This window comes from Rhinoderma darwinii, chromosome 1 (assembly GCF_050947455.1).
Source record: "Rhinoderma darwinii isolate aRhiDar2 chromosome 1, aRhiDar2.hap1, whole genome shotgun sequence".
Taxonomy (NCBI): domain Eukaryota; kingdom Metazoa; phylum Chordata; class Amphibia; order Anura; family Rhinodermatidae; genus Rhinoderma; species Rhinoderma darwinii.
The window spans coordinates 563602407-563674495 of NC_134687.1; the positions used below are offsets into that span (position 1 = coordinate 563602407).

At 42.4% G+C, this 72089-nt stretch overlaps 1 protein-coding gene across 2 annotated transcripts; it reads left to right on the plus strand.

The window, feature by feature from the left end:
• Positions 1-16108: 16108 nt before the first annotated feature.
• TENT2 (terminal nucleotidyltransferase 2) lies at positions 16109-51585 on the plus strand. Of its 2 annotated transcripts, none has more exons than XM_075838789.1 (14): positions 16109-16581; positions 20517-20636; positions 26483-26726; positions 27215-27329; positions 27436-27527; positions 32081-32147; positions 33756-33822; positions 35602-35678; positions 37792-37920; positions 43043-43086; positions 44650-44786; positions 48559-48650; positions 49101-49180; positions 50423-51585. In XM_075838789.1, the coding sequence occupies exons 1-14, from the start codon at positions 16418-16420 to the stop codon at positions 50501-50503; spliced, it is 1509 nt and encodes a 502-aa protein (XP_075694904.1). In that variant the 5' UTR covers positions 16109-16417; the 3' UTR covers positions 50504-51585. The 2 variants fall into 2 exon arrangements, with proteins under 2 accessions (XP_075694904.1, XP_075694898.1); XM_075838783.1 differs by having other exon boundaries at positions 16110-16581; positions 20508-20636.
• Positions 51586-72089: the final 20504 nt, after the last annotated feature.

Below are 72089 nucleotides of genomic sequence, written 5' to 3' on the forward strand. Positions count from 1 at the left end.
TGATTTTAGAAATGCTAATGTCTTCAGGCACTGGCTTCTTAAATATAAAAAGGCCAAGTGGATCATGCCCCATATGGCGTTATAGAGGTTTTCTAAAAAACATGTATCACTAATCCACAGGATAGGGGATACATGTGTGATCGCTGGGGGTCTGACCACTGGCACCCCCATTGATGAGGAGAACGGGGGACCAAAAGTCCATGAAGTGCTCCATAGTAATGGAGCTCTGGTGCGCATTTTCGTCCATAGCTCCATTAATTTTAATGGAGCTGCAGGAGACAGCGGTCCCGGATGTCCTATAGAAATGAATGGAGTGCTGGCCGAGCATGAGCACCAGCGCTCCATTCTTATGGAGCACTTCGGGGGACTTTCAGTCCCCCATTCTTCTCATTACTAGGAGCCCCAGTGGTTGGACCCCCAACGTTCACACATTTAATCCCTTATCCTGTGGATTAGGGATACATGTGTTTGTGGGAAAACCCTATTAATTTGTAATATATGATGTTTTATCCCCTGAAGCGGTCACGTACCGCTGCAGCCAATCGCTGGCCTCAGCAGTGATGCTGCCATGAATGGCACATGATTACTGAGGCCAGCGATTCACTGCAGCTATGGGGCATTATACTGTATGTGGACATCTGTGTGGGCATTATATTGTATTGGGGCGTTATACTGTGTGGCGTCAGCTATGGGTATATTATACTCTATGGGGGCAACTATGGGGGCATTATATTGTGTGGGGGAAGCTATAAGACATTATACTGTATGGGAGATACTATGGGGGCATGAAACTGTGTGGGGGCAGCTATGGGAGCATTATACGGTGTGGGGGCAGCTATGGGGGACATTATACTGTGTGGAGGGCAGCTATGGGGGACATTATACTGTGTGGAGGGCAGCTATGAGACATTATACTGTGTGGAGGGCAGCTATGAGACATTATACTGTGTGGAGGGCAGCTATGGGGCATTATACTGTGTAGAGGGCAGCTATGGGGGCATTATACTGTGTGGAGGGCAGCTATAGGGTATTATACAATGTTGGTGTCAGTTATAGGGGCCTTATACTAAGTAGGGGGTTCTATGGGAGCATTGTACTGGGTGGGTTGAAATGGGTGTGTCTGGACGGATAATGGGCAGGGTTAGAGGCGTGGCTTAACAGATGAGAAATGTGTCCCTCTTTACAAAACTACAAAGTTGGGAGGTATGATTTTTGCTTTAGTTCATTTTCAGCCCATTCTGATTACTCGTAGGCATGTTCCTTATAGAGACATTATATACACCGTGTTTCAAATTATTATGTGCATTGGATTTAAGTGTCATAAACATTTAATTATTAGTTTTTCAATTAAACTCATGGATGGTATTGTGTCTTAGGGTATGTTCACACGCTGAGAGGCAGTTACGTGTGAAAAGACAGACTGTTAACAGCTGCCTCGTTTCACACGTAAAAGCTCCTCCTCGTAATTTACGAGGCGTCTGAGACGCTCGTAAACCTTGAGCCGTGCTTCATTGATTTCAATGAAGAACGGCTCAAATTACGTGGCAAAGAAGTGCCCTGCACTTCTTTGCCGAGGCAGTAAATTTACGGGTCATCGTTTGACAGCTGTCAAACGACGACTCGTAAATAACAGGTCGTCTGCACAGTACGTCGGCAAACCCATTCAAATGAATGGGCAGATGTTTGCCGACGTATTGCAGCCCTATTTTCAGACGTAAAACGAGGCATAATACGCCTCGTATACGTCTGAAATTTGGCCGTGTGAACATACCCTTAGGGCTCTTTGGATCATTGTAATCAATCTCAGACACCTGTGATAATTAGTTTGCCAGGTGTGTCCAATCAAAGGAAAACTACTTAAGAAGGACGTTCCACATTATTAAGCAGGCCACAGGTTTCAAGCAATAATGGAAAGAAAAAGGATCTCTCTGCTGCCGAAAAGCGTGAAATCGTGCAATACCTTGGACAAGATATGAAAACATTGGATATTTCAAGAAAACTTAAGCGTGGTCATCGTACTGTGAAAAGATTTGTGGCTGATTCAGAGCACAGACAGGTTCGTTCAGATAAAGGCATAATGAGGAAGGTTTTTTGCCAGACAAATTAATAGGATTAGGAGAGCAGCTGCTAAAATGCCATTGCAAAACAGCAAATAGGTATTTGAAGCCGCTGGTGCCTCTGGAGTCCCGCGAACCTCAAGGTGTAGGATCCTCCAGAGGTTTGCAAGTGTGCATAAAGCTATTATTCGGCCAACCCTAAACAATGCTCACAAGCAGAAATGGTTGCAGTGGGCTCAGAAATACATGAAGACTAATTTTCAAACCGTGTTGTTTACTGATGAGTGCCGTGCAACCCTGGATGGTCCAGATGGATGGAGTAGTGGATGGTTGGTGAATGGCCACCATGTCCCAACAAGGCTGCGACGTCAGCAAGGAGGTGGCGGAATCATGTTTTGGGCTGGAATCATGGGGAGAGAGCTGGTAGGCCCCTTTAGGGTCCCTGACGGTGTGAAAATGACCTCTGCAAAGTACATAGAGTTTATGACTGACCACTTTCTTCCGTGGTACAAAAAGAAGAACCGTGCCTTCCGTAGCAAAATTATCTTCATGCATGACAATGCACCATCTCATGCTGCAAAGAATACCTCTGTGTCATTGGCTGCTATGGACATAAAAGGAGAGAAACTCATGGTGTGGGCCCCATGTTCCCCTGACCTCAACCCTATTGAGAACCTTTGGAGCATCCTCAAGCAAAATATCTATGAGGGTGTGAGGCAGTTCACATCAAAACAGAAGCTCTGGGAGGCTATCTGACATCCTGCAAAGATATTCAAGCAGAAACTGTCCAAATACTCACAAATTCAATGGGTGCAAGAATTGTGGAGGTGATATCAAAGAAGGGGTCCTATGTTAACATGTAACTTGGCGTGCTAAGTTTTTTTTGATTGAAAGAGCTTTTGATTTCTGTAAATATCTCCTGATGCTGCAAATTCAATAAATTACCATTTTAGTTCTCTTTACAACCTTTAAAATGTTTTGATCTCTGTTGTGCATAATAATTTGAAACAGGGCATTTTGAGTTTTTTACTTCTAAAAAAAAATCTGTTATCATTAGGAGATTCGTTCAAGAAAATTTGCATTATACTCCAACGGTTGATGGCTTGAAGATTATACTGACTGTCCTTTACATCGACTATTTAGGAAAATCAGCAAAAAATAACATTTGCATAATAATTTGGAACGCGGTGTAGTTCCAGATATGTTGAACCATTTGTTTCCCACAACTGACGTTTTGGCATGTACTATCTTGTTACAAACTATTTTTGTTTCTTAGACTATTATATTTACGATTTATTGATATTGACTTCTTGATGTTTTACTTTTTATTTTCTGTATCACATCCTTAGCGATGGTGATAAAGGCCTGGGATAAGCCGAAACATCGACTAGGATTAAGTCACATATTGTTGTAAACCTTTTTCCTAGATGATAAATAATATATAAGAAATACATTTGTATGAATAAATATACAATTGAATCAGCAAGAAAATGTGTTCCTCTTTTGTGCATGCTGGGGTATTTTAAGACTACATTAGGCCCCCAGGCTGCAATGACAACCATTGGAACTACGCGACTGCGTCGCGGGCGATGGGCTGTTGGAGGGGGCCGCCCTCCTCTTTCGAACGCCTTAGATGCTGCGGTCGTGATTGACAGCGATCAAAGTGATCTTTAATTCCACCCATTTCAGTGAGGTATCGGCTGTATTACACAGCCGTGAGCGCGCTTCGTACTTCCCTTTAACGCTTGCCATGTACATGTACGCGACAAGGCGTTAAGGGGTAAAGGGCCACCCACATGTACCAGAGCGGATACCATTATTATTATCTGTGTTATGGGTCACAGTTGCTTCCATTACAATGTAACTGATCTCCTCTGTTATGGTATAAATATACATATATATATAATGTATTTGGGACCATAAGGAGTGAAATGTTATAAAGGAGAAACATGTGTTACAATAGAATGGGTATTTTAGAAAGGTTAAGAGAAGAAATAGTTTGCAGATGCTCTGCCGTCCCTTGAAAATTGCAAACAGATGGTGGTCAATCACTTGACCACCCCCCTAAGCATAAAGGAAACACAAGGGAATACCTGGTGCTCCACCAATGAGCTTTATGGGAAAGGAAGCTGTAATGCTTGAATATACGGATGACTCATATGTTATGGAATGTTCTTTGTTCGTCTGATGCTATAAGTAGGAACGTTTGTAGTTCAATAAATTAGAAGGATTTTTACCTTGAGAAACGTCTCAGTGTATCTGTTGCTTCTCCGAGCTCGCACCCCCCCCCCCACCTGATTTGAACCTGCATGGAGATCAAGGCGTAAAGTGACCTCATTGCGATCACAGAAATTGGCGCCCGAAACAGGGACTTGACCAGAAGGACGGCACCCCACCCAGGGGATCTCCCGGGACTTGAATGGCGACCTCCCGGACGAAGGAACGTGCAGACCACTGCTGCAGCAAGGTAAGAAGACTTAATTCTTACAAACTCTGCTCTGCACCTTCCTGTCTGGTAGGTCACCTTCCCGGTAGTACTCCTGAGGAATAGAGGGGCCACATGAGGGTATTTTTAGTGTAAAAATCTGGTCAAGTCTATATGTAATCCTACCCTCAGGATAAAGTGCCTGATCTCCATGACAGTATTTGTATGAATGTTGTAGAAACCCAGTTTTGTGTCACAAATGCATTTTAGAATAAGGAAATTGTTTTTGGAAAAAAAAATTCAGATAATCCGGCAAATTACCAGAAACATGTGTACATGCTTCAGGTGACTACGGGGATTATGATAGGCTAAATTTAAGCCCGGAAATCGAAAATTTTGTGCAATCTGATAATCCGGCAAAATACCGAAAATGTGTGTACAGCATTGAGGTACTTGCGGAGATTATCATGCACTGATTTTCAGCTCAAAATTCCAGAATTTTCTGCAATATGATAATCCGGCATGTCAAATGAACAGCTTGATTTTACGTTTGCCTTGTTATTTGGATTAGGAATATTCTTATGGTGTGGAGGGCACGTACTCGAGTGGTGTCTCAGACGAGGAAAGTAAGCTAGTTATAAAAGGACTGTGAAAGGGAAGATTCTCTGGCCAGAGTAGAAGAGTAAGTACGGAAACTAGAAACTGTCTAAAACAGATGAGAAAGAAATTCATCTGTCAGTAGCTAAAATCTGTAACAAAATAAGAAGTATCAAGGGGATAAGTAACTGTCGAAAATAGGCAAGAAAGAAATTTGCCTATCAGGAAAACTACCCCTTGCATTACTTAGGGTGTGCCAAAAGGCCACCACTTACAGTCACAAGATGAGGAACTTGGTGTTCCTATTAAGAAGTTTCGAGGGGATAAGTAACTGTCTAAAATAGGTGAGAAAGAAATTCACCTATCAGGAAAATTACCCCCTACGTAACTAAGGGTCTGCCCATAGGCGACCACTTATAACTAGTGAACAATGGGGAACTTGGTGTTCCTATTACGAGATGAGCACCCACAAGGACTGACAGCCAAACAGGCAGTAGCAGAAAGAGAAGGTAAAAAAGGCAACGCAAGGAACGAATCAGTTAATGAAGGCATGTGGAATGGGAAAAGCGGGAAGATTAGATCTGGAAAAATATAGATGATATAATGAGCAGATCCTTTGTGGGATTATTGTTTAGTTGGTTGTAATTTGGCTCAGTTGGATAGTGTATACAGAGTGTACGTAGGAGATACGTAGTGTGGGACTTTCCCTAACAGCCAATAGCCATAGTGTTTGTTAGTGAAGATAAAAACTGAGAGAGAAGGGTATGAGTCCCCTCCATCATAGCAGGGCTATGGGCAACAGTCACGGCAAACGAGAGTCTGGCCGATCACCAGATTACAGAGTAGGGCGTCCGCAGGCTTCTCTGACCCCACAGGAGAAGATGAATTTTGAGGTATGGCATATGGGTGAGCAAGCACCTGTTAAAATGGTGTAAGTTTACTAGGGGATTGTAAATCCAGAATCACAGAGTCAAATGACAAAGCAGATTGGAGTAGATGGATTGTAGCATCTTTTAGAAAGCAACAAAGAGCCTAATGTATCTTTATAGTAGTCAGTATAGAAGATATACTTTAATAATTTCAGTTATTTTGTATATTCATTATCTTCATAGATCTTTTTAGCATCTTTTAGAGACAAATGTATGTAATGTTAATACACTGAAGTAAAAGTGCAGGAGGTTGTCAGAGGAAATTCATATTTTATAAAGTAAAGTTTAAAGCAAAGGAAGTTATAGAAGTAGTAGTTGTTTTAATGTTGCAAATGACCTTATAGTAAATTCCCATATGGTATAATTTAGAATCAACTAGTGTGATAAGAGAAGGGGGAGGTGGAGAACAGCTGCTAGTGAGATAAGAAATGTAATCTTGTTCTTGAAATGAATGGACACAAGATTAAATGCTGATATAGATATTTTGGATAACTTTGTGTCATTTTGTAGATTGAATCAGGAAAAGTGATAAATGTAATAATGTATAAGCAGTCCTTCACAGCCAAACCACCAGACACCTCTGTCTTATATTATGAGACCCTTGATCCTGGCATACATTCTGCACAGAGTGCAGAGTTGCTTGCCCTGATCAAGGCATGTAAACTGGCAGAGGGAAAAAGAGGAGGGCGGCTCCAAGCCGCAGATTGGGCAAAAGGTATACTGGAGAACAAAGGGAAGTTGGAAGGTAGAAAGTTGATGGAAAGTGCTTTAGAGGGATTTGCAGAAGAGGAAGTTAGGAATAAGAAATGTATTGTATGTATTAGAAAACAGGACCAGCCGACGCCCGGTAATGGCGTCCGTACCTCATGTTGAGTGTGTCCTCATTGTTGGTGGGAAACCCCATGCGCACTGTTTCCAATGGGAGAGGCTGCCCCCCCTGCCCCTGATGTGGCCACGCCCGGCCCAACCAAATCAGTATGAAATAATCACCTTGTTAATTTTGTCATTTGTAGTGTTTTTTTTTCTATTTACAGAAGTTCCAGTCTAGTTCACTGATGAAACAACACGTCATCATAATATAGAGATGGTGGCCGTCAGATTGTACTGTTAAACATTAACGTAGATAATTCCTACACAATGGTGTGATGAATGATTGCAGATACATATGTTGTTTTGCCGGCATTGAAAGTGTTAAGATTGAGAGAAGTTGTGAGAAGCTGTGAGTTTGTGACCCCCCTCCCTCTCCCCTGTAGTGTGCTGTGTTTGGGAGGAGGAGGGGGGCTGACTGGGTGCAGTCTGCAGGGCTGATGAGACAAAGGGATCTCAATATGCACTGCTGAGAGATATATATATCAGTAATGTCTACAAACCGAAATAAATTTCTTGTCTTTTGCGCATGCGCTGTTGGTTATAAAAGTTACGATATTTATGTGTTATGATGTGATCAGATTTCATGTGTTTTGATGTTAATTCAGATGTATTAAACTACAGATACTGTGAGACACGGGGGTTTGAAAATGTATGTGCCCCCACCGTTCCCTATTTTTATATACTGTTTATTGGTTTGCAGTAATTAATGTTATCAGATATAATATTTTCTGTTTAATTGAATAACTAACTACAATTATTTTATTTTTGATTTCACACATGAGTTATGTCATTGTAAAGATCAAATGTTTGTCGGGAAAAAGTCATTTTTGTTTCAGGCTGTTGTACATTACAGGGGGTTAAATTAGTGTTATGTTGAGATGTAGTTTTGAACTCTGCTACATTACTCTCGCAGAGTCCACAAAGGGGGGAAGGGTGAAGGAACTGATCAGGTACAATTTTGGTTTATGTGTAAGAGACCATCCCCCTCCAGCAAAGTTACACAGGAGGCGATGTGACATCACTCACACGAGTCCTTATGGATTTAGATGAGGGAGAAGGCAAAACAAAACTTGTCTGGACATTGTTAATTTGATGTAAAGTTTTTAGGAATGTTTTATTTTTATTAATCAAGTATTTGCAGAACCTGATAAAAGTGAGATTCTCAAAGTATTCTGGATTATCAACTGAATGAGGAGGAGTTGTGTTTGGTAGCGGCTTGTGACACCAATCCATGGAGTACCTCTACGCAAGCATATACTTTGTACTGTACTGAACAAAATGGACATGCCACTGCAGTTCTCACACAAAGTCATGGACCACAGCAGCGCCCGGTAGCATATTATTCAGCTAGACTAGACCCTGTGGCCCGAGGTTCCCCATCATGTGTGAGAGCTATCATTGCTGTAAATTCAATGTTAAACAAGGCCTCAGATTTGGTCCTGGCATTTCCAGTCCAAGTTTTTGCACCACATGATATTACTGCTATTCTTACTCAAGTACAGCCGAAGCACTTGTCAACAGCAAGACATTTGAAATTAACCTGTGCTCTTCTTCTTCCTGAGCAGGTTACTTTACACCGCTGTACTACATTGAACCCAGCTACCTTACTGCCTTTGGAGCAAGGGGGAGAAGACGTAGGTAAAGTATGGTCACAATTTTTGCCTGAAACTGATGAACATGATTGTATGGCCCTTATGGCCCAGGAAGCAGTGGGGTTCGCACATGTAAAAGATACCCCACTCCAAAACCCAGACTCTTTGTGGATGGTTCAAGGTATTGTGTAGAAGGATCTTTTCTTACAGGATATGCAGTAACCACCGAAGATGTAGTCCTAGAAGCAGCCTCCTTACCAGCGTCCCGCTCAGCATAAGAAGCGGAGCTTAAGGCCCTGGCAGCAGCATGCCAACATGCAGAAGGAAAGACAGCAAATATATACACTGACTCTCGATATGCTTTTGGCATTGCACATGACTATGGCCCCATATGGAAGGCTAGACAGTTTTTGACCTCTGCAGGTACACCTGTAAAGAATGCAGACTTTGTAAAATACTTGATGGAGACCCTGATGTTACCCACAGAAGTAGCAGTAGTAAAAATTAAAGCTCACACTAAGGTGAGTTCACCAGAGACAAAAGGGGAAATGCCCTGGCAGACGAAGCAGCAAAGCAAGCAGCACAGAAGCTACCCGTGTTAGCAGCCGTATGTCAGATAAAAGATCCAGAGGAAACAAGACCAGCTGTAAGCCCGGAACTACTGCAAAAACTTCAAGGACAAGCAACAGAAGAAGAAAAAGACAAGTGGACGGCCCAAGGAGCAACGCTACGAAAAGATGGCCTCTGGCAATGCCAGAATAAACTGTGCCTGCCTAAGACAATGTTCCCAATGATGGCCCAAATAACACATGGAGCGACTCACCAATCAAAAACGGCAATGATGGACTTGGTAAACAAGGTGTGTTATGCCCCAGGGTTTAGTGTGATGGCCAGCAGTTTTACACAAGGATGCATGATCTGTGCAACACATAATATTGGAAGAACTGAAAAAGTACCACAGAAGCACACACCCAGACCTATATATCCGTTCCAGAGACTGCAGATAGACTATATTCAACTACCCAAAGTTGGTACCTATGAGTATGTGCTTGTTTGTATTGATCTCTTTTCAGGATGGCCAGAAGCTTTTCCAGTAACCAAAGCTACAGCCGTAGCCACAGCAAAGAAACTGATCAACGAGGTGGTGTGCAGATATGGAGTTCCAGAGGTGATCGAGAGCGACAGAGGAACTTTACGGGTGAAATCATGAACCATGTGTTGTCAGCTCTAGGCATAAGTCAAGCCCTACATACACCATACCATCCACAAAGTAGTGGGAAGGTTGAGAGACTAAATGGGACTCTCAAATTGAAAATCCAAAAGCAATGGTAGAAACCGGGAAACCATGGACCGAGTGTCTACCATTAGCCTTGTTCTCAGTAAGATATACGCCCACAAAAAGAACAGGTCTCAGCCCATATGAGATCTTATTTGGGTCGGCTCCCAGATTAGGATGTTATTTTCCACAGGTGCTCCAAATGCAGTATGGTAGACTAACAGATTATGTATCAACGCTGAACAAACAATTGACCAAGGTGCATGCACAAGTTTTTGCTTCCATTCCAGATCCTGATTCAGTTGAAGGGACGCATAAGCTAGAACCAGGAGATTGGGTCGTTGTCAAAAGACACGTGAGGAAGAGCCTTGAGCCACGGTTTGATGGTCCTTTTCAAGTCCTACTCGTTACAAGCACCTCAGTGAAGCTCGAAGGAAAGGCAAGCTGGATTCACGCCAGTCATTGTAAAAAGGTTCTTCAGCCAGAAGAATGAAGATCTTTGCGGTTGTTGCGGCGGTTGTTGCGTGTGCTCTTATACAAAAAGGCAGAACTGCTACTCCTGTACACGTAATCAGTACAGAATCACTGGAACAGTTCAGGACAGGGTGGGCGAATGCCACAGTGGATAGAAAGCAGGGTAACTACACCTGTAAGGCCAATGCCCCGTGTTATACTACAAATGTGACTACAACCGAAGGGACTTGGAGAAAAGGACCACATGGAGGGACTGTGTACCTTCACATAGACAAAACAGCCAACATTAGCATACAAGAAGAGACGGCTGTTGTTTTGTTGTTATGAACCATATTTACAGTATCTACAGAAATATACAACCAGTAAAAATAGAAACAAAATGATAAATAAGACTTATGAAAGATGCAACAAGGAGAGGCTCAACTCTACGATTGTAATAAAAGAAACTGATGGGATGATATTATGTATGAATAATAGCCAAATAAGAAATAGAAGATATTTTGTATTCTTGATAACAATTTTAAGAGATAGTTTTAAGCCCAATATAATAGTACAAAGTCTGGAAAGAATCCCACACACTTGTAAGAGCGCTGTAACCCAACAGCAGAAAAAGAATGTACACTTCAATATTTCCTTCCCTGAATCCCCCAGCTGTCATAGACAAAAAAGAGAATGGTATGACACGCTATTAGGAGGGGCGGGAACGGGATTAGGAGTATTGAATGGTATACAGTTAGAAACAGTTATGAACAAATTAAACTCAGTGGGAGATGACACATCTACTGCATTAAGGATAGGTGCCTCATGGTTACCTACTACCTTTGTCTTACAACAGAAAAGGTTAGCTATAGATGAACTGTTCCTAAATGTTTTTGAGGAGAGTATGCTAACCGAATATAGAACATTACAGAATGTATCAACTTTTGTGAATTGGACAGTATGTACGCTTAAAACGATGTGGCAACAAGAACAGATGAATAATTTTAAGAATAAATTGTTTAGTAGTCATGTTAGGCAATGGACAGACATTCTGCCCATAGGAAAGAGAAATGATACGTGGTTATTGTTCCAGCCTGAGTATACTGAGTGTACACCTAAATGGTGTGCAGGAAGACTAATAGCATTTCATGTGAAAAATCCTACTCTATTATGCAAATTTATTGTTATGCCAAAGGTAATGATTGATCCGGTGACATTATTAGGACAATATTGGATGCCGGAAATGAAAGGAACACACATAGATTCTCAAAATAAGACAAGGAATATAGATTTGTGCCAATTAACAGAGCAAGGATATGTATGTAATGAACAGTCAGGGATATATGAACCCTGTCTAATGCAGCACCAGGATAATGTATGCGCACTCACTATAATCCCAGAAGCTAACCTACAGGTTTATATTGAAGTAGGTCCACAGCATGTATGTTTAATAACTAACGACAAGCAGACCCTTAGCCAGTTTAATCTCATAGGACCATTTTCAGGATGTCTATACAATGTGACGCATTTGACTTGGGGGAACCAAACTATAGTGTTCCTGCCTACTTTAGAAGAAATAATGTCCACTATATGGGTACCTGAACCTTTGCCCTATGGAAATTTTAGTTTATCTTTAGACGAATTGAAAAAGGTGTTACAACGATCAGGAGAAGTTGAAAAACTAATCCAAGCCCATAATGTAACTCTAAGTAGGGTGAAAATATTGGCTACAATAGCAGCTAGGGAAGTGATACATTTGTCATCAGCAATTAAAGATGCTAGTGCCCATCACTGGTATGACGTTTGTACAGGATTCTCACCTACAGCTACTAAAATATTACATGTGCTTTTCCAACCATTGATTTGTTTAATGATATTATTTGTATTGCTTACATGTTTTAATTGTTATGCATTTGGTAAAATAAGGGAAGCATTCAATCAGAGGCCTATAAATTATGATGAAAGAATGTTGTGAGATTACCCCACCTACATACCTGTGTGAATCAAGTGAAAAAATGGATCGAAGCCTTGCTATCCGGAGATAGAAGTAGCATTGGAATTTAGGTGTTGGTAAAATCACAAAAGGAGGGATTGTTATGGTATAAATATACATATATATAATGTATTTGGGACCATAAGGAGTGAAATGTTATAAAGGAGAAACATGTGTTACAATAGAATGGGTATTTTAGAAAGGTTAAGAGAAGAAATAGTTTGCAGATGCTCTGCCATCCCTTGAAAATTGCAAACAGATGGTGGTCAATCACTTGACCACCCCCCTAAGCATAAAGGAAACACAAGGGAATACCTGGTGCTCCACCAATGAGCTTTATGGGAAAGGAAGCTGTAATGCTTGAATATACGGATGACTCATATGTTATGGAATGTTCTTTGTTCGTCTGATGCTATAAGTAGGAACGTTTGTAGTTCAATAAATTAGAAGGATTTTTACCTTGAGAAACGTCTCAGTGTATCTGTTGCTTCTCCGAGCTCGCACCCCCCCCCCCCACCTGATTTGAGCCTGCATGGAGATCAAGGCGTAAAGTGACCTCATTGCGATCACACCTCTTTGGTAATTATTTAACCCGTTAGTGACCGGCACATCGTGTTTCTACGTCGGTCACTAACGGGCCTTATTCCGATGCCATAGACTTTTTACCTCGCAGCATCGGAATAAGTTTACAGAGCAGGGAGCTGTCAAATCTCCCTGCTCTCAGGTGCCAGAGGCAGCTGAGGGCTGGGAGCGTCCCTGCTCTGCCGTGTGAGATCGATATAAGTATCGATCTCACCCGTTTAACCCCTCAGATGTGGTGCACAATAGCGTGCACCGCATCTGAGTGGTTTTGGAGAGAGGGAGGGAGCTCCCTCTCTCTCCCACCGACACCCGGCGATACGATCGCCGAGTGTCAGTGTCTCCCATGGCAGCCGGGGGTCTAATAAAGGCCCCCAGGTCTGCCTGGAGTGAATGCCTGCTAGATCATGCCGCAGGCATGTCCTAGCAGATGCCTGTCCGTGTTAAACGGACAGGCAGTAATACACTGCAATACAGAAGTATTGCAGTGTATTATAAATGCGATCGCAGAATCGCATATTATAGTCCCCTAGTGGGACTAGTAAAAAAGTGAAAAAAAAGGTTTAATAAAGTTAATTAAACAAAAAATTTGAAAAAAAATGGAAAACCCAGCTTTTCCCCTTACAAAAAGCTTTACTATTAAAAAAAAACTAAATAAAGTTAAAAGGTTACACATATTTGGTATCGCCGCGTCCGTAACGACCCTGACTATAAATCTATTACATTATTTAACCCGTACGGTGAACGCCGTAATTTTTTTTATAAAAAACTATGGAAAAATTGCTGTTTTCTGGGAATACTGACTTTAAAAAAATGTGATAAAAAGTGATCAAAAAGTCGCATCTACTCCAAAATGGTACCAATAAAAACTACAAGTCTTCCCGCAAAAAAAAAGCCCTCATACAACCACATCGGCGAAAAAATAAAAACGTTACGGCTCTTCAAATATGGAGACACAAAAACAAATAATTTTGAAAAAAAAGGGTTTTTACTGTGTAAAAGTAGTAAAACATACAAAAACGAAACAAATTTGGTATCGTTGCAATCGTAACAACCCGCTGAATAAAGTTATTGTGTTATTTATATCACACGGTAAACGGCGTAGATTTAAGATGCGAAAAAGTGTGGAGAAATTTCAGGTTTTTTTCTATTTCCCCCCAAATAAAAGTTAATAAAAGTTAATCAATAAATAGTATGTCCCCCAAAATGGTGCTATTAAAAAATACAACTTGTCCCGCAAAAAACAAGACCTTATACAGCTATGTCGACGCAAAAATAAAAAGGTTATAGCTCTTGGAATGCGACGATGGAAAAACTTAAAAAATGGCTTGGTCTTTAAGGTTTAAAATAGGCTGGTCATTAAGGGGTTAAATATGTCATTACACTAAGGGCTTATTCAGATGGACATTGAAAACATCCGTGTGACGGTCGTTTTTTTAATGGCTGTCAGAAGGTTGCATGTATTGAAGCTATAGAACGGCCCATGAAAAGATAGGACATGTCCTATTTTTGTCTGTTTTCACGGATCCCTCAATAGACTCAAGTCTATAAGGGATCCGTGAAAACAAGTCCCACACGGATGCAAGTCGGCCGTGAAAAACTCTGATTTTCACGGCCGATTTGACACACGTTCGTCTAAATAAGTTCTTATCTGTAGATAACTTGATAAAGTTACATTACTACAATTGCTTTGCTGCACAGGACAGAGGCTAGTAGTGATGGGTATTGCGGCTGGTACACAGAAGGAAGCAAGCAGGCATTGGAAACATGTATGATAACAGGGAACTTTTAACACACACACTAGGGGTGCCACCAGGCTGATAATCCACTGTATTTACAATGGGAGGCTGGTCGCAGAGGTGACGGTGATTTTGCATTTCGCCTGCGCAGTCAGATTACTTCCTATTTGGGAAGCGAGTCAAGAGCAGAGGTCAGAAAGGAAGAACACTGCCTGTAAGGGTATGTTCACACGCAGTGAGCAAAAACGGCTGAAAATATGGAGCAATTTTCAGGCGAAAGCAGCTCCTGATTTTCAGAGGTTTTTGTAACTACCCGTTTTTTTCGCTGCATTTTCTACGGACCTTTTTGGAGCTGTTTTTCAATGGAGTCAATGAAACACGCCTCCAATTACGTCCCAAGAAGTGTCCTGCACTTCTTTTGACGAGGCTGTAATTTTACGCGCCGTCTTTTGACAGCGACGTGTAAAATGACATCTCGTCTGCACAGAACATCGTAAGACCCATTGCAAGCAATGGGCAGATGTTTGCCGACGTATTGGAGCCGTCTTTTCAGGCGTAATTCGAGGCGTAAAACGCCTCCATTACGTCTGAAAATAGGTCGTGTGCACATACCCTTAGGTTCACACTGAGTTTTTTGCAGGCGGAAAATCTGCAGAAAAATTCAGTTTGTAAGTTTGAGGCAGATTTTCCTCTGCCTGCACGCCGATTTTCGCGGCATCTTTTGCCCGCGGCCATTGAGCGCCGCGGGCATAAAACGCCTCAAAATACGCTTTCTCTGCCTCCCATTGATGTCAATGGGAGGTCAGAGGCGTAACCGCGCGAAGATAGGGCATATCCCTTCTTTCTCCCGCGAGCCGGTTTTACCGCTCGTGGGAGAAAACCGCCTCCGCCTCCCATTGAAATCAATGGGAGGCATTTTCGGCCGGTTTTTGGCGAGTTTTGCGGCGTGGTTTCCGCATAAAAAAACTCATCAAAAAACTCAGTGTGAACCCAGCCCACATTTACTAAGACTGGCGTTTTTTTACACAAGTCAAAGTAGAAGAGTATAAGTTGGAGTGATTTGCACCAAATTTATTAAAAGGTGCCTCTCAAATAGGCAGAAAATCAGAAACTTTTCGAATTTGACAGATGACAAGAAAAGTCATAAATTGTTGTGTAAATTTGTTGCACGTCATGCAATTTACGCCAAAAAGTGCCATAATCGGTTTAGTAAAAAAATGTCCATCTTCTGAGAGGCTCCAAAGACCAAACTCACTTTCAAATCACGCCACCAACATCACACCCACTTTTTATTGGTGTTAGCGTATATTTACATCATTTGCGCAAAATCGCAGAAAAAAAAGCAAATCCGCACGTGATAAGCATCATGTGTAGGGGCCTAAAGGGTTAACATGCGCTAAATGCACCAGAATTATGCGCCGACTATATTTACAAGAGACATACACGAAACATCTAAGATTAAAAAAAGTGACGAGTGGGTTAATGGGATAGTAGAGGTTTTTAGGGCTGTCGCTGTACTCTAGGACCACGTGACTTATCATGAACACACAGCAGGGGGCGCTCTTCACACTGCAACATCAACAGAAACAGTGTACAGTACGTCCGCGTGGTGTGCATCCTTGTGCAGCCGGCCTGACAGGACTTCAACAGCTGATTGACGGAAAGTAACCACGTGATGTGCTTTGGTTACCATGCCATTCCGCTCCTCCCTGACTGACTGCCCCCCTGACTCGTGTGTTGTCGCCGCCCTCTAGCTTTCTCTTCCTGGTGGCCGCCATTTCCTCCGGAGCTTGTGCAGAAAGTCGCCGTATTAGTGTCTCAGTAACTCCTAGTTGGTGTTTACTGCTTCTCCCCAGGTTGCGGCCTGGCAGACCCCAGGCTAATGTGCGGCCCCAGCCGGGAGGAGCATGTTCCCTAACTCCCCCAGTGTGGGCCGCAGTCCGCACCCCTCCCGCTCCATACATCATCATACCGGGGAGCTGTACAGCAAAGTGCCACTGGCTGTCCCTCAAGAGCTGCTGAGCTCGGAGCAACTACTGCAGGCCCACCTCACCTACCAGAACAATGCCAAGTGAGTCAGAGCCGGAGGCAGGGACAGGGTGCTCTCCTGAGGGCTGGGGAGGATGAGCGTGATTGTATTCTGACTGTACACATGTGGGGGCTCAGGGTGACTAATGCTGGGATACACATCACCATTATTGTGTGTGTATTACAGGGGGGTCTGGTCATGGGTACCTCATGGGACCCATCCTTTGGCACTTTAGCTATTGTGAAACTACAACTCCCAGCATGCCCGGACAGCCTCTGGCTGGAGTAATATCAGGGTATGCTGGGAGTTGTAGTTTCACGACAGCTGGAGTGCCGCAGGTTGCTGACCTCTGCAATATACCATGGACGAGCTGGGAAGCCCCCTCTTTATTATATTGATAAAAAATATAAAAACGTGAAGTAATGAATAAAAACTTTTACCTTGTGTCAAATTGTGAAAATTCCGTCAATTTGGGACAGTTGTCACCCAGCAATCTGACTTTGGTAGATTTGCTCCTCAGGAATCAAAGAAAGTTGGATACAAGCCCTCTGCCGGCAGCTGTGTTTGTTATTTCCCAACTTCCCCAGAAGAGGTGACTGCACAGACTTGTTCACGGTTGATTTACATCTGAGATCTTGGGCACTGTGGCTGTATGGAAGTGCTGCTTATATTTACACACGTATACAGTAGTCTATATACATTGAGGGCATACAGGGTACGCCTAGAGACCGTGCTATATGTATATGCCAGTGAAATCAAACCCGGCACCTCCATACAGATCACATTATCTATTATTTATTTCAGTTACTTATATAGCGCCAACATATTACGCAGCGCTGTACAGAGTCCTCTTTTACTGTCCCCATTGGGGCACAATCCCAATCTAAATTCCCTATTGGTATGTTTTTTTGGGGTGTGGGAGGAAACTGGAGTACCCGGAGGAAACCCACGCAAACACGGGTAGAACATACAAACTCCATGCAGATTTAGTTGGATTTGAACCCAGGACCCCAGCGCTGCTAACCACTGAGCCACCATGCTGCCCGTTAACACCTTAATGACCAGGCCTTAAAGAGGGGTTTTCTTAGGGGCTTATGAAATAAAACAAAAAAGCAATACTTATCCTTTCCCTCTGCAATCCATCGCTGTTACTCCGAAAGCCGTTCTGGTGCTTGTTAACATGGATGTAGCATGTGACCCCTGCAGCCAATCAGAGGGCTCAACGGCTTTATGTTGTATTTCTGGCATTATGCCAGAAATACGATTCGTCAACAGAGTGTCCCGCTGAGCCCTCTGATTGGCTGCGGTGGTCACATACTACGTGCATGTAAACAAGCACCAGAACTGCCGCCGGAGTATGGGCCTGTTCACATCAGCGTTGGCTTTCCGTTCCGGGGTTCCGTCTGATGTTTCCGTCGGGTGAACCCCCGCAACGGAAAGTCAAACTGAAACCACAGCTTCCGTTTCCGTCACCATTGATATCAATGGTGACGGAAACCTTGCTAATGGTTTCAGTTCATCAGCATTCCGGCAGGTTTCCGTTTTAACGACGGAATCAATAGCGCAGTCGACTCCGCTATTGATTCCGTCGTTAAAACGGAAATCTGCCGGAATGGTGATGAACGGAAACCATTAGCAATGTTTCCGTCACCATTGATATCAGTTTGTGTCTGTTCAGGGCCCTGTTCCGAGGGAACGTCAGAACGCGACCCCAACGCAGATGTGAATGAAGCCTTAGTATTTTTGCGCCTCTGCCTTTCCCATAACTTTTTTCATTGATGTGTGTACGACACCTTGTTTTAGGCTATGTTCACACGGGGTATTTTGCCGAGTTTTTTGACGCGGAAACCGCGTCGCAAAACTCGGCAAAAATGGCCCGAGAACGCCTCCCGTTGATTTCAATGGGAGGCGTCGGCGTCTTTTTCCCGCGAGCAGTAAAACTGCCTCGCGGGAAAAAGAAGCGACATGCCCTATCTTCGGGCGCTTCCGCCTCTGACCTCCCATTGACTTCAATGGGAGGCAGGAGAAAGGGTATTTCTCGCTGTTTTATGCCCGCGGCGCTCAATGGCCGCGGGCGAAAAACGGCGCGAAAATCGGCGTGCAGGGAGAGGAATATCTGCCTCAAAGTTCCAAACGGAATTTTGAGGCAGATATTCCTCCCCCAAAATACTCCGTGTGAACATAGCCTTATGCTGGAGAAAATTTACAACATTTTCCTGCGCAGTTTGGGGGTACAAAAAAAATTACTGTAATTTGTTTTTGCAGTGTTAATATAGAAAGTGATTCGTTCACTATTTATACTAAATAACCAGTTACGTTTTTTTATTGTGTCCCTCAGTTTGTGAAGTACACCCGGTAAAAGTTGGGGCGGATCGTCCTCTTAACAGGCGCTCTGTTGCTGAAATATCCCATCTGCAATTATGTCGTGTGACTGGCGGATTCCTACAGCGTTTGGTGTGTGGACCGGAAGTCTCCTTTCAGTATGCATTCCTGAGCCTCGCATTGAGCGTCTCGTAGAAATGCATAGCGAAAAAGACTTCCGGTCCACACACCAAACGCTGTAGACACAGGTCACATGACAGTTGCGGCTGAGATATTTTGGCAACCTAACACCCGGTAAGAGGATGACCTGCCGTACCTTTTACCAGGTGTACTTTAAAAAAAAATCACTGCAGTGTCTCTTTGACCCCTTCCCGCCGCAGCCATTTTTTCAGATTTTCACTTTTGTTTTTTTTTCCTTGCCTTCCAAAAGCCGTAACGTTTTTTCTTTTCCATCAATATTGCCCTATGAGGTGTTGTTTTTTGCGGGACGAGTTGTGGATTTTTACAGCACCATTTATTGTACCATATAATGTAGTGGGAAACTGGGGGAAAATACGGAAGGAAAACAGCTCCTGATTTTCAGCCGTTTTTTGTTGAGTTTTTTTACGGCTGTTTTTCTATTGTCAATGAAAAACGGCTCCAAAAACGTCTCAAGAAGTGACATGCATTTCTTTTTACAGGGCTTCTTTTTATGTGGCCTTATTTGAAAATAAGGCCCGTAAAAAAACGCCCCGTCGGAACAGAACGCCGTATTTCCCATTGAAAACAATGGGCAGATGTTTGTAGGCGTTCTGCTTCCAATTTTTCAGCCGTTTTTCAGGATGTTTACGGCTCGAAAAACAGCTGAAAATAGCCCATGTGAACATACCCTTATCGTAACAGCAGGCTTATAGAACAGACGGTCCATTATAGGTCCCCGGGGGTGATTGCAGAGGGTGCCCCAGTCTCTAATTGCGTCACTGTGTTTCCGGTGACACGATCGATGAGGTGGAGTCCCCTTTGATTATGCTGTGGTCACGGACCAAGGTGATAAAAGGGTTAAACAGCTGGGGTAGCAGGCGTCTCCAAGTACGGGGGCTGTCCGTTACGGCCCCTGCCTAGAGAATGAGTGCTCAGAAGCCTTTTTCTACAGTGACACTAAAAGACATCGATACAGTGGGCGGTCGGGAAGGAGTAAAGGATGTGTTTATATTTACAATCAATTTTTGGTTTTTATTTTTTTTTTTCCCTCCTGGCTTCTAAAATAACAAATGAAACCACTTTGGCAGTAGTTGATTATAAATAGTCTACCATTTTGCATCTACAGCTCCTATGCAGACTTATGTGTCTCCATTGTTACAGATTACAAACAAACCCTGTGTATCCTGATCCAGCACTCACGTGTTACTCCCATCTGTCCCCTGCATCTTTGCACAGTTAGGCTCTGTTCACATTAGGTTTATAACGGAAGCCACGATGCAGTGTCTAAATCGTTGTACGGCCGAAACCACCCGCGCCCAATGAACCCCTTTGACTTACAATAGATTCCGTTGTGGTTTCTGTTTTGATTGAACGAATAGATCACATGACTGACCTTTTATACATTACCTACAGACAGGTTTCTATATATGTTGAATGTACCTTGTGTGACTACATTATTCTCTTAGTCTCTCTAGATTGCTGATGAGCGGGAATGTCCTGATGATGCCTCCGGTGTCCTCACAGCCATGGACTTATGGGAATCGCAGCCCTTTAATCAATCCGGTCTCGTCACCTTCACAGTTCCAAAATAGGAAGTGAGTGTGGTCAATTGTCATCGTCACAATTAGCCTATTTTTTTAGTTTCCTGTTATCGATAAGTAGAAACACTGTATCATATGGTTATAAGTACCTGGATTGTCCGCTTGTGTGCAGCGTAAATCCAGCATTTAGATTACTAAAAACAGAAATTGAATGATGTATACGTCTTATGGAACATAACGTCATAATAATGCCGATTGCTTCTAGGGAGAATATAATCATAACCATGGGGTCCCTGTATGTTGGCATTCACACACCGTTATCTCAGGAGACCGCAATAACTCAAACCAATAAGGACAAATTTAAAGGGGGTTTCCAGAATTTTACCTTAATGGTCTATCCTTAGAATAGTCAATCAATGTACGGTTCCGAAGGGTCCCATGGCCAGGGCCCCCATGATCAGAAGAAGCAAGGCTAGGCGGCCCCTTCTCTGCAGTAACCAACATAGCAACATCCAAACAAGTGTGGCTGGTACTGCAGCTTCGCTCATTCAGGTGAACAGGCCTGTTCTAATTATAGGAAGAAAGGAATTGGAGGGGCACTTTTTGATTTACCATTTTCACCCCCTATTGGTAAGTGTCCAGCTGGGTTCACATAGGGCAGCTGTATGTTTTCCTTCTACTTTATATTTGGTGTTACATATAAGACTGTTGCATTACAACTTTCACATAGTTTTGTAGTGCACTGTGAGGTATTGAGACACTGCTGTGTGTTTGGTTTTTGTTTCTAATGCACCATGCTGTATCTTTGGCGTCTGTGACGTCTTTCCTTCACTGACTTATAGGCTTAGGGGCCTAATTCTTCTCCTGTTCCTTGTTGTTCAGGTGATCATGGTCATGTGTCGTTCTTGCACTCTGGGATGCGGTCATATGACCACACATGCATGATGTTTTTAGGGACCGCAATGCACCGCCTCTGTCTTGTTTACGTATTGTTAGGTCCCTTTTTAACCCCTTAATGACCGCCGATACGTCTTTTTACGGCGGTCATTAGTGGGCTTTATTCTAGAGCGCCGCTAAACTACGTCGCTGCTGTAGAATAAAGTAAACAGAGCAGGGAGCCGTGAAATCTCCCTGCTCTCAGCTGCCAGAAGCAGCTGAGGGCTGGGGGCGTCCCTGCTCTGCCGGGTGAGATCGATATTAGTATCGATCTCACCTGTTTAACCCTTCAGATGCGGTGCACAATAGCGAGCACCGCATCTGAATGGTTTTGGAGAGAGGGAGGGAGCTCCCTCTCATCTCACTGACACCCGGCGATAAAATCGCCGAGTGTCTGTGTCTTCTATGGCAGCCGGGGGTCTAATAAAGACCCCCAGGTCTGCCTGCAGCGAATGCCTGCTAGATCATGCCGCAGGCATGACCTAGCAGATGCCTGTCCGTTTTAAACGGACAGGCAGTAATACACTGCAATACAAAAGTATTGCAGTGTATTATAATAGCGATCGGAGGATAGTGAAGTCCCCTAGTGGGACTAGTAAAAAAGTAAAAAAAGTTTAATAAAGTTAATAAAAAAAAAAAGTGAAAAAAAAAAAATGAAAAACCCAGCTTTTCCCCTTACAAAATGCTTTACTATTAAAAAAAACTACAATAAAGCAAAAAAGTTACACATATTTGGTATCGCCGCGTCCGTAACGACCCCGACTATAAAGCTGTTACATTATTTAACCCGCACTGTGAACGCCGTAAAAAAAAAAATAAAAAACAATGGAAAAATTGCTGTTTTCTGTTAATCCTGACTTAAAAAAAATGTGATAGAAAGTGATCAAAAAGTCGCATCTACTCTCAAATGGTACCAATAAAAACTGCAAGTCGTCCCGCAAAAAACAAGACCTTATACAGCTATGCCGACGCAAAAATAAAAAAGTTACAGCTCTTCGAATGTGACAATGGAAAAATCTAAAAAATTGCTTGGACATTAGGGCCCAGAATGCCAGCAGGGGGAAGGGGTTAAAGTGAGTTTTCTGGTAGGAAATGTTTGTTGCATTATTTTGTTTTCTGTAAAAAAAACAAACTGATGCAATGACTGTTCCTTGTGTGGACCCGGCTTTAGTGTATTCTACATTCTACACAAGCTGCATAGCGTGTCTCCTGTGTAACACCTGGATGATAAGTGTCCTCTGAGTATGCAGTTGTGAGGCACATCAGGATCTCCACAGGGGGTTACAGCTGCTTGTTGTATCAAAATAGCTTTTAAAGAAGTCTTACATGATGTGATGGTGTAAGATGGCATCTCATCATCTATCTCTATAATAGCAAGCCTGGCTTTATTAGGCGCCTGTGATTTGGGAGCACTTCCCAACACATGCGCCAATGTACCCATAGACTTTCATTACGTATGTGTCGGTGTACTTTTTTTGTATCAACCCCTTAACGAGTATCGACGGGTATATCCGTCACAAGCGGGTGCTAGTTCCTGCATTGTGGCGGATATATATGTCGCTCGTATCTCATGGGTACTGCCACTGTACCCATGAAATCAGTTATAGACAGCCAGGCCCCTGCCACAACTTTTAGAATCGAAGAGCACTCCGATTCCAGCAGTTAACCCCTTGGATGCCAAGGTCAATGGCCTCTGCGACATCTAAGGTGTTTGACAGAGGGAGGGAGATCACTCTTTCACCCCATCGGCACACTCGTGACGCGATCGCTGGGCACCGATGGGTTTCCATGGCAGCCGGGGGCCTAATAAAGGCGCCTAGGTTTACAATCAGCAACTGCCTATTAAGCCAATCCTATCTGGCAATAACATCTGCACAGAAACTGTGAGCTGGGAGCTTCATGACCTGGACTTCCATGCAAGTCTTACAATGCCAAGAGTCGGATGGAGTATTGTTGGGTGCATTTGGTATGGAAGAATTTGACCGTCCTACACAGAGCCCTGACCTCAACCCCATCGAACACCTTTGAGGTGAACTAGAACGGAGATTTTGAGCCAGGCCCTCTCGTCCAACATCAGGGTCTGACCTCACAAATGCTCTTCTGGATGTATGGGCAATAAAATCCCACAGACACTCCAAAATCTTGTAGAAAGCCTTCCTAGAAGAGTGGAAGATGTTTTATCTGCAGAGGGGGGGGGGGCAACTACATATTAACTGGTTCCCGACCGCTGGCTGTATATTTACGGCCTGCGGTCAGGGTCCTTAAAACCCGAGCCATAGACTTTTTACGGCTCGGGTTTTAACTTGCTGCCCGCGCGATCGGGCAGCTGAATGTCGGGTCTCCGGCTGTCAGTGACTGCCGGGGACCCTGAAGAGAGGATAGAAGCAGCTTTCACTGCTTCTGTCTTCTCCGATGTGTTTTTACACAGCGTTCAATGAACGCTGTGTATAGGAATAGAGACAGCAGCAGCGGCGCTGTCTCTATTCCTCCCGGTGATCATGTGACTGGTCACATGATCGCCGGGTGCCGTTAGTGACAGACTGCTGCTGGGTCTTACAAGACCCAGCACAGCCCTATTAGTGACAATCGTCACTATGAGAGGGCTGATTTCCCCTGTAACTGGGGCTGCTGTGCAGCTCCAGTTACAGTGGAAAAGATGGTGTAAAAGAAAGAAAAAAAATATATAAAGTTCCCCAAAGGTCTTTTTTGACCTTTGGGGGACAGACCATAGTAATAAAAAAATAATAACGTAAAGTGCAAAAAAAATGTAATAATAAATACACATAAAATACCCACCCCAAAAAGAAACGTTCCCCCCGCCAATCATTGTTGTAACGCTAGCGCTGACCCAATTACCCTAATATAGACATGTAATATATTAAAATTTACGGTAGACAATGACGATCACAAATAAAAGGTCTATTTTAGGTTAAAATTATGTTATTACCCAAAAAAAAATAGCTGAAACGTAAAAAAGCTTTTTTTTTTTACTATTATTTTCAAACTTTATGAATAAAAATTCTAAAATAGCAAAAAAGGTGTGTATAAAAACGATAAAAAATGAAACTTGCATTGTCTACGGAAAAAACGTCGCAAAAAATCACATCGTTAGCCCAACAAATAAAAACGTTATAGCCATTTAACTAACACGTGCTAAAAATGGCTAAACAGTGTCTGGTCCTGAAGGCGCAAAATAGCCCGGTCCTGAACTGGTTAATACCTATGGATTTAGAATGGGATGTCCTGACAGTTTCTGTAAGTATAATCTGTAGGTGTCCCAATACTTTTGTTCTTATAGTGTCTGATCCTGGTTTTGTCAAAATGGGGGGAACAATTTGGGTGAAAAGAGCTGTACAAGTGCATGGTGCATATGAGAGGGAAACCTTTGGCAGTTTACATGCATATTTTTTTTCTTGCAAGGAACCCTTAAAAATTGGTTGTATTTTTGCTGCAGATTTCACTCATTTCTATACAGTGGCCTCTGGATGGGTATGTTGTGTATTTTAATTTCTGCAGCATATCCAAATAGATGCCAGGGATAATGCTACACTTTTCCCCAACTGCGCGGTGTGAACGGGATTAACATACAACATTTCGATGGCCAAAACGTGGGAAAAACACCAGGAGTGACTTTACGGTGGCACCAGAATATTTTATCTTCTATACATGTGATAACTCCCCTTTTAATAAAAAAAAATGTTATAGCCTGGCTTCTACGCGAAACTGCCGACACATCCCAAAATAGAGAACAGTGTTGTGTTGTGTAGTTAGTTAGCTAGTTTGCTTTGGTTATCTAACAGAAGGCACCTGCTTCTCTCTAATACTCGGCATATGTAGAACCCAGTTATGTGTTCTATTTACCAGTCCTATACATCTTTCATATGTTGCTCTTGTCATGTGCGGTGTATATTTAGGTCATGTTCCTTATGTCTGTATAATGTTATTTAACTTATTTGAATTAGGATCTGAAAGTCAAGTCTTGAGCCTTCTTGAGCTTTACACCATTATGCTAGTTATCGCTGCCATAAGATAGGTACTGTATATTGTCATATTACTCTGTCCATCCCCGAATGATTGGCAGTACCTGCCAGGTACAAACTTAAAATGAAATTTTTGTCCTGGGTGATATTTGGTCTCTCACTCCCAAAATGTTTTCCTTGGGTTCTGCAATCTGTTTATGTTGTGGGATTATGTTGTGGTTTATGTTGTGCTTCCTCCTGAATCAAGGTTCAACACATGGAAGCTGAGGCTGGATTCACACGAGCACATAACGTCCGTAATGGACGGAACGTTTTTCGGCCGCTAATCCCGGACCGAACACACCTCAGGGAGCCGGGCTCCTAGCATCATAATTATCTAGGACGCTAGGAGTCCCTGCCTCGCTGCAGGACAACTGTCCCATACTGTAATCATGTTTTCAGTACGGGACAGTAGTTCCACGCAGAGGCAGGGACTCCTAGCGTCGTACGTAACTATGATGCTGGGAGCCCGGCTCCCTGCACTGTGTTCGGTCCGGGATTACGGACGTAATGTGCTCGTGTGAATCCAGCCTTAGATTGCAGGATTTAAGATTTGGGGGGAAAAACAGACTTTTCCACTTTTGCCCTGGAGGCAGTTACGTTTAGAGTAAGTAGAACTGACATAAATCTAGCATTGTAGTCAATCTGCTCATATGTTCAGTGTCAAGACGTGCACAGTGAATTTGGGTTCTCTTTTGCCCAGATTACCATTTTTACTTAGACAATTTCTACATATTGAATCACTATTACGGTAAGCTCGTCCCACAGTTTGCTTCCTCACTTGGACTTTTAATATGCATATAAGTGGTGCTTTTCACTCTGACTGTCTGATTCACATGATATAAGTTCTGTTGTAGGCTCACCTTTGTAGAATTGTCGTCTGGTGGTGGCTTGAGCTGCGGTAGAGCAGAATGATGCAATGACATTTTTTTGCTAATTTTTCAGGAGGAGAAGTGATGAGGGGATTAATCAATATGATCTGAAGAGGCAGAGGTTTCATTCCCCTCAACCGCCGCCTTCTACTGTTCACCAGGCAGTGCCTTTAAGAGATGACCTCCATTACTCCTTTCCAGTGTTGCCATTGCGGCAGACCCCTCAGAGCCCTGATGTAAACAGTCAAGTTTCATCTTCAGGAGATACGTGGCTATTTGATGATGTAGAAACCACTTTACCTGTTGCTAAAGACAAGGTAAAACTGGGAAAAATCCTTTGTTTGTCTTAATATTTTGGAATTCCTTATGAATGACGTACATTAGAACTGTTGTCTTACAGAACTGCATTACTCTATTCGCTAGTGTTTTCTTTGATTGCTCCAATTTAGTTTAAAAAAAAAAAAAAGTGGCGTTAGGGTACATTTGCTCATAGCAAGCATAAAAAGACATTCAAATAGTAAGACCATGCCAAATCTACAAGATTTATTAAGAGGCCTGTGTCTTTTAAAAAAAATGAGGCGCTATTCTCGCTAACTACCCTCACAGATTTTATTGGCACAAAATACACCATTAATGATAAATGTGGGGGAAAGATTTTACCATAACTTTTCCTAGTGTGTTTATTCTTGAGATCTAGAATGCTGCTCCAGAAGCCAATGTGATTGATTTCTCTGTACTGTATATGTTGGTGCTATATAACGTGCAAGCTATAATAAAACCAATGGTTTTGGTTTCTTCATCACAGCTCAGTCAGCAGATTCTGGACTTATTTCAGGCCTGTCAACAGCAAATCTCTGACTTGAAGAAGAAAGATATGTGTCGAGCAGAACTTCAGAGGGAAATTCAGCAAATATTTCCCCGTACGTACCTCATTGTAGATTTCCATAAATATTCTTGGATTGTTGTGCAGTTTTATTTGCCCGTTCTGTCACTTGTATCCTTATTATTCTCTTGTATTTTTTGTAGAGAGCAGACTGTACCTAGTTGGCTCATCACTTAACGGGTTTGGCACAAGAAGCAGTGACGCAGATTTGTGTTTAGTTATGAAAGATGAGCCGGTGAGTTACAAAATGGTTAATGATATTTTCTATGTATTATATACAATGTTACACATATGTAATTTGCATAAAAAAGGAATATATACATGTAAAGAGTCAAATTCCTCGCTACTAAGAGCTGTATACATTGATTTTTATTATAAATGGTTATAAGGTTTTTACAGATTAACTTTTCATTTTTACCAGCTAGATGGGCAGCGCCGTAGCTAGACCTTCATGCACTTCATGTCTGTCCTTCACCCGAGGCATAGATTCAGTGTGCCGCCCTAGCCCTGCATTTAAATACCCTGACCAAGGCAGAATGGTTTGTTGGCTTTATCCTGGCACCCAGCACAATTATAATTGAGATGCTTTATACCAAATATTAAGGGTATGTTCACACGCAAACTCAAAAACTTCTGAAAATACGGAGCTGTTTTCAAGGGAAAACAGCTCCTGATTTTCAGACGTTTTTTAAAGCGAATGTGTCGCCAGAATTTTTTTTTTTCCCAGTTAAACAATTAGTATATAAGTGATTACACATTGTTTTAATTTTTTCACATTTCACAAGTCGGGAAATATTATAAATTGGATTCTAATTTATAACATTTCCATGTGCTGGCCACTAGAGGGAGCAGTTCCCAAAATTGCAGCATGGTCACTCTGGTCATGCAACCTCATTGATTTATGCTGCAAATTTGGGGTGGACACACTCTCCTCTAGTGTCCTCACACAATTCCCCCTCCCTTCTGGCTAGTGCCAGGAAAAGGAAGGGTTTGAATGTCTTCAAACCTCCTACACTGTGCCGCCATTTTCTGAGCGAATGCACAGTGTAGGAGGATTAGATACAGGGCTCAGCAGACAGTATCATACATGAACATACACTAACATAATACGCACATCATGCACGAACATAAATTACCTGCTCCTGCCACCGCCTCTGCTGGTCTAACAAAGTTCTGGCCGCCTCTGCTCCTCTTCCTTGCGCCTTGGTTTCGTTGAACATATGGCCCGAAGCCGTGGCAGCGGCTTCTGGTCCACATGAAAATGGCGCCGGATTTCACTCTACGAACGAGCTTCGTTTTGGTCTGTGTGGGAGTGGCGCATGCCAAACAGACGGCGCACGCTTCTGAGAATGGAAAGGCTCCCGTTCGCATTCTCTATGGGATTGTATGTGCCCTATAGCATCTCTGTATGTGTCGTTAATCGACACATACAGAGATGGAAAAAAAATGGCAGCCCCCATAGAGAAGTAAAAGTATGAATACAGTAAAAAATGAGAACACAAATAAATAAAAATTTTGTTAATATTATATTAAAAGCAATATAATAAAATACAAATCATGACACCGTCCCTTTAAGCCACTCGCCATTTTTGCTGCGTTTTTTACTGCCGTTTTTGGAGCAGTTTTCAGTCTATGAAAAACGTCCCAAGACGTGACCTGTACTTTTTCACGGCCGTTTTTTTACGCGGGCGTTTGTCAGAATGCCGTTTTTCCCATTGAAATCAATGGGCAGTTTTTTTTAGGCGTTCTGCTGCCGATTTTTCAGCCGAATAGGGTGTGTGAACGTACCCTAAGTGTGGGCTGAAATATTTTAAAAATGGAGAGAAACAAAAGTAAGTTGAGGAAGTAGTACTTCTTCAAGAATTCCAGTTTCTCTTAAAGAGGCTCTGTCACCAGATTTTCAAACCCCTATCTCCTATTGCAGCAGATCGGCGCTGCAATGTAGATTACAGGAACGTTTTTTTTGTTTTTTTTAAAACGAGCATTTTTGGCCAAGTTATGACCATTTTTATATTTATGCAAATGAGCCTTTCTTATGTCCAACTGGGCGTGTATTGTGTTCGTTACATCTGGGCGTTTTTACTTCTTTTACTAGCTGGGCGTTGTGAATGGAAGTGTATGATGCTGACGAATCAGCATCATCCACTTCTCTTCGTTAACACCCATCTTCTGGCAGTGCAGAGACACAGCGTGTTCTCGAGAGATCACGCTGTGACGTCACTTCCGGCCCCAGGTCCGGCATCGTGTCGGACGAGCGAGGACACATCGGCACTAGGCGACAGAGGCTACATCGACTTACCTGCAAACGCCGATGCTGCTGCAGAATCAACTGTAGCCTCTGTCACCTGGTGCCGATGTGTCCTCGCTCGTCCGACACGATGCAGGACCTGGGGCAGGAAGTGACGTCACAGCGTGATCTCTCGAGAACACGCTGTGTGTCTGTGCACTGCCAGAAGCTGGGCGTTGTGAAGAGAAGTGGATGATGCTGATTCGTCAGCATCATACACTTCTATTCACAACGCCCAGATGTAACGAACACAATACACGCCCACTTGTACATAACTTTAAACACGCCCAGTTGTACTTAAGAAAGGCTCATTTGCATAAATATAAAAATGCTCATAACTTGGCCAAAAATGCTCGTTTTTGAAAACAAAACAAAAACGTTACTGTTATCTACATTGCAGCGCCGATCTGCTGCAATAGGAGATAGGGGTTGCAAAATCTGGTGACAGAGCCTCTTTAAGTAGGCTACTGGCTTAGCAGCGTAAGCACATTTTCTTCCATGATGTAATCTTTCTGGTTCACTTGTATTCTCAAACATCTGAGTGATATGCATCTTTCTAAACATCAAAACTTTGCCAAAAAAAAAGTGAATAATAAAATAGGTTAAAATTTAACGTGGTGTGTTTGTTGGTATTTTCCCTTTGGAGAATCTGAAGACATTTCTTATATCTCAGCCCCAACAAAATGTATGTCAGATAGTTGTGCGAAGGCAGAGTAGAAAATGCATATTAAATAGTCATAAAGTATGCTGCTGTATCTGCTAAAAGATTATGTCTACCTTTTGCAACCATTTTTTTTCAATGCTCCAATGCATCTACAGTAAAAAAGAAGCAGCTTGGCAGAGTGTCTTGATAAAAAATGTCCAGTTTACAGCTCCAATTCAGACCTATTTGTCTCCATGGTTACAGACTACAAATTCTGTGTGGTCTGATCTTCCAGTAATACTACCTTACATTTGTCTCCCACTTCTTACTAACTTACTGAATGTACACAACCAACAAGTGGAGGAGCTGTGCCCACACCATGTGCAGTCCGTGTCCACTATGTATTGCAGATGACACTCTGCTGCAATGGACAGGGTCGGACATGTCAATAGTGACGCTGGCATCTAAGTCGTCAAAGTGAGGGGACTCTCTGTCACCCCATCAGTGAACTCATGGTGCAATCACGCGGTGCCTATGGGTTGCCATGGCAGCCAGGGGTTCTAAGGAAAAAGACCAAAAAGTTCCACAGCACTGGACCAGATGTGTGTGCCTGCCTCTACGGGACCTGATCCACTGTCCCCTGGAGTAGACTAGAAGAAAAGACAGCGAGGCAGAACTTCCAAAATGAATAGCAACTTCATTCACCCGTAGCTGCCTCGCTGTCTTTTCTTCTTGGGGTTCTAAAGAAGGCCCCCAGGTCTGCTATGTGTGTATGCCTATAACGCAAACTGAAAAAGTGAAATTAAATGTTCCGAAATATTAAGAAAATCTATTTTTCCCCCTTCAAAATTAAAAAAAGCGACTCCTAAATCACCTGTACTATAAAATGAACACGTTATTTATCCTGAACACTGTAAAAAGAAAACTGGCAGAATTGTGTTTTTTTTTTTTTTTTGTTTACCCTCTTCCAAAAAAAAAAAGAAGGAATACAAGTTAATCAATAAGTCGTATGTAACCCAATATGGTACCAATGAAAACTACAACTCGTCCTGCAAAAAGAAACATGCCCTAATAAAGATCTGTCGACTGTAAAAAAAAGAAAGAAAAATGTGCAGGGCTCAGAATATGGCAAAACAAAAACTTTTTTTTTTTTTAAAGTGTTTTTATGGTGCAAAAGTAGTAAAACATATAAAACTCTAATGGTGGTATCGCCGTAATCCTATTGACCCGCAGAATGTTAACATGACGTATAAACCGCACCGTGAACGCTGCAAAACCAAATCCCAAAAAACAAATCGGGGTGCTCCCTCCCCGTTGTGTCCTCAAGGTTCAAAATAGCTGCGAGTTTAACTAAACTGAGCAGCTCAATTGATAGTTGTATATTTCACGCTTCGAGAACCTGTCATGAAATACAATTCTAAAGCATCTTTTCTTAGCACCCTACATTGTGCCGTTCCTCTGTTATTCCTTCTAGAAATAAATGAATAAATTGACATCTGATGGTTACCAGTTGGGGAATAGTCTGACTATGTTTAATCATTGCTGATACTGTGTAGCAACACACCCCTTTGACAAGGGGAATGGTAACACCCCGTTTTTAATGTATTCATATATTTCTAGGCGGAATAACAGAACGGCACAACGCAGCGTTCTAAAAAAAAGTATGTTCCAGAATTGTTCTTTCATGGGGAATTCAAGTATTTACTAAAACAGACATGTCAGGAGAGGTGACAGGTTCTATTTAATATCTTATCTGTCTTGATTTAAAATTGTGTCCCAAACTGTAAATTGCTAAATGCTTAACATGTACCACCAAATTCTTGTTTGTGTCATAATGATTCTGTTTTCTCCAATGCAGATGAATCAGAAAACAGAAGCCAGGCATGTACTCGGGTTACTCCAAAAACATTTCTACACTAGACTTGGTAAGTGATATCCAGTTAAATAAACATTAAAGGGGTTCTCCACTTTGGACAATTTTTACTGGTTAGAAGGGCCCTTGACAATACGCACATCACAAAGGGGGGAATTAATCAATCTTTCTATGTCAGTTTTCTGGCTTAAAAGATCGCAAAGGGCCGAAAAATTGGCCCTTTTTATATCGTCCTCGCCACTTTTGTGAAAAGGGCTGGAATTGTTGGAAGACACAGCTCTGGTACGCTGACTGTAATGAGCTGTGCACCTGTGTGTCCATCACATGACCATGGACAGAATTTTATTTACTGAAAGTAAACCATGAATGTTCCTACTAAATAACAAGAAGCGGAGATCTTGAAAACCGTGAGTATGTAATGCAGAAAGTGTATGGGAAAATTGTAAAGCTTTTAGTATTATAGAAAAAAATAACATTAATTTGCCAAAAGCATTACAGTGCCCTTTCAAATCCGTGGGGTGTCTGTAATATAGGACAGATCTTCCAGATCGAGGGATGCCTTTTTGATCTGAGCTGAGGATACTGATCCTCTCTAACTCATTCCCTAATAGGGTGTATGAAAATGGGTTTTCTAAAAAGGACAACCCCTTTAAGTCCCAATTTAGTATATACATAATTCACGTTTGTAAATGAAGTAATGAGTGATCTATATTTTCTGGTTTGTGTTCTAAGCGTCCTACACATAAAATAGCTATTTCCTTTAATCCCCATTAACATGCAAGGTCAGCTTGTCCAAGCGTGCATGTTTATTTAACGGGGGAGAGGGAGACAGGCTGCTGCAAAAACTTTTGACAGTGTCTTATCTCCCTAGACAAAAAAGGATCAGGTACATTGGAATCAGATCCTTCCTCTAAAAATGCTTTTTAGGCTGGATTCACACGAGCACATTACGTCCGTAATGGACGGACGTATTTCGGCCGCAAGTCCCGGATCGAACACAGTGCAGGGAGCCGGGCTCCTAGCATCATAGTTATGTACGACGCTAGGAGTCCCTGCCTCGCTGCCGGACAACTGTCCCGTACTGTAATCATGTTTTCAGTACGGGACAGTAGTTCCACGGAGAGGCAGGGACTCCTAGCGTCGTACGTAACTATGATGCTAGGAGCCCGGCTCCCTGCACTGAGTTCGATCCGGGACTTGAGGTCGAAATACGTCTGTCGATTACAGACGTTAATGTGCTCGTGTGAACCCAGCCTAACTGAAGAAGAAAAAAAATGCATGACTGAAGAAAAAGTGCCTTGTGTGCTTTCTTGGGTCTTCGTGACCTGGCTTCATCTTTTCTCCCCGGTTCTTCTTTGTAAGATAAGTCACACGAGTCTGCCTGCGCACTTTGTTTAGTTCCCTGCAGTACACTCTGCTTGTATTAAAGTTTTTTCATTTGAAAAAAAATAAAATGAAATCAAGATTTTTTTAAACAAAGTTTTATTTCTTGACTGTAGATATTTTACACCATATAAGAAATACACACATATATATATATATATATATATATATATATATATATATATATATATATATATATATATATATATATATATATAATCATGACAGTCCAATCTAATTATATAACTTATTGATGATTATTTTTTTTTTTTTTCAGCATATATTGAGAGACCTCAACTAATCAGAGCAAAAGTGCCAATTGTAAAGTTTAGGGACAAAGTCAGGTAAGTTGCTTGTTTTCTTTGTCATCAATACAACTAGGTCCCTAAATTATATTTTTAAAAGCATACACTGTTATACTAGTACTGAGGGGTCTTCCCATCATAAGGATTTGTCATGTCGCTATATTCAAGTGAATGTATCAGTTCAGTAGTCGCGTAGATGGGAGCGATGCTGTGAAGGAACCGCAGTGCTCAACTAGTGTGGTGTCTCCTTGGTTCTGAGGATTGGTGGATGACCTGGCAGTCAGACCCTCAATCAGAAAGTGATGGCATATCCTAGCGATAGTCCATCACTTCTGGACAATGGAGGGCACGTCTTGTTCTTCTACAGCTTTACCGGTAGCCCCTGCAAACCCTGTGATTTGTGTTTTATATAATCTGCTGTGTTCACACGTCATGGTGGCAGTGCGTTTTAACAGTCACGTGTGAACACAGCCGTAGAATTTCATGTCCTATGTCATGACTTAAAATTATTGCTGTGAATAGAATCTGCTTGTTTATTAAGCAATTGAATGCACAGCAATTCCCTTATATATTTCCACTACCTAAATATCTTATGATTATACTAAGAGAGATACAGCTAAATTCCCTGCATGTGCATTTAAAATTCTGTCAGGTGCTCCTTAGTAACCGCTTAATAACTTTATTCTTACAACGTGGCATTCAATCTTATGGCATGTATCATCAAAGAATTCTAAATGTCATCCATCAAATCTCTACAAAAGGGAAGATTCTCCATAAAGTCTTCTCAATATTCCCTCTTTTGTTAGTCCTGTATATCCGGTGTAGAGTAGAGAATGTGTGGTGTGCTGAGGTGAGCTGCATGATTTGTGTGCCTATGGTTGGCAAGCTATAAGCCAGTCCTATTATTTTAATTTAATACAAGAGATTTTTCTTTAAAGAAAAAAAATACTTGAAATGTAGTGCCTTCCATGTTTCGTCATTGCTACATCAGATAGTGAAAGTTTGGGAACTATACTTGTACTTCATGGCTCTTGTGATATAGTGCTCTATATAGGCGTATGTCATTACATTTAAAGTGGACCTGTCATTAGGTCCTAACATCCAATGTACATGTATTACCTTTAGGCCGGTCCCTCCCTGTTTTCATCAGCATATTTTTTGGGTGTTCTGCTCCCCCCTGTTCCTGAATTAATTGTGCTGTTCTTTTGGCACTTGATATGGTAATTCACTACCGTCCTCAAATAAGGTTTGAGCAACAGTGAGTCTCCCTGGGTGGAGCCATCTTTGCTGCCTCTGACACTGTTCAATCAGTGCGAGGTAGCTTATGACAAATGTGTTTGAATAGAAGTCTTCTTCCAGCATGGTCTCGCGAGATCACGCTGAGCAAGGCTTGTCAAAATCAGCCGTGAAGATGACTCCACCCTAGGAGATTCACTGTAGTTCAAGCCCCGCTGGCTACAATGAATTGCCATATTGAACTCCAAAAGAAAGGAGCACAATTACTCAGGATACAGGAGGAGCAAAACAAAAAAAGGCGATGGAAAGCGGGAGGGCGCGGAATAAAGGTAATAAATTTACCTGGTGAGGGGTCCTCTTTAACGTCCTCTCCTAATGTAGACATTTGTAAAATATTTAGAGTTCATAGAGAACTAATATGTCTCTTAGAAAACCCTGCAGGTTATTTTGCGGCCTCCGCTGGTTTGAGAATGTGATGGCAAATAGCTCTTCATAGATGGTATAGTTGGTGTTTTCAGGTTTACTTGTGTTATTATTATTACTGAATGTTGTCATATAGCACCTCTGTTTCTCTTCTGTTAGTGGTGTGGAGTTTGACTTGAATGTAAACAATGTCGTGGGAATCAGAAATACTTTCCTTCTAAGATCCTATGCACACAGTAAGTTCCTTATCTATCTCTCTTTGATAGGGTAGCATTATCCAAAAGGTGGCTAAAATGTTTAAGCGTCCAATTGGAAGTTTCCTTAATGATTTGTTCACGGTTGGTCTGTGAAGGTTGTCCCTTTTTTGTTTTTTGACGACCACTCCATAAGTTAAAACAACAAATCGTCCCTCGATCTCTACCGTGATTTGTTTTTTGGTCTGGGCTGATTTCTCATTTCGCATGATGGACTTTCCAAAAACTGCACCCAACAATGACCATAAGATTCAATACAGCAGATCAAATTTTGGACCGGTATCTGCCTTTGGTCGGAGTCTGTTCCGCTTTTTCATGTTACAGGAATGTCAAAATCTCTAGTGTATGGCCAATTTTAAAGGGTACCTTCAATTATAAAATAACTTTTCATACATCAATAGTACAAGCAAAGATAAGAAACTTTGTTGTATATCAAATTACAGAAAAATGCCTCTATCTTCACTCATCAGTCTCTTTTCTCTCCCCCCTGCCTCCTTAAATGTTCACTCATTCAGAATTCACTCATAAATTCTGTAGAAACTGATTATCAGCTTCACTGATTGATCAGGTTACTGCAGGCCATAGAAGTCTGAGAGGACACACACACACACACACACACACACACACACACACACACACACACACACACACACACACACACACACACACACGCACGCGCAGCTTCTATTAAGTGTTTAACCTTCGTGCTAGATTCACAGCTACACTACTCCTTACTGCTTTATAATGTCCTCTATGCTGCTGCTTCTAAATGAGTGACAGGGGAGTAGGATCTTCTCTGTGTATAGGAGACTGTTAGCAGCTAGTCTGCTGCATCTCCTTCCTCCTCCCCTGCCCCTCTTCATGACTTCTATGGGCAGCTGTAATCTCATCGGTCAGTGAAGCTGAGAATCCATCTCTTCCCTGCTCTACGGATTCTATAAATTAATTCTGAGTTAATGAGCAATTAAGGAGGCAAAGAGGAGAACAAAAAGGCATTTTTTTTCTGTAATGTGTGTTATATATATGTGTATATATGTGTACATATATCAAATTTTCGCTTGTATTATTGATTTATGAAAAGTTGTTTTATAATCAGAGGTACGCTTTAAGTAATAATATAGAGTTGATGTCCGGCACACGAATCAAAGAACAAATAAAGTTCCCAGAAAAAGACGCTTACGTGTTTCAAACCAACAGGCTTGTACTCCTAGTTATAAGTAAGAACCTGTTGGTTCGAAACGTGTAAGCGTCTTTTTCTCTGAATTTTATTTGTGCTCTCCTTTTAAATAATATGAAATAAAGAAGTTGTTTTTACTTTGATCCTGTGCTGGAGGTCAACTCTATATTGTGCACTGTTGTCTGCTACCAACGCGGAATTAACGCCCGAGCAAACACAAGCGTGCTGTCTAGGACCGTGTGCATGGTGAGCGGACCAAACTTTTTCTCTTTTTACACTTTAAGCCACACCTATGCAGCGTACAGGAAAAATCACTGTATCAGAGTAAAAGTCCATTATTCTATGGATCGTAGGAGATATTTCTATGATCAAATGGTACAAATATTGTAAGTGTCTGACAAATGTTGTAAAGAGGCTGCACTGTTTATGGCCAGCCTCTGATCGGTAAACATAGGTGTGCACTCGCCTCAGCATGCTTCCAGATGAACATTCACACAAAGTACAGATTTCTTTACTAAAGAGGGAATATTGGGAAGTAGAAGTGCACGTATTATCATGTAGAAAATGTTGTGATTCCACGGCTGAAATCTTTTAACGTTGTGGCCTACATAATATTAGAACAATGCGTAGGGGATGTGCATCGTCCTGTGTAATAGCCAGCAGTAGTTTGACTATTATATGCGCTTCATAAGCAATCCTCCGAACTGATGATTCCCAAATGATAACTGTAAAGACCCTTGTGAATCCATCGCTATGTTCAACAATTGGCAAAAGATGTTGAGGATGTATATACGCTTTATACATTATATGCAAACCACTTTGTAAAGATGAAAAATGATTGGCGACCGTAATGATATTAGACATTTTGCGTGTGTCATTTCACCACTAAAACTTTTTTTCTTTGTTATTATTCCACAGCAGAAAACCGCGTTCGTCCATTAGTACTGGCTGTAAAGCGGTGGGCCGGTCACCATGGTATAAATGATGCCAGCCGAGGAACCTTAAGCAGCTATAGTCTTGTTTTAATGGTTTTGCACTATTTACAAAGTAAGTTAAATGCTGCATGTTAATAAGTACACTGTGTAGACGTGTTTTATTACGGGAGCATATAAGAGCAGCACAAGGGCACAGCACTGGATCTCAGACTGTAGAGTGAAGAGTGTGCTCGGTCTTGTGGGGGCTGAGTGTTATGCAGAGTTCCTTTTTTCCCTGTGGGCCTGACTGTTACTCACAGCTGTTAACTGACTCTGCAGTAGAACAGTCATCATTAGTGAAGAAAGGCGCTGCTTGCATGATTAGCCATACAAAGAAGGCAAGCCGGCTTTGTGGAGAGCTGTGTGAGAGAATAAGGAGTGGGCTAGAATGAGGGGGAAGAAATCTCTGCAGAGGCCTGAACTGCCTTACAGAGTTCTCTGTGAGCCCACAGCCAGGCAAGCTCATCATCTGCCATTCACTGCTTATTCAACAACTGGACTAATAGAAATGTGCAGAAAGCCGATATCCATCCAGCGCTTTACGCGCTTATTTTTCTGATTAGGACTCTATTCTCACTGCAGTGCTTGCGATTTTTTGTAATTCTGTCTTAAGGGGAAGAAGGAAAATTCTTCCTGCTCTTCTGTTATCTAATCCCTATATGGGCACTAAGTACAAGTGAATGGGGTTGTTTTGCAGGTGTGAATTTTGTTGCTGCTCACACAATGGGTGAAAACATACAGATTTACTTGCAGATTATTTCGAGGGTTCCTCTTCTTTAAATTAGGGAGTCTGTAAGATAACATAATAAGGGCAAAGTAACGGGTAAAGTTGCACACTGTTAGGCCTCATGCACACGACCGTATTTTTTCCCACCCGTAAATACTGGCGTAAATACGGGTCCGGTGTCACACGTATTCCACCCGTTTTGCACCAGTATTTACGAACCCGTGCTCGTAAATATGGGTCCGGTGTCACACGTATTCCACCCGTATTTATGAGCACGTTTTTGGCGGCAAAATAGCACTGCACTAATCGGCAGCCCCTTCTCTCTATCAGTGCAGGATAGAGAGAAGGGACAGCCTTTTCTGTAATAAAAGTTAAAGAAATTCATACTTACCCGGCCGTTGTCTTGGTGACGCGTCCCTCTCTTCACATCCAGCCCGACATCCCTGGATGACGCGGCAGTCCATGTGACCGCTGCAGCCTGTGATTGACCTGTGATTGGCTGCAGCGGTCACATGGCCTGAAACGTCATCCAGGACGTCGGGCCGGATGTCGAGAGGGACGCGTCACCAATGCAACGGGCGGGAGACCGGACTGGAGGAAGCAGGAAGTTCTCGTTAAGTATAAACGTCTTTTATTTTTATTTTTTACAGGTTTATACTGATCGGTAGTCACTGTCCAGGGTGCTGAAAGAGTTACTGCCGATCAGTTAACTCTTTCAGCGCCCTGGACAGTGACTATTTACTGACGTCGCTTAGCAACGCTGCCGTAATGACGGGTGCACACATGTAGCCACCCGTTATTACGAGAGCTCCATAGACTTCTATGGACTGTCCGTGCCGTTATTACGGCCTGAAATAGGACATGTTCTATCTTTTTCAACGGCACGGGCACCTTCCCGTGAGAAAACGGGAAGGCACCCGTCGCCAATAGAAGTCTATGAGCCCGTTATTACGGGTCGTGATTACGACCCGTAATAACGGGAGTTTTTACGGTTGTGTGCATGAGGCCTAAATGTCTTCCCTTAAAGGGAATGTGTCGCTAGAAATTATTTTTATTTTTTTTTCAGTGAAACAATTCGTATTTGAGTGATTTAATTTTTTCACAAGTCAGGAAATATTATAAATTAGATTCTAATTTATAACATTTCCATGTGCTGGTCACTAGCGTGAGCAGTTCCCAAAATTGCAGCATGGTCACTGTGGTAAAGTAACCTCATTGATTTATGCTGCAAATTTGGGGTAGACACACTCGCTCTAGTTACATAGTTACATAGTTAGTACGGCTGAAAAAAGGCACATGTCCATCAAGTTCAACCAAGGGATGGGAAAATGGAAGGAAACATTTCTACACATAGGAGCTAATATTTTTTTGTTCTAGGAAATTATCTAAGCCTTTTTTAAAGCCATCTACTGTCCCTGCTGTGACCAGCTCCTGCGGTAGGCTATTCCATAGATTCACAGTTCTCACTGTAAAGAAGCCTTGTCGCCTCTGCAGCTTGAACCTTTCTTTTTCCAGATGGAGGGAGTGCCCCCTTGTTTTTTGAGGGGGTTTTACAAGGAACAGGATTTCACCATATTTTTTGTATGTGGCATTAATATATTTATATAAGTTAATCATGTCCCCCCTTAGTCGTCTTTTTTCAAGGCTAAATAGGTTTAATTCTTTCAATCTTTCCTCATAACTTAGATTCTCCATGCCCCTAATTAGCTTCGTTGCTCTTCTTTGTATTTTTTCCAACTCCAGGGCATCCTTTCTATGAACTGGAGCCCAGAACTGAACTGCATATTCTAGATGAGGCCTCACTAATGCTTTGTGTCCTCACACAATCCCCCCTCCCTTCTTCTGGCCAGTGCTAGGGTTTGAAGGACTTGAGGATTAGATACAGGGCTCCGCAGACAGTATCACACGAACATAATACACACATCACATACACAAACATAAATTACCTGCTCCTGCCGCCTCTGCTGGTCTACGCTCCTTGCGCCTTCGCTTCGTTGAACATATGGCCGGAAGTCGTCATCTTACTGTCCACATTAAAATGGCGCTGGAATTCGCTATACGAATGAGCTTCGTTTTGGTCTGTGTGGACCAAGCGCCGTTCCCACACAGACGGCGTACGCTTCTGTGAATGAAACGGCTCCCGTTCGCACTCTCTATGGGGTTGTACGTGCCGTATTCCATCTCTGTATGTGTCGTTAATCGACACATACAGAGATGAAAAAAAAAATGGCAGCCCCCATAGAGAATTAAAAGTAAGAACACAGTAAAAAGTAGTCACAACACTAATAAATAAAATGTTTGTTTATATTTTATTAAAAGCAATATAATAATAATAAAAAAATAATTCATGACACCTTCCCTTTAAAGGGAATGTGTTGCTAGCAAAAAATTTATTTTTTTTTTTAGTTAAACAATTAGTGTGTAGGTGATTAAACATTGTTCTAATTTTTTTTTATTTTTTTCACGAGTCGGGAAATATTCTAAATTAGATTCTAATTTATAATATTTCCCAGCACTGGTCACTAGATGGAGCAATTCCCAAAATTGCAGCATTGCATGTGGTAAAGCAACCGCATTGCTTTATGCTGCAAAATTGGAAAAAAATCCCTCGCTCTAGTGAGCTCTGAGAATCCTGGCTAGTGCCGGGAGAAACGAGGGGATTGAACGGTCTAACCTCCTACACTGTGTGTCGCCATTTTTTGAGCTAACACACAGTGTAGTAGGTTTACATACAGTTTTAAACACACACCAACACGAACATACATAGAAATCACTTACCTGCTCCGTCCGCTCCGTCTGCTGCTACTGCTCCAAGTGCACAAGTCCGGAAGCCGCGACCGGAAGTAGTAATCTTACTGTCCGGCCGCGACTTCCGGTCTACAGGAAAATGGCGCCGGACGTCGCAGAGTTCAACCTGGACTGTGTGGGAGTAGCGCATGCGCCGTTCCCACACAGACGGCGTACACCATAGTGGATGGAACGGGCCCCGTTCGCATTCACTATGGGACTGGAGCTGCCGTATTCCATGCCTGTATGTGTCGTTAATCGACACATACAGAAATGGAAAAAAAAAATGGCAGCCCCCATAGGGAAGAAAAAGTAAAAAAATAAAAAAAAGTAACACACAAACACACAAATAAATACAAAAGTTTTTAATAAAACACTAACATCAAACTGATATAAAAAATATTTTTGGGGTGACACTGCTCCTAAAATTACTTATCAGGGAGGTAGAATAATATGTGCCACATATGCTAAATAAAATGTGGACACTTCTCTCTGGGCCATCATTGAGAGAGGTCTCAGCAGATGCTCTGGTTCTTACAGTAATTTACCTGTATCAGCATGGCAAAACATTAGCATTTGTTTTGTATAGTTCTTTTATCATCATTTTGTAATAAACATATCTATAAAACACCCCCCCCCCCCCCCCCTGCAGAAGGTAACCAGATGGTGGCTAGGCAGTTGCTGAACCCTAGTTTTAGAACTCTCTAATGGACTGTTACAAAAGAAAGCTTCAGTTTTCACTAGAATTCACCTTTATATGAATGTAGCCTTAGGGTATGTGCACACGATAACTGCAATTACGTCTGAAATTACGGCGCTGTTTTCAGGAGAAAACCGCTCCTGAATTTCAGACGTAATTGCATGAACTCGTGTTTTGCGGAGCGTCTTTTACGGACGTAATTTGGAGTTGTTCTTCATTGGAGTCAATGAAAAACGGCTCCAATTACGTCCCAAGAAGTATCCTGCACTTCTTTTGACGAGGCTGTTATTTTACGCGCCGTCTTTTGACAGCGACGCGTAAAATGACAGGTCGTCGACACAGTACATTGTAAAGCCCATTGAAAGCAATGGGCAGATGTTTGCTGACGTATTGGAGGCGTTTTTTCAGACATAATTTGAGGCATAATACGCTTCCATTACGTCTGAAAATAGGTCGTGTGAACCCAACCTTACTGTTAGGCCCAGTTCACACAGTTTTTTCAAATGGAAAAATCTACCTCAAAATACCTTCAGAAATTTTGACCTGCCTGCGTTCTCTTTGCCGCGTTTTTCGGTCGCGTCAATTGAGCGCCGCTGACAAAAAAACCGCAACGAAAACCGCTTTCTCTACCTCCCATTGATGTCAATAGGAGGTCAGAGACAGAAACGCTTGAAGAAAGGGCATGACTCTTCTGTCTCCCTGTGAGCGTTTTTTTCCGCTCGCTGGGAAAAAACCACCGCCGCCTCCCATTGAAATCAGTGGGAGGCGTTTTCGTCTGGTTTTTTTTCATGACGGTTTTGCGTCAAAAAATGTGCCAAAAATCTGTGTGAATAGGGCCTTACAAGTTAAATGTTTGTGAGAATAATGCTCAAGTTCACCTGAAGAAGTACTGGAAAATGTCGGGATTATCGTAATGTGAACTTGTCCCTTTGTATTCCTTTTTGCATTCAGATTATAAGTATAATGTATTTGTTTTTGTAGCGCTACCTGAACCAATTCTTCCATCTCTACAAAAAAATTACCCAGTAAGTACTGCTTGTGTGTGCTGAAAGAAATGGCTTCTATTATGATACATTATTTTTGTGTGAAGATCTCTAATTACTTTGTAAAGTTTTCTTCATATATACAAATATATATACACACGTGTTTATCTACATAGAAAAACATACTTGTTTAACAACATTATGGAGTTGCTGAAAAGATTCACATCCTTCCATTGCAAAGAGCGTTAGTGAGGTCAGGCACTGATGTTGGATTGCAGTTGGCATTTTAATTTATCTGAAAGTTATTTAAAGAGGAACAATCAACGCATATTGGGTACTGGTTTTATTAATGAAATCATTAGTCCCTTAAATTGATATTTTCCTAAATGCATGTAGTTAAAACAAATGAAAAAATGCTTCAGTATAAATGTACTTTCATTATGGGTAGGAGACAGCTCCCGAACTTTCTGATTTGGTTCTTCCGACATCCCCTGCTACTTCCCATAACGTCCCACTCCAGAATCAAGTCTCAGAACATCAGATCTCGTGGGTTGTTGTGAAATCTCACGTTCTGTCTAAAAGGACTCTACCTATAGCTGACTGCTGTATTAATTCTCTCCCATCAGTAACTGCTGTATTAATACGGTATAGACAGCTCTTTTAGACAGGACGTGAGATTTCACATTTTGAGACTGGATTCTGTTGTGGGAAGTCGCAGGGGATGCTGGGAGCACTAACTTCGAAAGTTCAGGACCCAAATCCTGTCAGGTCATTTGCATAATGAAAGTTAAGTTTTTCCATTTGTTATATTTATGTGCATTTAGGAAAGTATTACTTTACTTTAGTGGCTAATGATTTTATAAGTAAAACTAGTACCCTATGCGGTTACAGGTCCTTTTTAAAGGTGGTGTATGAGATTAGAGAAAAGCACCTGCCTTTTTAATCCTCAGAAACAGTGCCACACTTACCCATGGACTGTGCCTGGTATATTCTTGAATGGAGCTTAGCGGCTATAGCAAGCACAGGCCACGGGGAAGAGTAATGCTGCTGCTGGCTTAATACACCATGACATCTTAGGTGTAGCATGCAAAAATAAAACAGACTGCCACACTGCCTTGGCATTATCACATGCTGCAAGCAACATGTGCCACATATGCCTAGTGTAGTGCCAGGGCGATGCGTGACTTAGGGTTCAAAGAGCACCAAAGAGAATCCCTGTCATGCACTAGCCCTCCATTAAGCATAACACAATGTATCCGTTTTCCCTAGAGTGTTCCTTTAATGAGCTAGAAACCGCTTCCTAAATCTTTTGTCCACATGCTCGACGTTCTGGAGGGAGGGAAAAAATGAGGAAACATGAGAAAAAAAATACCTCCGGGGAAATCTAGACTTTTGCTATTTATAGATTTTTCTTCACCCTTTGGGTTGTCATTTGTAACTGAGCAGGATGAAGAAAGATTATTGCTTTTAACTTGGCATTCTCTCAAAGCAAAACTAAACCTGCTACATATTTACGTGGTAATTTACTAGTATGATCAGTAATATATAAGTATGTATGTAAAATGTTATCTTTTTTTTTTTTTTTTCCATCCTTCTCCTTGACAGGAGTGTTTTAACCCTGCTATGCAGTTGCACCTTGTCCATCATGCTCCTCGCAATATCCCTCAATATGTGTCCAAAAATGGATCAAGCCTGGGAGACCTTCTTCTGGGATTCTTGAAATACTTTGCAATAGAATTTGAGTAAGTGATCGAAATTTTTTGAACTACTACAATACAGTGAAGCTCCACTATGAAATGTTAGTCACACCGGCTGTTGGAAAATGTATGATTTTCAGAGTATTCCGAAGTTTTTGAAAACCACAGCAAGCCCTATTGACAGCAGTTTTGTGGGATTTTGTTTGTGGGTTACCTCACTGAAGGAGCATGGAAAATTTAATTTACACCTTTAAAGAGACTCTGTCACCACATTATAAGTGCCCTATCTCCTACATAAGGAGCTGGGCGCTATAATGTAGGTGACAGCAGTGCTTATTTAGAAAAAAAACGATCTATTTTTACCATGTTAGCGATTTTAGCTTTATTCTAATTAATTTCTTAATGGACAACTGGGCGTGTTTTACTATTGCGAGATCACGCTGTAAATGACAGGTTAGGCCCCATGCACACGACTGTAAAAACTCCCGTAATTACGGGCCAAAATTACAGGCCCATAGACTTCTATTGGCCACGGGTACCTCCCCGTATGCTTACGGGAAGGTGCCCGTGCCGTTGAAAAAGATAGAACATGTCCTATTTCAGGCCGTAATTACGGCACGGGCAGCCCATAGAAGTCTATGGGGCTCCCGTAATTACGGGTGACTACGTGTGTGCACCCGTAATTACGGGAGCGTTGCTAGGTCGATGTCAGTAAATAGTCACTGTCCAGGGTGCTGAAAGAGTTAAACGATCGGCAGTAACTGTTTCAGCACCTTGGACAGTGGCTACCGATCAGAATATAGATAAAGCTGTAAAAAAAAAAAGACGTTCATACTTACCCAGAACTCCCTGCTTCCTCCAGTCCGGCCTCCCAGAATGACGTTTCAGCCCATGTGACCGCTGCAGCCAATCACAGGCCAATCACTGGCTGCAGCGGTCACATGGACTGCCGCATCATCCAGGGAGGTCGGACTGGATGTCAAGGGAGGGACGCGTCACCAAGACAACGGCCAGGTAAGTATGAATTTCTTTTACTTTTATTACGGAAAGGGCTGTCCCTTCTCTCTATCCTGCACTGATAGAGAGAAGGGGCTGCCGATTACTGCAGTGCAATTTTGCAGCCAAAAACGTGCCCGTAAATACTGGTGCAATACGGGTCGAATACGTGTGACCAAGGACCCGTATTTACGCCAGTATTTACGGGTGGACAAAAATACGGTCGTGTGCATGGGGCCTTACAGTGAGATTACACTTGCTCTGCTGTAAATACCACAGAAATTTTACCGAAATGTCGGGATTGTGAATAGACATCCCGTCCTGGCTGGAAGGAATGTCTATTCACTGTCTAAACATTTCAGTAACTTTAATGTGTCAGTAAAAGGCAGCACATAGTGATCTAGCAGGATCCCTATGCGCTGAGGAAATGAATGGAGAGGAGTGAATGACGCTGATTGGTCACTGATTGGTCAGCGTCATACACTCCTCTGTACGACGCCCACTTGGTCTAAAGTAAAAACACGCCCAGTTGTCCATTAAGAAATGAATTAGCATAAAGCTAAAATCGCTAATACTGTGATAAATTGTTTTTCTAAATAAAAAGCACTGCTGTCACATTACAGCACCGATCTCATTATGTAGGAGATAGGGCACTTCTAATTTGGTAACAGTCTCTTTAAGGATGCTGCCTATTTTGACCTTCATGACGCGTTTTGGTTTTTTTTTCCTTGGTTTTTTTTTGTAGCTTTCTGTGTGAGAGACAGAAGGAGCTGTGCAGCACAATTGACTGCGCTTAGAATTGAAGTTAAATTTTTTTTTTTTACTATGTATAAGGGTTTAGAAGCACTTTAAAAGTACTCCTTTATGGCTGGACATGATGTTACTTATGGACTTCTCCGTATTTAAATAAGAAGTACAGAAGTAAAGGAGCAGCCTTTAATGATTTAATATTTAAAAAAAAAAAATTTTATTTGTATCTTTTCTTAATGATCATTTTGTTCTTTTTATATACAATGTTCATCTCGGATAGTGTTATCTTCCAATCAATGAACTCAGGTGTCACTGTATGACCTATAGCAGAAGCGTACTAGTGTCATGATCGATCCTGGTCAACTCCCTCCGAGGGTCTACCACAGGTGTACCTTTTGCCTATATGCTAAACAATATTTTCTGTAGTATTATCCTATCAATATTTGGACTATTAAGTAGATATAAATAATGTACAAATCCCGGCATTTTATAATATTTACTAAGGCCTCATGCACACGACCGTATTTTTTCCAACCCGTAAATACTGGCGTAAATACGGGTCCGGTGTCACACGTATTCGACCCGTTTTGCACCAGTATTTACGGACCCGTGCCCGTAAATATGGGTCCGGTGTCACCCGTATTCCACCCGTATTTACGGGCACATTTTTGGCGGCAAAATAGCACTGCACTAATCGGCAGCCCCTTCTCTCTATCAGTGCAGGATAGAGAGAAGGGACAGCCCTTTCTGTAATAAAAGTTAAAGAAATTCATACTTACCCGGCCGTTGTCTTGGTGACGCGTCCCTCTCTTCACATCCAGCCCGACCTCCCAGGATGACGCGGCTGTCCATGTGACCGCTGCAGCCTGTGATTGACCTGTGATTGCCTGCAGCGGTCACATGGGCTGAAACGTCATCCAGGGACGGCCAGGACGTCGGGCCGGATGTCGAGAGGGACGCGTCACCAAGGCAACGGCCGGGAGACCGGACTGGAGGAAGCAGGAAGTTCTCGGTAAGTATGAACGTCTTTTATTTTTTACAGGTTGCTCTTTATTCTGATCGGTAGTCACTGTCCAGGGTGCTGAAAGAGTTACTGCCGATCAGTTAACTCTTTCAGCTCCCTGGACAGTGAATATTTACTGACGTCGCTTAGCAACGCTGCCGTAATGACGGGTGCACACATGTAGCCACCCGTCATTACGGGAGCTCCATAGACTTCTATGGACTGTCCGTGCCGTTATCACGGCCTGAAATAGGACATGTTCTATCTTTTTCAACGGCACGGGCACCTTCCCGTAAGAAAACGGGAAGGTACCCGTGGCCAATAGAAGTCTATGAGCCCGTTATTACGGGTCGTAATTACGACCCGTAATAACGGGAGTTTTTACGGTCGTGTGCATGAGGCCTAACACACACACTTTAAAAAGATAAAGTGCAGATGACCATTACAGTACAAACTAATAAACAAGCCATCACTTTATAACCATTCACTTTGAGACCGTCAATTTCTGCCTCTAGAGCAAAATGCACTCCTACAAAATCAGTGTTTTTGGCCTTATTCAGACATTGTTTTTGGTCTGTGATATATACACTGTATGTCAGCCGTATTTCCCATACCGAACACAGTTCAGGGAACTGGGCTACTATCGTCATAATTATGTATGATCCTGGGAGTCCCTGCCTCTCTGCGGGGATACTGTCGCGTGCTGTAATCATGTTTTCAGTACGGGACTTGATTTCCGCGTGGAGGGAGGGATTCCTAGCATCATAGATAACTATGATGCTAGGAGCCCGGCTCCCTGAACGGTGGTCGGACCGGGAAATGTAGCGGACACACAGTCTTTATATCATGGACCAAACACGGCTGTCTGAGTAAGGCCTTGGGTGGTGGTGGTAAAAGGTGCAAAGGAACAATGTCTACAGAGTCCTAAACATTGTATAGGTCTTTTTCATAGAATTTGTTATCTCCCACTGCTTTGCTAGTTTCCCTGTTTTAAATTTGGATGAGCTGGTTTTTATAAAGCATGCAGTGTAGGTGAAGGCCTAAAGTAATGCTACGTTTCTTTCTCAGCTGGAAGAACAAGATGATTTCTGTACGTGAAGGCAAAGCTATGCAGAGAACAGATGGCATTGAATGGAGGAACAAATACATCTGTGTGGAAGGTAAGGAACAGGTGCCTCCCAGTTACTATTTCACAAATCGGCATGTATGAGATCGAGCGACTATTACCAGCTGGAAAGACGCTGTTTGTCAGCCGCCCTTTAGCAATAACAACTGGATTGGAGAAAACTCTGATCCCAGTCATTTAACCTGTTCAGCAAAGCGATAAATGCAAATCCAGATATTGACAGATGGAGGAGGCTGTTTATCATCTCCCCACCTGCCCTGGCATTCTGATCACCAGGACTGATGGTTTTATACAGTATCAGCCTGGGGCCTAAAATAAGGTCTCAAGGACTGTCCAATATACGTTTCCCTTAAGGCATAACTTGGTATTCCCTTACAGATGCCTGTCCATTTTTTTATGCACGTTCAGTAACGTCATATAGACATATATTAATGTTTTCTGTGAAGAAAGAAAAAGCATTTTAAGTCTCTATTTTCATTTGTAGAGCCATTTGACAGAACAAACACTGCTAGAGCTGTACATGAAAAACATAAATTTGACTTGATTCAGGAGGAATTCATGAAGGTAAGACATTAGTGGTAGTACTGAATATTGTATCTGTAAGGTTTTACAAGGACAGGAAATATATGTACATGACAGGGCTGGAGTTCAGGGATTGCTGTAGTTTTTGTGCGCACATTGGTGTCGCATTTCTCACTTACCCCACTCTTGTCCCAGTGCGAACCTGACCTTATTCTAGACATGCAGTTGTTTTACAAACATATGAATGAGCTGCAATAGTGCCAGCACCAATCTGATATAAAGCTATATGTGTAGCTTAGTGGGTGAGTTTGAATTATTAGGGCCTCAAGGATCTGCAATGTACAGGAGGCCGTACAGAGGCACACAGCCCTAGTAGGAATTCTGTTGGGGACAATACATCCGTAATACGGAAACCTTCGGAACATGCAAGTGTCAGATTTATACGGAGTGTGACAGAAAAGCCTCCATGTGAAATCGGGGGCATACAATGGTGCAGTACAGCTCAAACACCTCTATGGATGCTTTGTTTTCTGCACCATATAATATGCAGAGGTGTGCGACACTTTATACTTAAAGCGGTTTAATGGTCTTTAAAAATTGTGTGCAGATGGTTTACTTGCAGTAAGATTAGTCACTAATGTACTGTCTGTAGCAGAAATGCCTCTCTCAGCCAGTCTCACATGCAGTCTCATGACCATGCTCCTAGTGGGTGTTTATCATATGCTTGTGTGACGCGTTTCGTACATTGGGCACGCGGTTATCTCCTCTAGTACGGGATGTATCGTATCCCCTTGCTCTTTGACCCCGTCGCTTTTTCCTCTCTGGACGGATTGTGTTTCCCTCGCATGGCTTCGGAGAATAGCAGCAGAACATCAGAGATGTGTCTCAGTAGCAGACAGTGAGTGATTACCGCACTACCTTACACCTTGTAATAGAGGAGCATGCAAGCAGTTGTAAATCGAAACAATGTCTGTGAGAGGGGAGAAGAATCATGGGAACTGTAGTCCTTTACATAGTAATCCTGCCTGGCAGCCTCAAAACACCGATGCTGTAAAGGGCTGGGTAAGATAATGAAAAATGACTTCTGAGCTTTTGTGGCAGCATGTGGTGAGCATTCAGATGCATATAGGTACTTTTCTATATTAATTTTTTTTCTCTGCTCAAAAAACATATACAACAGAGTAGTTACTACTGTCCTGCCCTTGTTTCATTGTAATGTATTTGATAGGTTACTGAACACATCTGTACTAAAATTAATTTTATTTTTTTCCCCCTCCCTCCTAGGCTTGGGTGAGATTAAGAGACAACAAAGATCTCAATAGTGTGCTGCCCCTTCAAAGAGTCGTTGGAAAGGAGAAAAGATAATTTGTCTTTAAAGATGGACCTTTAAAAAAAACAAAAAAAAAACCTTTACTTTTCATCTGCAATATGCTTACACCTCAAGACTTTTTGACCTTTTTTAATTCTCAATATAAATACTGTAAAAAAACAAAAACTAATTTTTTTTTTTGGTGTGCATAGTATGTTTTTTTTTTTTTTTTTATTGTACAATTTTCCGTTGTATGTATCTGGGGTTGTTTGCTGAACCTTGATTTAATATATATATATACGTGAGAGTGAGTCTGTTGCAATCTTTTCCTGGTGAGAAAGTAGCATTGCACTACACACTGATCAAATGTTCTTCTCGTAGCCTGCATACATTTGTGGCTTTCCTTTTGGCAGTGTACGACCCTTCAATGTTAAAGATTAACTATAAGCTCCATTATCTTTACCTCATTAGCTGCGGACTTTTAAACAACTGTTGCAGGGGACTTTGAGACTTTTGTTTTGTACTGGAACCTTTAATTTTTATCTTTTCAAAGTCCTAACCTTCGTTCAGGAAAAAGTGATTAAATATTTTGTGAAAAGTTTTCTATCTGCATGGACAGGTATCCGCTTTTATATAGGTTATATAAAATATAATAGAGGAACTTTAAGGATAAGTTACACTTTATACAATGTTTTGCCTTGTACCTGACTTTCCTCTATATTGGGGCAGTGAATGTTACACGTTCCCTGCCAAGGTAACCGCCCTGGTGTATTTAATTTAAAGAGGACACGTCCCATTTCCTGATATATCTGTTTTAGTGAATACCTGTGTTAACCATAAAAATCATGCGGGTTCTTGGAACTCTGCATTGTGTCGTACCACTTACTGTCCAATCAGTGCTAACCCATGTGGGTAGAGAAAGCAAAATGGTTTCCAGCAGGAGCAACAGAGGGACAGTTCAATGCAAAGTTCGAAGAAAAGATGTTCCATTATTTTTTGTAAAACAGATATGTCAGGAGGACCAACAGGTTATCGGTAAAGAGAAACCTGATGTGTTTACCAAGAATAGTTATTCTTTCATAATTCTACTTGTTAGTGGTCATTTCAGTTTCGAAATAAAGCACCAGTTCACCCCAAACTTGTAGTAGTATGTTATTGCTGCTAAAATACTTTATTACCAACCCATCCCCCGTCTTATGTTGTATATACTTGTATGTCGTCTTTAATATAAGTTTACGTGCTGGGAAAATCCAGAAAATGTTATTACTATTCCTGAGGACATGCAGCACTAGAAGGACCTTCTATAATGGGGGTGAGTAACCGTAGGCACTTGGCCTTTCTTGCCCAAGAGGGATTGCCGTTAGGCTGTCCGGTCCTGAGCAGTGTTTGTTTGACATGTCGTAGCACAGATTGTGCTTTTGTCAATCTGTTGATGATGACTTTTAATTTAGCTGTTGTGGAGTTATATATACTTGTTCTGTTTTTTGGGGGTCTTTTTTTCTTTTCTTTTGTGCATTACTTTGGAATAAAGTTTATGTAAAAACAAAAGAAACCTTGTATTTTAATAATGTAATATTGTTCTGCTGTATATTCAAAAATTCATTGGACATACCATTTTTTTATTTCAGTTAATTTTGTAATGCTTAAAGGGGTTGCCCAGAGCTGTATTGTGTCTGCTTTGTGGCTGGTACTTTATCACCATATGTCTATTGTTGCAGAGATACGTGGAATGTAAACTTATGTCTTTTGGAGGCAAATCATATGTATAACTAGGTTAAGGATTTTTAATTAAACATTCTCTGTAAAACTGATACTGTCTTACGGATAGTGCAGGACGTGACTTAACTTTATAGTGTTCTTTGAGTCATGCACTGCCCCGTCTGGTTTTGCTCTAGGCGTAACTGTTTTGCCTGGAGTGTTCCTTTAAGGCCAGGATCAGACAGCATTTTTGACTCCGCTTTTTGTGGATCCAAAAAGAAGGAGAGGTATAAATAAAAGAATGATTCTTCTCCTTTCTTTTGTGTCCACTCTGGTGTTTGACTTAAAAAAAACTGCATCAAAACTGTGTGATCCTGACCTAAATGTTCCAAAAAATTCCCAACAGAGTTTTACAGGGAACACATGAGATATCAGGAGCGAACAAACTTTTTCACTGTGGGCTTATTGGATGCATAAAAGGACCCCAGGGAGAGGTACATGTGATATGTAGAGCTTGGTACTGCAATTTTTTTTTTAATGCACCTTTTTCAGATGTCCCTGTGCCCCCATAATACTGATAGCAATCATAGTTAACCGTAATGGTGATGCCTCTTCCCTCTACCCAGCTCTGCTAAAGTGTATATTCGCTGTCCTGGTATAAAGCCACAACAACCAGTTCAGTTCTGAAGTGGCTTTGAGGGCCCTATATACTAGAAACCCGCTGTAAGTCACCCCATTTTAAAAACGGCACCCCTCAAAGTACTCAAAACCACATTTAGAAAGATTCTTCACCCTTTAGGCATTTCACAGCAATTAAAGAGGCTCTGTCACCACATTATAAGTGGCCTATCTTGTACATAATATGATTGGCGCTGTAATTTAGATTACAGCAGTGTTTTTTATTTAGAAAAACAATCATTTTTGACGGAGTTATGACCTATATTCGCTTTATGCTAATGACTTTCTTAATGGACAACTGGGCGCGTTTTTTACTTTTTGACCAAGTGGGCGTTGTGGAGAGAAGTGCATGACGCTGACCAATCAGTGACCAATCAGCGTCAAGCACCTCTCCCCATTCATTTACACAGCACATAGCGATATAGCTATATTGCTTTGTGCAGCCACATAAACACACTATAACATTACTGCAGTGTCCTGACAGTGAATATACATTACCCCCAGCCAGGACCAGATGTTTATTCACAATCCTGACACTTCTGTAGCGTCTGTGATATTTACAGCAAGGCAAGCGTAATCTCGCAAGATTACGATGTAACCTGTCATTTAAAACGGAAACGTAACTCCAATATTTACTACCCAGATTCTGCAGTTTTTAGAAAAATCCCACATGTGGCCATAGTGTGCTAATGGACTGAAACACCGGCCTCAGAAGCAAAGGAGCACCTAGAGGATTTTGGGGCCTCCTTTTTATTAGAATATATTTTAGGCACCATGTCAGGTTTGAAGAGGTATGGTGCCAAAACAGTGGAACCCCCCCCCCCCCCCAAAAAAGAACCACTTGGCAAACTACACCCCTCAAGGAATTTATAGAATTTATACCTCATAGGTTTTTTGCTGAATTTAGTGTAATTAGGCCGTGAAAATGAATATCAACATTTTTTTCTCCACTAAAATGTTTACGTTTTTCATTTTCACAAGGGATAAAAGAGAAAAGCACCCCAACATTTGTAAAGCAATTTCTTCTGATTAAGGCAACACCCCACGTGGTTATAAACTGCTGTTTGGACACATGGCAGGGCTCAAAGGCGGGAGCGCTATTTGGCATGCAGATTTTGCTGGATTGGTTTTTGGGTGTCTTGTCCCATTTGCAAAATACCTGGGGTACCGGAGTACAGTGGAAGCCCCCAAGAAGTGACCCCATTTTAGAAACTACACCCATCAAGACATTTATCATTTGCCTGGACATGACCGGGCTCAGAAGTGAAGAGCACCATGCGCATTTGAGGTCCATTTTGGTGATTTTCACAGCATTTGCCCACAATTGCAGGGCTCTGAGGTCGGATAGTAAACCAAGCCCCCAAGTAGTGACACCTATCTTGGAAAGTGCACTCCTTAACGCATTTTAAGAGGTGTAGTGGGCATTTTGACCCGACAGGTGTTTATTCATTAGAAATTAATGTTCAACAGATGGTGCAAAGTGAAAATTAAAATTTTCCACTGATATGCCATTTTAGGGCACAATATGTTGTGCCCAGTTTGTGCCACTGAAGACAAATATCTAAAACTGTTAGCCCTTATTCACACGACAGGGTTTCACGGCCGTTCATAAAACGGCTGCCACCCGGCTGCAGTAGGAACAATAGACCCCTAATGGGGCTATTCACACGACCAATTTTTTTGACGGGCCGGGAAAACCTGCCGTCAAAAAATGGGACATGACCTATTTTAGGCCGTTCGCCCGGCTCCCATAGAAGTCTATGGGGCCGGGTAATACACGGCCATCACCGGAATGTGTCACGAGTGACGGCCGTGTCTAACGTCGCTCGCTCTCTCCTCACAGCGCAGAGTGCATGTGAGGAGGAGGAGTTTATGCCATTCGGACGAATGGCTGTACGCTGGAGGTAAGTTTCTACACTGTGGCAGGGCCTGGGTGTAAAACAGGTGGAAGGGAGCACTGCGCTGGCTCCCTTCCCCTGCTTGTTTTAAAAGCGCCCTGGCCCGGCGACACCTCCAATGGCCGATGGCGCCGCTAGCAGCTGCTACTGCTGTAGCGATGCCACTATAGAAGAGCAGGGAGGTATCTCCCTGCTCTATGTGCTAGCCTCACTTTAGCTCCCTGAAAGCGGAATCCCCGTGTGTTCAGGGATTCCGCTCCTGGACAGAGCGCTTGATGTCTCTGTCCATATCTGGACAGTGACATCAGGGTAAACTCCTGAAGCGGAATCCCCGAACACTCTGTGACCGGGGGTTCCACACCAGGCGAAGTCAGTAACGTTCAGTGTCCATAAATGGACACAGACGACAGGGGCTTTTCCTGAAGTGGAATCACCGGCCACATGGGGATTCCCCTTCAGGAGTTGCCCCTGATGTCACTGTCCAGATATGCCCGGAACGGATGCAAAACGGCCGACACTCTGGCACGGTCGGGATCCTGTCGTGTGAATAAGGCTTTAAATGGGTGCTCCCGGGTATAGTAATAACATATTTAGACGTAAACTGCTGTTTGGGCACGCTGTAGGACTCGCAAGGGAGGGAGCATCATTTGGATTTTGGAGTGCAGATTTTGCTTGGTATAGGAGTTCTGTTTGGGTATTACTGGTACTTCAGTTTATAATATGGGGGCATATGTAATCTGTGCGGAGTATATCCGGAATATAATAAGAGGGTATAATACTGCGGTAAATAGATAAGCCATAGATGTGTGGCCAGTTTCGCACTGATAAATGTTGCCCAATCTTATCCGCTTTTGGAACACACTGGCAATTTTGCATCGCGATATTCTGAGAGCCAGAGCTTTTTTTGTTTTTCAGCAATGGAGCTGTGTGTGGGCTTGTTTGTTGCAGGTCAATCTGTAGTTTTCATTGGTACCATTTTGGGGTACACCTATTTTTTTTTAAGCAGACAAGGTGACAAAATACAAGCAATTCTGACAATGTTTTATTTTTTATTTTTTTTCTCTTCAGTGTTCACCATGGGCTATAAATGAAAATTTTACTTTATTTTGTGGGTCGATACAATTACGGCGATACCATATGTATAGTTTTTTTTAATGTTTTGCAGAGTTTGTACAATAAAATAATTTTATTTTTTGTCAACGTATTCTGAGAGCCATAACTTTTAGGGTATGTTCACATGGCCTATTTTCGGCCGTTTTTCGGGCCGTAAACGCCCGAAAAACGTCCGAAAAATCAGAAGCAGAACGCCTCCAAACATCTGCCCATTTATTTCAATAGGAAAACGGCGTTCTGTTCCTACGGAGCGTTTTTCGCTGCGTTTTTTTTTTGCGCGTTAAAAAAAAACATTGGCGAAAAAAGGAGTGCAGGACACTTCTTGGGACATTTTTGGAGCCGTTTTCCATAGACTATTGAAAAAAAGCTCCAAAAACGGCTGTAAAAAACGCAGCGAAAATCGCGAGTGGCACAAAAAACTTCTGAAAATTAGAAAACAGCTCCGTATTTTGAGACGTTTTCAAGTTCGTGTGTGAACATACCCTCATGTTTTTCAGTCAAAAACGCTGTGTAAGGGCTTGTTTTATGTGGGACAGGTTGTGGTTTTTATTGGTACTATTTTGGGGTACATGCGACTCTGAAAGGTTTTTATTCTATGTTTTGGGAGGGATGAACAAAAAATTAAGATTCTGGCATGGTCTTTAATTTTATTTTCCAGTGTTCACTGTGTGGGGAAAAATAACATAGTTTGGGTTGTTACGGACGTGGCGATACTAAATGTGTGTACTTTTTGATAACGTTTTAGTTTTTTTTCCTATAATAAAAGACTTCTAGGAAAAAAGGCAGTTTTTGTTTTTTTTAACATATAACTTTTATATTTATACTTGGACAACACTTTTGTTAACTTTTTTTTTTTGTCCACCTAGGGGATTTGAAGGCCTGAAGCCCTGATCGTCTAATACATTGCACTACCGCGATCGCTTTTGATCGTGGCATCTAAGGGGTTAATGGCAGGGATAGGAGCTAGCTTCATTCCCTGCCGTTATAGCAGGGTGTCAGCCTGCACCATCTTCTTTTTTGTGACTGGAAGCCATAGTTAGGCATCCTGCTGCCAAAGCAGCCAACGGCGCCTATCGGCTAGTAAATTGGTTCCCCGGCACTTTCTGCGTATGCGGTGATTAGTCAGTCACTACTGACTGACCAATCACAGCGATCACGGGCAGCGTGATTTGTGACCCACGCCTTCAATGTTACTCTCGGCTGTCTGCGACAGCCGATATCATTGTTTTGTCACCATGTCTTTTGACATGGTGACATAACATTGCCATGACATTACTTACCCCTTAATGACCAGCCTATTTTAAACCTTAATGACCAAGCCATTTTTTAAGTTTTTCCATCGTCGCATTCCAAGAGCTATAACCTTTTTATTTTTGCGTCGACATAGCTGTATAAGGTCTTGTTTTTTGCGGGACAAGTTGTATTTTTTAATAGCACCATTTTGGGGGACATTTTATTTATTGATTAACTTTTATTTGGGGGGAAATAGAAAAAAACCTGAAATTTCGCCACTCTTTTTCGTGTCTTAAATCTACGCCGTTTACCATGTGATATAAATAACACAATAACTTTATTCAGCGGGTTGTTACGATTGCAACGATACCAAATTTGTATAGTTTTTGTATGTTTTACTACTTTTACACAGTAAAAACGCATTTTTTCAAAATTATCTGTTTTTGTGTCTCCGTATTTGAAGAGCCGTAACGTTTTTATTTTTTCGCCGATGCGGTTGTGTGAGGGCTTTTTTTTTGCGGGAAGACTTGTAGTTTTTATTGGTACCATTTTGGAGTAGATGCGACTTTTTGATCACTTTTTATCACATTTTTTTAAAGTCAGGATTCACAGAAAACAGCAATTTTTCCATAGTTTTTTATTAAATTTTTTACGGCGTTCACCGTGCGGGTTAAATAACGTAATATATTTATAGTCGGGGTCGTTACGGACGCGGCGATACCAAATATGTGTAACTTTTTAACTTTATTTTGTTTTTTTAATAGTAAAGCTTTTTGTAAGGGGAAAAGCTGGGTTTTTCATTTTTTTTCACTTTTTTTTTTTTTAAATTAACTTTATTAAACTTTTTTTTTTACTTTTTTACTAGTCCCACTAGGGGACTATAATATGCGATTCTGCGATCGCTATTATAATACACTGCAATACTTTTGTATTGCAGTGGATTACTGCCTGTCCGTTTAAAACGGACAGGCATCTGCTAGGTCATGCCAGAGGCATGATCTAGCAGGCATTCATTACTGGCAGACCTGGGGGCCTTTATTAGGCCCCCGCTTGCCATGGGAGACACAGACACTCGGCGATCGTATCGCCGGCTGTCTGTGGGAGAGAGAGGGAACTCCCTCCCTCCAAAACCACTCAGATGCGGTGCACGCTATTGTGCACTGCATCTGAGGGGTTAAACTGGTGAGATCGATACTAATATCGATCTCACACGGCAGAGCAGGGACGCCCCCAGCCCTCAGCTGCCTCTGGCAGCTGAGAGCAGGGAGATTTGACAGCTCCCTGCTCTGTTTACTTATTCCGATGCTGCGACGTAAAAAGTCTATGGCATCGGAATAAGGCCCGTTAGTGACCGACGTAAAAAGACTATGGGCCGGTCACTAGCCTGAGTTAGAGTAGGTTGAAGTGGGAGCTGCATATACTTGCGTCTCTCACTTCAGCCTGTAAAGAGAAGCTGGTGTATAAAAAGTTTAACAGTGGCCGGATCGCGGTGTCCAATAAGTCGCACCATTTCCCTAGCGCTATAAACAAGCCAATAATATTTGTACATTTTTTTTTAACTGTCCCTATTCTGTCCGTACCCAGCGTAAAATCCACTAACCGCTCCTCTAGCGATATCCATTACATGCTACGGTCATGGTGATAACTATTATATATACTATGATGGATTAAAAAGGTTTCAGTCAGAAAAGACCTTGTCATCCACGGACAGTCGCCATAAATTATCATTTCCAACAGGGCCGGCTCCAGGTTTATGTGGTGCCTTGTGCAACAGACTTAGTGGGCCCCTTTGCGTAGGAACTCACGGTGGCAGTAAAATGGCAGAAAATGTCACTTTGTGCCCCCATATAGAAGTTAGGCCTTGTTTATGCCCCCATAAAGAAGTTATGCCCTCAGTTTGTAGCCCCATAAATTTAGTGCCCACTGTAGATAGTGCCACACAGCCCACCACCTCCCAGGTAGTGCCACACAGCCCACCACCTCCCAGGTAGTGCCACACAGCCCACCACCTCCCAGGTAGTGCCACACAGCTCCCACCACCTCCCAGGTAGTGCCACACAGCTCCCCCCTCCCAGGTAGTGCCACACAGGGCCCCCCCTCTTCCCAGATAGTGCCTTTGGGGCTCCCTCTAGGAGTGGAATCCCCAACCAGAGCACTTCTAGCGCTCTGCATGAGACTCTTCTCTTGGCTTCACCTTCCATATATGGAGAGTGATGTCAGGGGCATCCCCAGAGCCGTAGTCTCTGCCTGGGATGGGACTCCAGCTCTGCTCCTGACATCATTGTCCATATATAGACAGTGATGTCAGGGGCAACCCCAGAGCTAGTGTCCCGGGCAGAGCACTACTAGCACTCTGCCTGGGAGTCTGTAGCCTAGTAAATGGCAGAGTAGGGAGCTACCTCCCTGCTCTGCCATAGCATTCAATAGTTTCTGCGTCCTAAGGACGCAGATACTATTGAATGTGGTGTCGCTACCATTGTAGCAGCCATAGCAGCTCATGCCGCAGGCCCCGTAGCAGCCGCTATGGGTGCTACAGTGGTAGTTACGCCGCCTCCTAGACGGGCTCCCTCTAGAAGCAGAATCCCGTCAGCAACACTCTGGCTGGGAATTCCACTCATGGAGGAGCCATGACGCCGGCCATGATTTCCAACTAGTGCCACAAAAAAAAAACTTATTAGTTAAAGGCTTTGTACACCTTTTCACATTTTTTGTTTGTTTTTAAATAAAAATATCTATCATTGGATTGGTGCAACTTTCTAAATACTTTTTTATTAAAAATAATATTTACTTTTAGAGATACAGCTGCTTTGTATCCTGTATACAGAACAACTGTATCTTGCACTGAGACTTGAATTCATCAGGTACGCGGCACTGACGGTTGAGCGTTAATGGGTCCGTGCCGCTGACCTGGATACAGGATACAAAGCAGCTGCATCTCAAAAAGTACATTTTAAATATAAAAGTATTTAGAAAGTTGCACCAAACAGTATTATTATTTTTTTTTTTTTTTTTTCAAAGGTGTGCATAGCCTTTAACACTAGATTAAATGAGCACTCCATTTGTACATTGGTGTTTCAGTGGGGTGCTTTGCGCAAAAATACTTAGATCCCTGCATCTTGTCTTTTTCGGGTCCAGCGCTTCTCATGTGATCTTCCATCTGAAACACCAATGTACAAATGGAGGGTGCAATAAAAAAAAATAAAGTGGAGTGTTTCTTTAAGTTTAGGGAATTGTAATTATTGCTTAGGGTTAGCCTGTGTTCACACGTTGCGGTTAATTTGTGTTTTGTGCCGTGGTTCTGCAGTAATATTTATAATGTGCTTTAACTGCAACTTGTGAACGCAACAACCTTAGTTTGTATAGGGGGATGGAGAATTCTATATACCTACAAAATTGTCAATTTAATTTGCGTGCAAACATTGGTTGGTTCATTCCTGTGCTTTTGGAATTTATTTAACACACACTTCTGAACAAAGATCTGTGTGGTATGTATCTACTCTACACATCTTGCATTACTTTGCCAACTACGTTTTATTTTGCTTGAGTGTTTTTTTTTTTAGTCACGTTGTTTTGCGGTTTTTCGGACGGAATTTCCATTGCGGAAAGCAGCGCTTGAAAAAAAAAAACCAAAACAAAAAGACCTATACTTACTCCCTCCCTCTATTCTGCTTGTAGTCCGGCCTCCTACGATGAAAGTGCAGGCCATGTGATGCTGCAGCATGTTATTGGCTGCAGCGATCATATGGGATGAAACCTCATCCAGGAGGCAGGACTGCAGGAAAGAGAGCGTTCTAGGTAAGCATGATATTTTTTTCTCTGGAGTTGGGAATTTTGCGGCGTAATCGCAATTACGCAGCAAAAGTCGTAAAACTTGGCTTTCTGTTGTGGGTTTTGCATCCCCATTGACTTCAATGGGGAAAACGCGCAACAGAAAATCAACAAAAACGCAGCAGAAATTGACATGTTGCAGAATTAAATTCTGCACCGCAGGTCAATTTATTAACGATTACGCTGCGTTTTTTTTCCGCAGCGTGGGCGTGAGATTTTCTAAATTTGCCACTTTTCTGCTACTGTAAATGCTGCGGAATTTGCGCACACCATTCCACAGCGTTTATGCTACAGGAACCCGGTCTAACAGGACAAGAAAAGCGGTCCGCATGAGGGCTTTCAAAGGGGCTCCGAATTCCACAGCAATGCTTCCCAATTCGTATGAAATATCCCAAAAATTTTACTTCCAAAATACCTTTTTTTAAAGTGAATCTATCATCAGAAAATTACATATTGTTTAAATAAAGGTTTTATGTTAACCCCTTCCCTCTTTGGCCACTTTTACCTTCCTGACAGAGCCTCATTTTTCAAATCTGACATGTTTCACTTTATGTGGTAATAACGTCGGAATGCTTTTACCTATCCAAGCGATTCTGAGATTGTTTTCTCGTGACACATTGGACTTTTTGTTACTGGAAAAATTTGCTCGATACGTTCAGTATTTAATTGGGAAAAACACCAAAATTTTGCAAAAAATTGCAAAAATAAGCATTTTTCTCAATTGAAATGTATTTTCTTGTAAGACAGGCAGTTATACCACACAAAATTGTTGCTAATTAACATCCCCCATATGTCTACTTTAGATTGGCATCATTTTTTGAACATCCTTTTATTTTTCTAGGACGTTACAAGGCTTAGAACTTTAGCAGCAATTTCTCACATTTTCAAGAAAATTTCAATAGGCTATTTTTACAGGGGCCAGATCAGTTGTGAAGTGGCTTTTAGGGCCTTGTATATTAGAAACCCCCAAAAAGTCACCCCATTTTAAAAATATATCAAAGTATTCAAAACAGCATTTAGAAAATTTCTTAACCCTTTAGACGTTTCACAGGAATTAAAGAAATGTAGAGGTGAAATTTACAAATTTCATATTTTTTTCTGAAATTAATTTTTAAACCATTTTTTTGGGTAACACAAAGCTTTACCAGAGAAATGCAACTCAATATTTATTGCCCATGTTCTACAGTTTTAGGAAATATCCCACATGTGGCCGTAGCGTGCTCCTGGACTGAAGCACCAGCCTCGGAAGCAAAGGAGCACCTAGTGGATTTTGGGGCCTTATTTTTATTAAAATGTATTTTAGGCACCATGTCAGGTTTGAAATGCTCTTGTGCCAAAACAGTGGAAATCCCTCAAAAGTGACCCTATTTGGGAAACTACACACCTCAAGGAAATTATCTAGGGGTATAGTGAGCATTTTGACCGCACAGGTTTTTTTACAGAAATTATTGGAAGTAGGGCGTGAAAATTAAAATCTACATTTTTTTCAAATAAAATGTAGGTTTAGCGATATATATATATATATATATATATATATTTTTTTTTTTTCTCATTTCCACAAGGACTAAAGGAGAAAAAGCACCACAAAATTTGTAAAGCAATTTCTCCCAAGTAAAACAATACACCACGTGTGGTCATAAACGGCTGTTCGGACACATGGCAGGGCTGAGAAGGGAAGGCGCGCCATTTGGCTTTTGGAGATCACATTTAGCAGGAATGGTTTGTGGAGGCCATGTCACATTTGCAAAGCCCCTGTGGGGACAAAACAGTGGAAAGCCCCCACAAGTGACCCATTTTGGAAACTACACCCATTGAGGAAATTATCTAGGGGTATAGTGAGCATTTTGACCCCACAGGTTTTTTGCAGAAATTATTGGAATTAGGCTGTAAAAATTAAAATCAAAATTTTTTTGCAAAGAAAATGTAGGTTTAGCTAATTTTTTCTCATTTCCACAAAGGCTAAAGGAAAAAAAGCACTGCAAAATTTGTAAAGCAATTTCTCCCAAGTAAAACAATACCCCCATGTGGTCATAAACAGCTGTTTTGAAACACGTCTGCGCTTAGAAGGGAAAGAGCGCTATTTGTCTTTTGAAGATCACATTTAGCAGGAATGGTTTGCGGAGGCCATGTCTCATTTGCAAATCAACTGAGGGGACAAAACAATGGAAACGCCCAAAAAGTGACTCCATTTAGGAAACTACACCCCTTGAGGAATTCATCTAGGGGTGTACTGAACATTTTGACCCCACAGGTGTTTCATAGAATTTATTAGAATTGGGCAGTGAAAATAAAAACAATCCTTTTTCTTCAATAAGACGTAGCTTTAGCTCAAAATTTTTCATTTTCTCAACAAATAAAGGAAAAAAAAGAACCCAACATTTGTAAAGCAATTTCTCCAGAGTATGGCAATACCCCATATGTGGTATAAACTGCTGTTTGGGCACCCAGTAGGGCTCAGAAGGGAAGGAGTGGCATTTGGCTTTTGGAGTGCAGATTTTGCTGGATTGGTTTCTGGCCTGTGGGACCAAAACAGTGGAAACCCCCCAGAAGACTCCATTTTGGAAACTACATCCCTCAATGCATTCACCTAGGGGTGTAGTGAGCATGTTAACCCCGCAGGTGTTTTGTAGAAATTAGTGTGCACTCGATGTTGCAGAGTTAAAAATCGGATTTTTTTACATAGATATGCCAATATGTGGTGCCCAGCTTGTGCCACCGTAACAAGACAGTGCTCTAATTATTATGCAGTGTTTCCCGGTTTTAGAAACACCCTACATGACTCTAATCTTTTGCCTGAAGGTTTGACAGGGCTCAGGAGTGAAAGAGTACCATGTGAAATTGAGGCCTAATTTGGCGATTTACAAAGTTTTGGTTCACAATTCCAATGCTCAGATGTGAAATAATAAAAAGAAAGTGACCCCATTTTGGAAACTACACCCCTCAAGGCATTTATTAAGGGGTGTAGTGAGCATTTTCACCCCACAAGGACTTTTCCATAAATGAATGCGCTGCGGATGGTGCAAATTAAAAATGTATATTTTTCCCTAGATATGCCATTTCAGTGGCGAATATGTTGTGCCACTGGAGACACACCCCAAAGATTGTTAAAAGGGTTCTCCCGGGTATGGCGATGCCGTATATGTGGAAGTAAACTGCTGTTTGGGCACGCTCTAGGGTTCAGAGGGGAGGGAGCGCCATTTGACTTTTGGAGGGAGGATTTTGCTTAATAGTAGTTTTGTTTGAGTATTGCTGGTGTTTCTGTTTATAATGTGGGGGTACATGTAAGCTGGGCAGAGTACATCAGGGGCATAGTCAGATGGTATAATAATGGGGTAAAAAAACAATAAAATAATCCATAGATGTGTGTTACACTGTGAAGCAATCCTTTCTGCACAGGCAGTGTTTCACTCATAAATGGTGTCCAATTTTTGGTCCACACTCCACACCTTTGCAGTTTGGGGAATTTTGCTAGGAAAGTGTTGTCCTGATACAATACGGGCACCATTGCTTCGAGCAGATATGTTTGGGCCCTACCCTTCCTGGTACCCTAATGTTAGGGGCTTGATAAATCACCTCTTGAAACAGAAGAAATGTTTCCCTCGGACCTGCACAACCGCATATTTTTTATTTCCTGACTCATTGGAACCTTAACTAATTTTATTTTTTCATAAACGTAGTGGTGTGAGGGCTATTTTTTGCGGGACGAGCTGTAGTTATTAAGGTATGTTCACACGCAATGAGCAAAAACGTCTGAAAATACAGAGCTGTTTTCAGGCAAAAAAAGCTCCTGATTTTCAGTCGTTTTTTTAACAACTCGCGTTTTTCGCTGAGTTTTTTACGGCCGTTTTTGGAGCTGTTTTTCAATGGAGTCAATGGAAACGCCTCCAAAAACGTCCCAAGAAGTGACCTGCACTTCTTTTAATGAGCCGTCATTTTACACGCCGTATTTTGTCAGCGACGCGTAAAATAAAGGCTCGTGGGAACAGAACATCGTAATTCCCATTGAAAGCAATGGGTAGATGTTTGTAGGCATATTAGGGGCGTTTTTTTCAGACGTAATTCGTGACGTAAAATTCCCTAAAATACGTCTGATACCACTGCGTGTGAACATACCCTCATTGGTACCGTTTTGGGGTACATGCCTTGTAACCAAAAAACCGCAATTCTGGCATAGTTTTTTTAGTGTTTTTTTTATACAGCATTCACCATTTGTCATAAATTACATGTTAACTATATTCTGCGGGCCAGTCCGATTCCGGCCATACCTAATTTATAGCACTTTTTTAATTTTTAAAATGTTTTGCACAATAAAATTACTTTTGTATAAAGAATGTATTTTTTCTGTCGCCAAGTTGTGAGAACCATAACTTTTGAACTTTTTCGTCGACGGAGCTGTATGAGGGCTTGTTTTTGCGAGACGAGCTATAGTTTTTATAGGTACCATTTTTGAATACGTGCAACTTTTTTTTTTTTTTTTTTAAGTCAATCCAATTTTTATTAACAAGAACAATAAGACATGGACCGTCATATCACAACTGTATCAGCATCATATACAACAGTTCCAGCATGGCAGAAAAGAAAACCCTCCACCATTGTATACCCCCTCCCCCCTCAACCCCTGCACAGCCCCCATCGGCATCTCTAACAGTTACATTCGATACGGAAAAAAAACCCAGTTCCATTAGCAGGACCCATAATTTCCTCCCCCATCTGCTCCTAAAGTGACTACAATTTGTCCCTTAGAAGACTTGCGTCCGTATTCTGCGCAGTTCAGAGGACACCACCCCAGGGCAAGCCAACCATCTTCCCCACTGCTTATCAAATTTCTTCTCATTGCCCCTTTTCGAAAATATTTTATACTCCATCAGAATGTTATGATTTAGCATTCCCACAATTTCCCTCTGCACTGGGGGTTACGCATCCAGCCAATGTTTAGCTATACACTTCCTAGTCTGATATAAAATTTTTGCAATTGCCAAACATTCCAACCTGTCACCCCCCCCAGGTCTCCCACAAACCCCAACAGCAATACCTTTGGATCTGCCGCCAATTCCATATCATATACCTTTTTTTATCAGTTCCAATATCTCCCCCCATAAGGTCCGCAAGGCCCCACATGTCCAGAACATATGATATATGTCCGCCTTCTCCTCCGTACACCTAGGACATTTAGCATCCGATCTGAGCCCCATCTGTTTTAGCACCTAAGGGGTTCGGTACACTTGATGAATCAAAGAGTTGTGATCTCCTCTGCACCAGACTGAGAGAAAGATGGCACGATGACGCTAAGATCTCCTCCCACTCCTCTTTGGGCAAAGAACCGATATCCCGCTCCCATTTCACTCCCATTTCACTCTCACCAGCTCCATCGGATCTCCCAAGTGTTTGGATAACAGGCTCTTATAACCCATCGAGATCAGACCTTTAGACGTGTCTGAGTTAACCACGTATTATAAGACCCCCATCGCACATACCGTCAGGTCCACCACAGCCGCCTGCGCCTGTAAGGCATGACGTATCTGCAGATATTGATAAAACATACTGTGTTCCAGTCTGAATTGGTCTTTCAACTGCTGAAAGGACCATAATACGGTATCATCATACAGGTGATGCAGTTGTATAACCCCTGCCATTTCCCATTTTTGCATGCCCTCCAATTGACACATTTCCCACAGAACCGGATAATGCCATATGGGAGTATATTTAGTGCACATTCCTATACACAAAAGCTGCTTACATTGCCACCAGACTTTATGTATCAAGATCAAAGTTGGTTTAGTACTTGCTAATCTCTTGTAGGTATGCGCTTCCAGCCCCTCCAGTGGATTTAGCCCTCCCCCATATACGACTATAAGCGTGCACTAGACCCCCATTTCTCTTTGTTCTCCCACCCTTTAAAATGTTGGCTCTGAGCAGCCAAGTAGTATACCCAGGCATCCTCCCCCACCTCCAACGTCACCGCCACAGGAGAGTGGTCTGATAATGCCCTCTGTAAATATTCTATTTGTGCAACATAATACACAGCCGAAGCTGAACATACGATCAAATCAATACGAGAAAGCGACTGAAACGTGGATGATGCACACGAGTACTGGCGCACCCCCGGGTGTTTGTCCCTCCAAATGTCTCGTAATCCCAGTTCTACAATTAACCTCCCAAATGCTGTCATATCGAAGCCCTGTCCCCCCCACCCCTATGAAATCTATCCAACCCCTCATGCATCACCGCATTAAAATCCCCCATCAGGAGTAGCGGTACCTCCGGCAACGTTGAAAGTTTTTCCATAACTTTTTTAAGGACAGTGCTAGAATAAGGAGGAGGGATGTACAGTACCACTAAAATACATTCCCAATGATAGATGGTGCAATGCACCCCCACGTACCTCCCCTGCCCATCAGAGAAAGAAGACTGACAGACAAAAGGAAGACTCCTGTGAATCAGCAGACTCACCCCTCTAGAATAAGTCGTATGGAAGGAGTGAAACCCATGTGCGATCCAGACTCTATGCTGTAAAGACACCGAATCCCTAGTCAAATGTGTTTCTTGAAACCCCACAATCAGGGCATTTTGTTGTTTAACACAGTCAAAAATCGCCTGGCGTTCCCTTATTTCCCGGACATTCCAGGATAGACATTTAACCGACCCCATCGGGCATCATAGCATAAAGAAGTCTGCCACTGAGCCAAGCTACTTTAGCCGAGATACTGAGCGTGCATCCCCCCCTACCCCCCCAACAAAACCTCCCCTCCGAAAAAGGTCAGAGCGACATATACTGTCTCTCCTATCCAACAGAAGCACACCTGAGTGTGAACATTGTGCTTGCCTTAAAGGCACATCTAACCTGACCATGTAACGTTCTCACCACTCCCAACAAGTGGTGTCTCCCACTGCTATGCATAGGTAATAAACAATCCCACACAATCAACAGATATTTCGGTGACATTTGTTACACAGTAGTTATCCCATAAAACCAGTGTTATCAAGTACGATAGCTTTGTAAAGGATATCACACTGCTGAGCTTGAATTAAGGGTGCTCGCACACATGAATCATCATAACATAGTATATAATACTACAGTCCCGCAAAAAACAGCATGGCCTCCGAACTTCACTGCCGAGGCGGGCTTTCACGCTTCCTCCACCCCAACAGGTCTCCGCAGTCGACTCTCGTTGCAGTCCAGCCATCTGGCAGCCTCCCTAGGCGTCTCAAAAAAGGAAGCCGTCCCAAACGCAACCACTCGCAATTTAGCAGGATATATCATAGAATATTGAATGTCCAGGTCTCGTAGCCGTTTTTTTATGTCCCAATATTGCAACCGCTTTTTCTGCACCTCCGCAGAGAAATCCGGGAAAAAGGACACTCTAACACCATTGATGGAGATATCTTGCCACTCCCTTGCCTTCCGCAGTATCCGATCTCTATCCTTATAATGCAGCAGCTTCACTAATACCGGTCTCGGGGGTCTCCCCGGCGGTCCCGGTCTGGTAGGTACTCTGTGCGCCCTCTCGACAGCAAATAGAGGAGACAATTCTTCTCGGCCAAACTGTTCCAGCAGCCATTTTTCAAAGAACTCGTCTGAGTTTGTGCCCTCCACTTTCTCTGGCACTCCAACCAGGCGCACGTTATTTCTGCGTAGCCGATTCTCTAAATTATCTGCCTTAGCCTGAAGGGCCACCACCGCCAGAGAATGTGATTGTACATCCCGTCGAAGCTCTGGAATAACTTCTACGACCTCAGACACTCTGCCCTCAATAACTGTTGTACGTTCTGCCCCTTTCTGCAAATTATTCTTCAAAAGCAAAATGTCCTCCTTCAGGCCTCCCACCTGACCAGTCAGCATGGAGAGAATCGAGGAGTTCTGCTTCACTGCAGCAAGTATGTCTGTGAGGGACGGCTCCTGCACCTTATCTTTTCTGTGGTGCATTCTGCCACCATCATTATGCCTTTCCCGCCGCTGACCACCCAGCTCTTCCTCCTCTTCACTCACCGTGTCATACGTGCAACCTTTTGATTACTTTTTATTCCAATATTTGTAGGGCAAAGTGACCAAAAAACTGAAATTCTGGTATAGTTTTTTACGGGTTTTCACCGCGTGCAATAAATAATATACAATTTTTATACCTCAGGTCGTTACGGTCGCGGTGATACCAAATACGTATGGTTTATTTTTATTTTTTTCAATAATAAAGGACTTGATATGGGAACAGGGCAATTGTGTTTTATTTTATTACTTGAAAGTTTTATTATGTTTTCAAACTTTTATTTTTTTCACTTTTTTTTACACTTTTTTTCAAGTCCCACTTGGGGACTTGAAGGTCCAACTGTCTGATTTTTTTAAAAATAATACATTGCACCACCTATGTAGTGCAATGTATTAGATCTGTCAGTTATTCACTGACAGCAAGCCGATTAGGCTTCGCCTCCCCGCGGGGGCCTAATCGGCTTCCGTAATGGCAGAGCAGGAGGCCATTGTGTCTCCTGTTGCCATAGCAGCAGTTGGCAGCCTTGAATACATGTTAGGGCTGGCGATCTGCTAGCAACCGCTAAGATGCAGAGCTAGCTCCGGTTCCTGCTGTTACAGGTGGATGTCAGCTGTAACATACAGCTGACATCCACCGCTGATGACGTCGGCTCAGCTCCTGAGCCGGCGCCATCCTGCCGACGGCTACGTAAGCCATTTAGGCTCTGCCGCCGGGCAGGTCCTGAACGGCTTCCGTGCTAGGCAGACTGGGAGGACAGTATTAGGCCTCCGGTTGCCATTGCAGCCACCGGAAACCCCGGCAATGAAATTCTGATGAGCTGCAAACACCTTAAATGCAGCGATCGCGTTTGAGGGGTTAATGGCGGGGATCTAAGCTAATTTCGGTCCCCCCTATTACAGTCGGACGTCAGCTGTAATACACCACTGACATCCGGCGATGATGGCGCCGGCTCAGCTTCTGAGCCGGTGCCATGCATTTGGCGTATGGATACGGCAAAATGCGGGAAGCACTAGCTTTCCATGGCGTACCCATACGTCAAATGTCGGGAAGGAGTTAAACATAGTTTTTGATAGTGTTTATTTCTCAATATTAGTATTTATATTAAATGGTCGCCATGTGATGCTACGCTTCCTATGTAGTGGCCACTGCCAATAACAGCTGAGAACCGGTGGTTTCAGAAGCTGAAACTGCGCTCTTTATAAGAGGCCATTCTAGTGAGACAGCTCCTTTAACCACTTGTGACATTTGACGTAGCTGATTGTCATGGTCAGAAAGGGGTTGCTGCAATTTGCTATTCAGTTTCGGGAAAACTAATGGTGCGGTCTCAGCTTCTGCCATCCGCTGCAGGTGTCTGCTATATAATCACAGCTGACACTATGTTGTAATGGCCGGGACTGGAGCGACACTATATGGACAAATGTATTTGGACACACCTAATAACTATTGAATTCAGGTGTATAAAATCAAGCGCCTCGCCATGCAGTCTACCCTTAGGCTGGGTTCACACGACCTATTTTCAGACGTAAACGAGGCGTATTATGCCTCGTTTTACGTCTGAAAATAGGGCTACAATACATCGGCAAACATCTGCCCATTCATTTGAATGGGTTTGCCGACGTACTGTGCAGACGACCTGTTATTTACGCCTCGTCGTTTGACAGCTGTCAAACGACGACGCGTAAAAATACAGCCTCGTCAAAAGAAGTGCAGGACACTTCTTTGGACGTTTTTGGAGCTGTTTTCTCATAGACTCCAATGAAAACAGCTCCAAAAACGGACGTAAAAAACGCAGCGAAAACGCCGCGAAAAACGCAGCGAAAAATGCGAGTTGGTCAAAAAACGTCTGAAAAGCAGGGTCTGTTTTCCCTTGAAAACAGCTCTGGATTTTCAGACGTTTTTGTTGACTACGTGTGCACATACCCTTACAAACATTTGTGAAAGAATGGGTCATTCTAAAGAGCTTGCTGAATTCCAGCATTTTACTGTAATAGGATGCCACCGTTGCAATAAGTCAGTTTGTGAAATGTCTTCCCTCCTAGATATTCCACGATGAGTGTTAATATTGCAAAGTGGAAGCGTTTAGGAACCACCACAACTCAGCCACAAAGTGGCAGAGCACGTAAAGTTACAGAGTGGGGTTGCTGAGGTGCATAGTGCATAAAAGTCACCACCGCACTGCTGACTCAATAACTGCAAAGTAAAACCTCCTCTGCCATTAACATTCACACAAAAACTGTGCACCGGGAGCTTCATGCCGTGGGTTTCCATGGCCGAGCAGCTGCATGCAAGACTCCATCAACAAACACAATGCCAAGCGTCGGATGTAGTGGGGTAAAGCATGCCGACTGTGGAGCAGTGGAAACGTGTTCTGTGGAGTGATGAATCACGGTTCTCCCCTCTGGCAGTATGATGGACGAGTCTGAGTTTGTCGAATGCCAGGAGAACGGTACCTGCCTGACTGCATTGTGCTAACTGTAAAGTTTGGTGGAGGAGGAATAATATTATGGGGTGTTTTTAAGGGGTTGGCCTAGGTCTCTTCGTTCCAGTGAAGGGAAATCTTAATGCTTCAGCGTACCAAAACGTTTTGGACACTTGTATGCGTCCAAATTTGTGGGAATAGTTTGGGGAATGCCCATTTCTGTTCCAGCATGACTGTGCACAAATCAAGGTCCATAAAGGCATGGTTGAGTGAATTTGGTAAGGAAGAACTTGACTGGCCCACAGAGAACCCTGACCTCAACCCCACCGAACACCTTTGACATGAACGAGAATGGAAATTACGAGCCAAGCCCTCTCCTCCAATCAGTGGCGGATCCCCATAGGTCCGTTCTGGGCAGTCTTCCGGGGTGCCCATTGCTGCCTAAAGACCACATCTTAGTTTTGTAACTTTATTGCTGCGAATTGCAACGACAAAACTGAAGGCTCCTGGAATCAATTGTATCCGCGTCCAAATGACGAGGCAAGGGGACCATCGGTTCCCTTGCAGCCATTCAGACTTTTTTTTTTAATGCAGGTGGTTACGATGACGTCATCGCGCCGCTTGTGTCGTTCCGCTGGATGCGGCCTGGTCAGATGAGACCAGGGCTCCATCATCGGAGAAGAGGACAGCGCTGGAATGGGGACAGGTAAGTGTGGCGCTTCTACAGGGGGCCTGTGTGGCATTTTCTACAAGGGGGGATGCTATCTATTGGGGGGCTGTTTGGCGGTATCTA

Coding starts and splice junctions, on each gene's coding strand:
- TENT2 (XM_075838783.1), top strand. CDS start 16,418: ATGTTCCCTAACTCCCCCAGTGTGGGCCGCAGTCCGCACCCCTCCCGC. Junction 33,823..35,601: donor AAGTTTAGGGACAAAGTCAG/GTAAGTTGCTTG, acceptor CTCTTCTGTTAG/TGGTGTGGAGTTTGACTTGA. Junction 48,651..49,100: donor CAAATACATCTGTGTGGAAG/GTAAGGAACAGG, acceptor TTTCATTTGTAG/AGCCATTTGACAGAACAAAC.